General features: G+C 38.3%; 1 protein-coding gene and 2 pseudogenes across 1 annotated transcript; 2 read left to right on the top strand and 1 right to left on the bottom strand.

The window, feature by feature from the left end:
- Positions 1–3027: 3027 nt before the first annotated feature.
- Positions 3028–13943, top strand: LOC104452936 (annotated as a pseudogene).
- A 2375-nt stretch (positions 13944–16318) lies between these two features.
- LOC104457137 lies at positions 16319–22711 on the bottom strand (annotated as a pseudogene).
- A 26148-nt stretch (positions 22712–48859) lies between these two features.
- On the top strand, positions 48860–52165 carry LOC120293861 (disease resistance protein RUN1-like). The gene is made up of 3 exons (XM_039313635.1): positions 48860–49047; positions 50664–51759; positions 51848–52165. The coding sequence occupies exons 2-3, from the start codon at positions 50782–50784 to the stop codon at positions 52163–52165; spliced, it is 1296 nt and encodes a 431-aa protein (XP_039169569.1). The 5' UTR covers positions 48860–49047; positions 50664–50781.
- The last annotated feature ends 9173 nt before the right edge of the window (positions 52166–61338 follow it).

Here is a 61338-nt window from a genome sequence, read left to right as displayed (position 1 = left end):
GATTTATATCCGAATATCATGGGCATGTTAAAAGTTACTAGCTCTTATAAAAAAATTAACTGCTCACTTATCAATATTCATTTACTTGTTATTTTCATATGCCGGAAAGCTCCCCAGGGAAATATGGTTGAATTGATGAAACAAATGCTATATTTTGTTAGGGTGAATAGTACAACCTAGAAGAGGTTAAACAAGCAGTAAATTATGACGGTTGTATGTATAAAATATTAATAACAAATATCATGTGATACTGGTGCTAATAAAGACAATAATGAACTGGAGAAATAAAATACATAACAATTTAAAGTGGTTCAATTTTATATTCAAACTTGCGTTTGCTCTCTAGATAATAGCCTCAACACGGATGGGAGTCCACTATTAATTTTCAAAACAAGTTACAATCAACAAGTGCCTATTAATCGATAGATCATACGATCACTACATTCACACTTGTACACTGGACCTCGTCTTTATTACATAGCAGCTTAATCGATAGATCATACGATCACTACATTCACACTTGTACACTGGACCTCGTCTATATTACATAGCAGCTTAACCTTATGCAGGGAACATCGGATGGAGAACAAAGACATTTCTAATTATAGATGAGAAAGATGAAGTGCATTGACAGTATTCTCAATTTCTCGGTCTAACCCTTTTTGTTACTTCCTTGATCCTTTACATTGGAGATTCTAATAAGGAGAAAAGAACGGTTCAAGTTTCATTGGAGGTTTTTGTAAAAATCAGGATTGCCCATACAATAGTTTCTTCCAACATCAGTAGGTTTCCCAAAATTGAGTTTAAGCTCGTGCGATGCGCCAAATAATTTACATACTCGCTTAATGCATTTTCACAAGCAAAAGAAAGATTTTTTTATTTAAAAACTTTGAAGTCTCCAAGATATTTGGACTTAGTGTGCGCCCCACCGCCAGCAGAGCCCAGCCTCAAACGAACGATCCTTCCCCGTAAGAAATTCTAGGAGGGGAAAATTGTGAGGAATGGGGCCAAGCAAGGTTGGGGGAATATGTCTTACGGGAGGAATATCAAGATTTCAGACTTAGACGTCTATCTTGTTGGTATTTGATTTTTGAGTTTCGGTTTTGCTTTTAGGTTAGATTACCAAAACTCTGCACAATGTGAGTTCACTTTGGTGCCAAATTTGCTTGAAAGCTAATGAACATGAAGTGACATCTAAGAATCAATGCTGATTAGGTGGACGAGGATTGCACAGCCCAACTCTTATGTGGACCGGATGCTTTTTAAGCTATGCTTGTCAACAACAAAACGAAATTGATAGGAAAAATAGAGTGTCGATTCAAACTAAAACCAACTTGAATCAAATCTTTTTGTTTTTTTGTTTTCTTTTGTGCACCTCTTGCCTTGCCTCTCTATACGACCGTGTGAGATTTTGGCCGGACCATTGCCAATGTTCTAAAAATTTAAGTTTTTGGATTGAATTATCTAACATGATAGGAGGTCATGAGTTCAAATTTTCCATGCCTCTATTTGCCTCGATTAAGACCAAAGTCTAGCTTACGCATGAGGAAGAGTATTAAAATATTTAAATAATAAATTATACCTTCATTTAATAGCTTAAGTTTTTGAGTTAGATTTTCTAATAACCTAAATCGCCATCGGTTGGCCTTCGTTAATTCCTTTTTTTTTTTCTTTTCCTTCTTATTGTACTGCTGTGACCAAATTTGGAGAGTACTAGCTTTGCAGCGTTGCAGCTGGTAAAAATAGCACGACACTTGATGTATTTATCTTATTCCTGTGATCAACGGGCTTGGGGTTTGCACGTGTTGATCCACTTCCCCTGTCTCTCCCTAAATCTTGCCCAAAGTTTCTTGGAACTCCATTGATTGTCACTATGGTTCTCACTTGTTCATTGGACGAAGGAGATTGATTTTCCTTTGTCAATCAATCTGGCTTTTTTTCTTCCGTTGTAGTTGTTTTGAGGAGATCTGGGTTTATAAGTTTTCACTAGTAGTCTCGTGTTTCCCCAAATTAAAATTGTCGACAAACTACCTTTCTGCAAAAGTTTAATCTTTAATTTTCAATATGAATTGGGCTCTGTTGCAATTTGATAGGAACTAATTTGCATAATAAGAATTACCGATGATGACAAAGGTGAATGAATCTAAAGAATTTAAAGAATGAACAACAGCAAATCAATATAAGTGGAAATTGGAATTGGATATAAATTGTACAAGCGCTTGTACAAAATTTAACTGTCATTGTAAAGTTATCTTTGAATTAACAAATTATAATCCGCTTCATCTCGATCATCCTTAATTACTCGTTGTTATTGCAAGTGGTTATAATCTTCGACATATCTTCCGATTTGACTTTTCCATGGTCTTCGCTTACTATTGACCGTTTGTTATCGCACATTGACAATTATCACAGCCTACCACTCTTAATTGGATGACCATGCGTCTCATGACATTAATTTGACATCTGCTATTCATCGATTTGTGATCGCATCACCTGAGTGCTCCATTAACAACCTAACGTTGACACTTTGTCAACCCACCACCACTCGGTATATTTTTCGGAGTCAACACCTTAGAAGCTATTGACATTGGAGTCGACTGTTCTGTATCAAAGAATTTTCTTCTTCTTTTTTTATTTAAAAAAAAAAGGTCAAAAGCGTAGGGCTATTTCGAAATTTCAGCCCATTGAAGATGTTAGATGGAAAGCCCATTAATGCAATCCAATAGTTTCACCAATTCGATCCATCTCCTCTGTTTTCTTTTTGTTATTCAATATGGCTGGCCACCCACCAGATTTCCTTCTTTTTTTTTTTTTTTCCTTTTCTAAGTTTGTCAGGGTCCATATAGATTTTCTTTCGGGTTGGCCAGGTCATTATCAAGTAAACTGCAGCCTTAAAGAACTTTGGGAACCCTACATTTTGTCTATTGTTTCAATCTCCAGAGAGCTGAGCGGCAAAAAAAAGACATCTAGTTCGCTAGCATCCAACTGTGGTATGGGGCTACAAAAAGATCTCTCTCCCCGAGGAGAAAATATTCAGTGGTTAGTGCGCGCCACGTCATTCGTTGACCTGGTGCGCACTAACCAATGCAATACCGGCACGTGTCCCCGAGCGGGACCCGCTGAAAAAGGAAGGCGCTGGTTTTTGATCTCGGCTCGGCTCGGCTCCACCGATGATCAGCTTATTCCTCCCGCTCAAAAAATTTTCTCTCTCCTCACTCGAATTTGTAGGGTTTTTCTCTGTCTCCTCTCTCGCCTTTCTCACTCTTCCCTCCCCCTCTCTCTCTCCTTTTTCTCCCGACGAACAGGACGCGACCTCCGAGTCTCTCTGTGCCACCTCTCTCCGCCTCCGCCTCCGCCTCCGGACCTCCGCCTCCGCCTCCGCCTCCGGACCTCCGCCTCCGCCTCGGTTCCTTTCCTTCTCCGCGCATCCCACCTCTCTCCGCCTCCGGACCTCCGCCTCCGCCTGGGTCGCTGGTCATCTGCCTCTGGCATCTCGGTCTCGTTCCCGAGCGGCACCAGGCCCCCCGCCGCTGACCGGGCGCTGTCCTGACGCTGGCACGCTCTGTCATGAGGGAGATCTCGGCGGACTTGGGCGGGGTCGACGGCGCGGCGAAGAAGGAGAGGGCTGCTGCATTTTCTCTCTCTTTCTCGGTGATTTCAGGCTCGACGTCGAAGCAGAGAAGGAGGAAGAACAAGAACGAGATGAAGGAGCAGAAGGAGAAGATGGGTCCTTGCTTTTCTGCTTCTGGGTTTATCTCTTGAAGTTCCCTTCTACCATTTTCCGTCAGGTAGAGGAAAGCCGCCGTTTTTCCATCTTTTTTTCGTCCCTTTTTGGTTCGTTGGTTTTTGATGGGAGGGACGGTGTTCGTTTCTCAATTCTGTGAATTTTTTTTATGTTTGGAGAGGTTGGGTGTTATGAGTTTCTTGGTTGGCGGTTGTTTTAGCGATGATCACTCACCGGTTGTTGGGTTTTGTGATTTGGAGGGATGCTTTGCGTTGGTTTGGATCGATCACCGTTGCTCGGCTCTCGGGTTGTGTCTGTCCGTCTGATTACGACGAGTTTGAATCATTGTGGAATTTTCCCAAGAGTGTGTTTTCACGTTCACTGAAGTCTATTGCTGTGTTGTTCCCGTTAGATGGTATACTGAGTGTCAATGCCTGTTGGTGGAACCAAAGCTTGATTTTTGTGGATTTGTCTAGTATCACTCCTTTGTAATGCGTCAAGTCTTTTTTTTTTTCCGTCCCCTATCGCGATCTATCTTGGTTTGTGACACAATGGACTAGTCGAAAATGGTGATTAAGGGATGATGTATACCATAATCACAAATAGTGTTGCCTGTCACTTCTCTTTTCAGCTCAAAGTTCTATGGTTAATGGGGTTAAAAATATTCTTTCACACAGGTGAACTCAGATGTCAAGGATGGTTTTCCAATTCTCGTTTTGAATGGAGATAAGAGACTAACGCTTCTGCCACCGCTTCCTCCACAAAAAGAATCTCCTGTCCTGAGCCCTCTCACTCACCCCAAGCGCCCTCCCTTCTCTCTGTCTCGAGCCCTCTCACTCACCCTAAGCGCTTCCCTCCTCACCTCTGTCCTTGTCGCCGTCATCGACTTTCCAGCCGCGGCTCCAGAAATCGCCGGCTGCCGACTGGCCTCTCGACCTTCTTTGTCTTCTACTCCTTATTCAGTCCCGATTTCGGGCTCGAGTACGTAACCAAGGATTTTGAAGCAAAAGAGGTTTGCGAGGCTATATTGGTGGCGGTGCTAAGTTTTGGGGTTTCGGCGACGCCGTGACGGCCGCGAGGGATATTGTGGTGGAGGAGAGAGAGGCGTATGGGTACTGTGAGACCTCTCTTTGTCCTTTGGCTTTTTTTTCTTTTCTATTGCCTCTGTTTCAGGAAGCATGGAGGCTTGGTGATAGTGGCTGCTTTGGCTTCTAGGTCGAGGCAGAGTTGGATAGCTTATCAGGAGGCTAAGAGGGAGAGTTCTTCATCGGCCCTTTTGACTCCTGAAGCAAGTCGCGTCCCGCCATTCCCACCGGAGTATGTTCTACCGTCATCTTTTTTATCATTAATCTAAGTGGAAAGTTCTAGTGTGGAGGGTTAAGCTTCTTATACTGCTATCTCTTCAATAGTTTGTGAGTTTATTAATTCCGTCCAATAATTTTCATCTGGATGATCGTCGCCGGATGGAAGACGGTAAATACAGGTTATGTTTGATCAAAACTTGATGGCTAAGGGTTGAAATTCTCCTTTTCGTTTTGTTTTACATGGGTAGACACTCAACTCGGTTAGATTGAAAGGCACACTAGCTGTGCAATTCCTTTTGTTTTTTTTAAGCTTTTGCTTGGAAACTTGAATAAGGTCATTATTTCAGTGGTGGTACTGAAGCTATGAATATGAGAAGTCCAAGATATTTGAGTGTTGTGACAGACCATTATTATTATTATAGCTTCTTATTGCATATTCCTTCCATGTGCATAAGTTATTAACACTTTTGTAGTTTTTCAATCCTGTGACATCCTGTTTGGAAGTAAGTTGAAGATATAAATTTGAATCAAACTTGGTATCGCTTCACCCATAAGTTGGGAATTATGGTTGAATCTTCAAATTGTGTTATATCATTAGTTGTCTAGGAAGCCTGTACTAAACTGGCCATTCTTTTGATATCCTGCCCAGGTATCTCCCTCTGCATATCTTAAGTTAATTTTAGACTTGGTTCTTGCTAGAAGTGAAAACGAAAATTGTGCATCATGGTTGCTTGACATGCTGTGTTTTGACACTGCTAAAAACCAATTTTATGTATGTAAAATCAAGTAGCCGGAAGGTGTTGACCATGTTCTGATGGCATCCAAATTCTTCCTCTTCATAATCCTGCAATGTCACATAGGATACAGCTATTCAAGATCATTTGTTATAGCACGGGTTGTCCAAAACTTTTGGCTAGAGTAGTCCACATGGATGCATGCAAACAGCCATGTCCATGTGCATGAGGGTACATAGACTTTTATTACATTTACATTGGCATGGATGAGAACTACTTTTGCTGGAGCAATTAAGAGAGTTGTGATTATATAACCATGGGCAATATGGTGTTCCTTTGCACGATTTTAAGGCAACGGAATAATTGAAGTTAACTATTAGTTTGGTCACAGGACTATCCAGAATCGGAGACATAAAATGCACTTAATAAAAGCAGATGGACACATATAGCAGAAACGTTTCTTGTTTCTTCTCTCTCTCTCTCTCTCTCTCTCTCTCTCTCTCTCTCTCAATCTGAATGCCCCAAGCGCCATTCACACATTTTTCTACTAGAGCATCTGACCACCATGCTATAATGAGGATATTTTTCAGTGCTTTTGGAAATTGGTGTACGCAACAGAGAATTCTGTATTTTTCCCCTCTCATAAGTAGGTCTTTCTGTTAGAGGACAAGCTAGGTTGATTTGTCATGGAATAAACTCTCTGCAAAAGTAAGGGGTAAGGATAAGTACATCTAACCATCCCTAGAACCTACAACTTCAGAGCCTTGTGCATGGGGACATCTTAATTTTCCTCTTAAAATAAGTAGGCCTTCTGTTGTGTTGGTCCAATTTTTTTAACAGGTTAACCCTTTAATTTTTCCCGCAGGACTACAATGAAGATGGGAAGCTCTCATTCTCCGAATTTTCTGACTTGATGAATGCTTTTGGAAATCAATTGGCTGCTGACAAGGTTAGAGTCAGTTGTTGAACTGCATCAATATTGGCAACTTTTTTCTCCGTGTTTCATTTGTAGGACTCATAAACTTAAATTGTTTTCTGTGTCAGAATTATGTTTGGGACTAGAATTGATGTAAGGGTACTTATTGTGCACTAGCATACATACATATGTACTTGCATGCATATTTGTCTGGTTGCATATATAAATGCATATACATGATGTGCACATAAGAGCAAAATGTGTGATGCAGCACACAGCACACAAGCATGCATACATGAAAGAAATTGATGGACATGCAGCCAACAAAAGTTACTTGTTTTAGTCTATGCAACCATCCACGAGGATAACAAGGCTCGCTTCCATCAAGAAAAAATAATTATCCTAAGTTTAAAACAAGTAACAGGGAATATTCTACATCAATATATGTATATAATTTTCATAGATTTGAGGTGTTTAGTATTAACAGTCAAATCATGAGCTCCACTAGCAATAACCATTGTAGACACGCCTTATAGAATATCTCTCACATTCTTAATCTAAAACTCATTTAGAACTGATCAGAGGCTGCATATTAGTATCTGATAGCTTGGCCAAATGTAATCAGTGCTTGTGCAGAGATATCTATGTTGGAAATCTGCCTACTAGATGAATTCACACAGAATGATTGTTCTGTAACTATAAGTAAGGAGAAAATATGGGCCTCCATCTTTCAAGATTCTTGCTCTTAATGTTTTTTATGATCACTTCTGTTTTGTAGGTGGGAGAAATATCAACGTGAGGAGGAACCAGCTCTTGGTTTAAGAAAGCGTGTCAGAAAAGTTGTTTCGTATAGAGAAGCATATGTAGCACATCCAAGTGAAATGGCCAACGAGGTGTTTTATCTGAATTGCTTTCTCTTACGCTGTTAGGGGTGGAAACTTTAGAATAAGAGAAGCGTATGTCGATTGTTCATTTGATTAAAAGTCACTTCTATTTATTTACTTCTTCCTAATAACTTCAGCTTTAAGCACTAACTGTTGTTTTGGACAGTGCAGTTCGATATGATGCAAATTTTGGGAGAAATTTTAAAAGGTAAACTCACTTTCTGGATAATAATTTTCATAAGAACTTGTGTGCAAGACACCCAAATTTCTAGCACAAAGGATTCAATCCATAAGAATAATTACATGACCAGCTCATTTTTGTCGCAGCAACACATTGTATCTTTGGAAACTCTTCTGCTGAATTCATTATGTAATGGCAAGGTTGTTCATGGTGGTATGTTGAGCTTGTAGCTGGAGGAAGTAAAGTTCATGCTTGCTGCAAAACCAAGAGTCAGAACAAAAGTAGGAGTGACCCATATATAAGTGGGTATGACATTTTCTACTATGACTAAAATATGCACATTTTACAATCTTTTGAAGTCACTAACTTACGTTTGTACAAATTTTTCGACAGATTATTGTGAGTACTTTGCTGCTAGCTCAACTTGTTCTAAGGATAAATGGGTATGACTTATTCTTTTAGAATTAAAGTTAGTTTTCCCTTTATCTGGCTTCTTTATATGATTGGATTTTTTCTTTGAAAAATTTGTAGAGGCCGTAGAGGATAATATTATTGTGCATAATGTTGATAAAGAATTTCAATTTAGAATTGGCATGACATTTGCTAATGAGGAAGAAGCATATAAGACATACAATGCATATGCAATTTCCAAGGGATTTGGAGTGAGAAAAGGACAAAAGGCTAACAATAGTAAAGGAATATTACGAACATGCACATATCTTTGTAATTGTGAAGGACACTCTCCATCGATCCCACCTCATGAACAAAGAGATGTTTATAGGACGTGTGAAGAGAACTGGATGTGAAGCTTGTATAAAATTCAAAATTGAAAATAGAGTATGGATAGTGGACAAGTTTAAGGATGTTCATAATCACCCTTTCATCGATGATAAACAGAAACACCTCATACGATCATACCGGCACATGACGAATACTAATAAAAGTATTTTGACTTCTATGGCTAGAGCTGGTATAAGGGCTACAAAATCGTACTCATATCTTAGTGGTGAAGCAGGGGGACAGGAGAATATTGGCTTTACTTTACGTGATTGTCAAAATTTCTTACAATCGAAGAGAAGGAACTTGATTAGTGCGGGTGATTGTCAAACTCTCATTAACCATTTTAATTGCTTACAATAAAATGGAAGTAATTTTTCTTATACATTTCAACTGGATGAAGAACAGAGATTAACCAACTTTTTCTGGTCTGATGGTGTATTGAAGCTAGATTATGAAAGTTTTGGATATGTTGTGGTATTTGATACAACTTATCGTACAAATAAGTACAATATGATATGTGCTCCTTTCGTTGGATTGAATCATCATTGGAAGAATGTCTTCTTTGGTTGTGCATTTTTATCGGATGAAACAATTGCTTCTTTCGTTTGGGCATTTCAATCTTTTTTAAAGGCAATGGGTAACAAAGCACCCAAGACTATTTTCACCGATCAAGATCATGCCATGGCGAATGCCATTAAGACTGTTTTTCCAAATACTAATCACCGTTTATGTGTATGGCATATTGGGAAAAATGCTACGCATCATATTGGGCATCTTCTTGGAAAGTCGGGCTTTCGTGATAAATATTGGCATAAACTTTTATATCATTGTGAATCTGAATTGGAAATGGAGAATGTTTGGAAAGATATGTGTCAAGAATGGAGCTTAGGGGATCACAAGTGGTTGAATAGCATGTACCAATTGCGTCATAAATGGTGTCCTGCGTTTTGCCGAGATACTTTTTCTGCAGGAATCATATCCACACAAAGAAGTGAGAGCACAAATAATGTCTTCCAAGATATGGCATGCAAGACTATGACTTTGTCTGAATTTGTCGGTCATTATGAGAAACAAGCAGAAAAAATGCGCAATTCTGAAGTTGTTGATGATTTTGAGTGCGCTCGAGGGAAGCCACAGATTGCAGTCGGAACTAGTGGAATTTTGAAACATGCTGCAGATGTATACACACATGTCATTTATAGAAATTTTCAAGATGAGTTCTTGCATGTTTTATCCGTGTTTATTTGTAGATCTGAAACTGATGGACCATTGCACACTTATGTCGTGGCAAATGAAAATAGTGAAAAGAGGCATATTGTTCATTTTAGTCCGAGTGATTTAACCATTACATGTAGCTGCAAGTTATTTGAAATGCGAGGATGGTTGTGTAGGCATACTTTATGCATTTTGGCAAATGTTGTAAATCTTAAAAGTATTCCTGCACAATACATTTTGAAGAGGTGGACAAAAGCAGCAAAACAAGGGGTTTATTGTGACGTTGGACAAAGTTCTCATGCTGCAGTAAAGTCTAAAACATTGCGCTTGAAGAGGTTGATGCAATTATCTTTCAGTGTTATGAATATTAGTGCAAATCATGATGTTACGGAGGAGCTTGCGACTACAACCTTGCTGCGTCTTCACTCTCATATCACAAACAAAATGCAATGTTTGACGGGTAATGATCATATTAATTTATTGGCAAGAAACAATGAATCTGAAGATGTAGAAAACAATGAAATTCAAATATTTGATCCTCTTCGAAGAAGACCAAAAGGTATACCAAATACTCGATTGAAGGGCAGTAGTGAAAAGCGAAAGAGAAAAGTGTCTTCATGCATTGGAGGCACCTCACATAAGGTATGATACTTGTTTAGTTTTATAGAATGATTTCATTAATTAAAAGCATGAAGTTTATGATACTCTCACTTTTGTGCAGGATTGACCTTCTGTGACCTTCATCAAACAATTTTTTGGCTAACTTAGACTACACAATCTTTGTTAGTAGTTATTTATTATTTTTTGTTCCAATATTGGGATGAACAGCGAAGCTGCTAAAGCTGCTCAAAGGTTTCTTTGTATCTTGTAGCGGCATTTTGATGTTTGTCTGTCAGCTGATGTTGTTGCTCTACTTAAAAAAAACCAACATTTTGCTTTCACATACATGTTCCACTGCATTTTAGGAGGTGGAGGATTTGTTGGCTAACATGGAGCAAGGAGCATCAAAACCTCTGCTAGATTCCTTTCTTCCAGTCATGAGGGCACTAATTTCTGATTCTCTTTTGAAACATTCTGTTGAGGGTATAAGAGTTTCTGTAATATGTTACCTCACTGAGCTTTTGAGGATAAATGCACCTCAAGAAATGCTGGAGTGCTCGCTGAAGGATTAGTTGGACTTGGAATAAAGGCCTGGTGGCCATTTGATGAGATGTGAGCACTCTACACATTCACTAGCAATACTTTATTTCTGTCTTGGTTGAGCATGTTATTTGTCAATCCTCATCTCCTTCTTTCACAAGGAACTCAAATTAGGAACGAACGCGACCAGAACAGTACACAAGGAACGAACGCGACCAGGATGGCAGACGTTGTCGAAGGCGGGGCATCTTCTCACGATGTTCAGTCCCTCCTGTCTTCTCTAGACAGGGACTTCCTCGTCTGGAACAACGGCGATCAGGTGAAACTCAGTTCTCTTCTTTCACTCTTGCTCTTTCACTGGATGAGGTGAAAGAAAAAGAATTATGGGTCGGCGTCCTTGTCCAAGTTCTCGTGGCCTTCGTCTTCGTGTGGGGTTGTTTCGCTGATCGGTTCTTGAATTTCGAACTGGGGGAGTCTGTGGTGACGAAGCCGTCGGTTTGTGATGGCTAAGGTAGCGAATTTAGTTCAAGAGAAGCTAGAGTTGGTCTGATCTAGGATCATCATTTTTCGAGTGCTGTCCATTTGGTTCCTTCAGAAACTGGATGATTGGTAGTTGATGCATTACTTTTTAGAGAAAGACATGTTACTTGGAGTTGGATCGGGTGGGAGCAGTGTATATGGATCCGATATTGCTAGAAGTAATGCTCTTTAGTGTAAATGCTCACACCTTCGGTGTGGTATACTTGTTTTGGTGGAGAAGACTGCTGATTTGCTAACTATTTAATGAGCAATGCGTAAGGGAAGTGCTTCTGCAGTTGGCATTTGGATGTGTATCTTGAGCATTTTCAGGATTTTTGTGTGGTGGTCAAGTGATCTAGTGTGCCTTGCTCGCTGATTACTGTATGAAAGAACTCAAATTAGGAATCTTTTTGTTCTATATCAGGTTAAGGTCGATAGCTTGAAGGGGAAGAAGATTGGCTTGTACTTCTCCGCATCGTGGTGCGGTACGTGCCACCGGTTCACCCCGATTCTGGCGGAGGTGTATGATGAACTTTCCCTAAAAGGTGATCTGGAGATCATTTTTATCTCTGCAGATAAGGATGAAGGGTCCTTCAGTGGATACTTTTCCAAGATGCCGTGGCTTGCAATCCCCTTCTCCGACTTGGACAAGCGCAACAGCTTGGATGAATTGTTTAAGGTGAGGGGATACCCCACCTTGTCATTCTCGATGGTACAGGTACGGTCTTAACAGATAGCGGGGTTGCGATTGTCCGTGAGTATGGAGTGGAAGGTCACCCTTTCATCCAAAGAGTTGAAAGACCAGGAAGAAGCTGCTAGGATAAATCAATCAGTGACCTCTCTTTTGGTCCATGGATCTCGTAACTTCATAGTTTCGTCCAATGGGAATCAGGTAAACCTAAAAAAGATCTTCGATGCATTTGAAACTGATCGTCGCATGTGCTTATGATTCGGTTTTCCATCCTCCTTTTACTAATAGTTATGTGGCTAAACTAGGTTCCTGTTACTGAGCTTGAAGGGAAAACTGTGGGTCTGTACTTCTCGTTGTCCGTGCACAGGGCATGCGTCGATTTCACCCCTAAGTTACGGGAGGTTTATGAGAAATTGAAGGCCAGAGGAGAGAGTTTTGAGATCGTTCAGATACCTCTTGATGATGATGAAGCGTCATTCAACCAATCCTCTGGAAGCATGCCATGGCTTTCATTACCATTCAAAGACAAGAAATGCGAGAAGTTGGTGAGGTACTTTAAGCTGTCGACCCTACCCACTCTGGTCATTATCGGTCAGGATGGGAAGACTGTCCATCCCAACGTTGCCGAAACTGTCGAAGAGCATGGCATCACAGCTTACCCCTTCACTCCAGAAAAGTTTGCGGAGCTTGCAGAGATAGAGAAGAAAAGGAAGAATCTCAGACCTTGGAGTCGATCTTGGTTTCAGGGGATCTGGATTTCGTCATTGGAAAGGATGGAACCAAGGTAAATTTTTTTTTTCCCCTAGAAGCTAATGACTAGGGAAATTTTTAATGTCTACAATGAGGTCCTAAATATTGTTGTCCCTGGGTTACTTGACCTGAGGAAAGGATAGAAACCAGGTCCATAACTAGGAAAATTCTTTCCACATATGCAGTTTTCACATGCCTTCTCCATTGATTGGCGGTTCATCTAAAAGGTCGTTTCTTAACTTTGATTGCAGATTCCAGTATCGGACTTGGTAGGGAAGACTGTCCTCCTTTACTTCTCGGCACACTGGTGCCCTCCTTGCCGAGCATTCCTGCTGGTGCTTACGGAGGCATATGAAAAGATCAAGGCCACAGACGATGCCTTTGAGGTGATCTTCATCTCCAGCGACAAGGACCAAACTGCCTTCGACGATTATTTTGCTCAGATGCCATGGCTGGCGCTCCCCTTTGGTGTTGAGAGGAAGAATTTCTTGAGTCACGAATTCAAGGTCAAGGGGATCCCCATACTTGTAGCCATAGGCCCAACGGGCCGACGGTGAGTAAAAAAGCAAGGGATCTTATAATGGACCACGGGGCTGATGCTTATCCTTTTACTGCCGATCATCTCAAGGACAAGTTCAAGGAAAGTATAAAAGGCTGGCCAGAGAAGTTGAAGCATCCTTTGCATGAAAAGCACGAGCTCGTTTCTGCTCAGAGGAGAAGGTACATATGTGATGGCTGCGGTAAGGCAGGGGAGGGGTGGTCGTATTATTGCGAGGAGTGTGACTTTGATCTCCACCCAAAATGCGCTGTTAAAGAAGAGAAAACGACTAAAAACGAGTTAGATGAAGACGATGAAGCAGCTGGGGAGGAAGCAGAGGAAGGAGGAGATGCCAAAGAGGGATGAATCTGTGATGGTGAGGTCTGTTATAAGGCCTAGAAGTTACTGTCTAGTAGTTTCGTTATATGTGACTTCTTTGAAGCAGTTCTTTTTTTTTTCTGGGTGGATGTTTCCGAGCTTGATCTGCAAAGGGTTGTATGTGAGATATATGGCGTGTATTATGACTTTGACAATTTGCTGTCATAATATAATGTTCATCGTCGACTAGCCGTGTGCCAAACAGAGTGGTAGGCTTGAATAGTCCGTTTGTCATGCAAGTGTCTCCGTCTCTCCTTTTGATGATGCAGCTTCGAGATTTGCATGCACACTAGACTTAACAGAACATGTTTAATCAATACGCTTTGTATGGATCTTTCCTCAAGTCCTGGTGGTTAGTTCTTGTTCAGTTTATGGTTATGGTAATAGGTCCTCTGTTACATCAGCAAATGGTGACTCTACATCTGGATATGCTGATATAATTTGTGGCAATGAAAAGTTAATCATCCCGCATTAATTCTCCAAAGTCTTGCTTGATGATCCCATGCTCCCGGAATGCATATTGCTAGTCTTCTTAAGGAAGAGCGATCGTAAGAAACAAGACAGAAGAAGTGCTGCAAAAGTAATTCCTTGCTGATACTCAATAGTGATACTACATGCTTATAGAAGCAGTTCGGTTTGCAAGAACTGTCGGCTTTTCTAGGCCGAATTGTGCAGCTCTCGTTCACGAAATAGCATCTGTGAGCAATGTCTAGTTGTCGGGGAAAGAAGATGGATTAATTCAACTTCCCCTTATATCAAACTCAAATGTAAATGTCAGAAGCATGAGACTTGATGTTCATAAATCTTCGACTTCGTCAAAGAGTTAAAATTTGCAGATTGAACTGGTACATTTGACTTCGATTGTGCCTTCCTTCTTTAGCAGAAAATGGAACTTGGTACATTCAAAGACACCGTATGCTTTCAATTTCAACATTTCCACACTTCTTTTCCTCTTTCTCTGGTAAGAACAAAGAAATGTTGGCATTAACTGCGTTTCAAGACTAAACCTAAATCTATAGATTTTGATTGAGTCTAGAATGTCGAGAAATGTTTGGAGTCCCATGTGATTTACCGTGGCTGAATCATAATCAAGAAAATGAACCAGTGGTTGAAGTTTATCCTTTTGAAGACATGACTCCATCACAATTTTAAAAATTGGTCATGTGTAAGGTTTTACTTTTCTTTGTACGGTAAGTGCACTTGAAATCTTAAATAACATTTCAATTAAGAAATCAAATTTGGATAAAAATAACACCTTTTTAGCTTTATCATTTTTTTTTTGACTACGTTAGCTCCATGTGAGAGAAAAAAAATAGGAAAAAAGCTATTCTGTAGTCAAGGGCCAAAAAGAACATGAACACAGCATTTTGATATTTGAATAACAAAGTTTTCAAGATATCTTCTAACAATACAAAGAGTGAGAATTAAGAACCACCTTATTCTTTATAACAATAATTACAAATTCAATATTGTTTTGATTTGCAAAACTAACAAAGTTAAGTAATGTCGATTTTGATTGTATATCTACACACTCAAAAGCTGCAGAAATTCTTTAGATCCTCTTTCTTGGCATATCAGCTTGGTATTAATCTTCGAAATGTGAGGATACAGATCCTTGGAGTTCCTAATCGTCCCCTCGGTGACTCCAAAAGAGGAAGTGATATATCTGCACAAACATTCGATTATTTATATGCATGTGCTGTCTCAAATGCCATTTACATATGCACCAATACGTAATTAGTTGTTTAAATTGAATAGAATTGGGGAAACTAATACCTTGGGCAACAGTGCTTGATGGCGCATGGGTCCTCTCCGGGGACAGATCTGGCTTACCTTCCGATGGCTGAACTTCAGGTGTTACAACAGAATTCCCTCCACTCAAAGACCTCTTGCTTGGAAAATGGGAGCCACCAAGCATTCGAAGATATATCCCAACCTGAGGGCTACGTGAAACCCAATACATATCCCCATCGAAATCCCCACCAGCTATTTCATCGGCCAAGGAGCGCAGTCCACTAGTAGGAAAAAATATAGCATACTTTGAATTTCCAACTTTTGTTTCCAGAGCTTCCACATATGTAGCGGTCAAAACAAGAATATCCCCGAAGTGCAAACCAGATTGCAAGTATACTAATACCTTCCCTGAAATTTGTCCACTGTCCTTTGCATTGATGATTCAAGCAAACTATTAAATAGTAAAGACACTCGAAACAGCATTATAACATCAAAGCCCAATAGGTAATTACACCTTTTCCCCAAAGTTGTGAATATCAAACTCAAACGTGGGTTAACAAGAACAGAACCAGAGATGGGATGTCATCAAAGCAATATAACACCATTGATGTCTAAATCCAAGGACCAGATATGGAGGCATGTAACTAAATTAAACATCTAAACCTGCACAAGCATAGCTACGTTATTCTTTAGCACTTTTAAGAATTCCTGTGGGATCGGCTGTCCCCATTAGATAGTAAGAATCTGGAATAGGAATCCTTCCTCCTTTCAAACTCTTCTTTTCATCGTTCATCGGGATGGACGGACGATTCAGTAGGTATGTTTCGTCCGAGGAATCCCAGATAAGATCATTCTAGCTGCAGTCAAACCATCCTTCTTGGCATGATTCACCTAAACTGTTCATACGGTAAAAGAACAAAAGGAAAACACAAGGGAAAATGTTTACACATCAAATAGCAATTGAAGGAAATACGCACCCAGGGGAAGTAAAAGCAGCAAAGATGAATAGAGATGCATTTTTTTACTTATGCATATTTCGAATCAAGAAAAAAAAAGAAGCACATCCAAGTATAGAAAAAAAATTGAGAGAAATCTCTTTTTGGACTATTTTAAGAATAGACATTATTTCAACAAATTCAAATGTTCAGAAGAATACTACCTCTTAGAGCTGCTCGTTTACTAGAGATGACACTATTTGCATCTCCCAGAGCATTCTCCACCATGTCCAAAAGAAATTCATTAGGGACCCCGCCATAGCTTAAAAGTGCAATCAAAATCTTTGAAAGATATGCAGGCTTTGGTTTATTACTGCATCAATGACGACCAAGGTCTAATCAGTTCTTCCGAAAAGGTAAAATTTGAGGGCAGAAAAAGCTCCGAACAAAAAGCAATGGGATTTAGTAATTCACAAGAAAAACATGTCCCATGTTCAAATTAAACTGCTGAAAGAACAAGAAAGCCGCTAACTTTTCAGTCTGTTTATGTGAGGGTCTTTTAACCAGCTAACTCCAAAGGAAAATCTTAACACAATGATCAACAAATCAATAGCATAGCCAGGTAACAAACCTACGTATAACACCGTGATCACAAGTACTAGGGGTCGAGGTACCATAAGAACCTCAAGAGAATTAATTAAAACAATGATAACCTGCTGGCAAAATATGTCGGCTTGTACCTTGTTTGTACTATTTCGAGTGCATCAATGGTCCTGATATCTGAAAGCTTCGGGTCCTTTTCAACCTTGATCATCGACGGTCGAATATGAATTGTATGAGGAGGGAGCTACAGATTAAAATTCGGCCAAAACAATTAGAATGGAAGATATAAATGAACCGATAGTTTAAATGAAATATATCGCAATATGGAGAATTATTGAAGCTAAAATACTAATAACTAGACTCACACTTACAGCTCAAAGCTGAAATGATACTTAATAATGCAATGTAGATTTTCCTTTTTTATTTGTCATAATTATTTTTTGGAGATTAGTTTTTCTTGCATAGCAAGAGGAAGATACCACTAAGATGATACCCATATCCACAGGTCACAAACCTTAAAAGCAGAAGCAATCACACCTCTTCCCTTGAAAATATTTCCATGACACTTCAAAGCGGGTGTTTGGCAGAATGGAATTGCAATCTTTCACTGCGGGTTTTTGGTAGGCCCAAGAGATTCAAGAAAAAGCAACAGCAAAACATCTTAGAATCTCTTCCCTTTCTTGTTTGCTCCACCCACAGTAACCTAGATGCCTCCTCTGCTTTAGCATAGGCCAATTGGTAGGCATTCTTTCTCATCTCAGCCTCGATTTTCTCTTGTTCCTCTCTGCTAGCCTGCCTCCTCCCATCCTTACGTGATCCAAGATCTCCAACACCCAACCCTGCTGAAACTGCTTTCTTTTTGCCAGCTTTCCCCTCAGCTTCTCTTTTTTCCCTCTCTTCTTTTTCTTTTCTCATTCGTTCTTTCTCCTCTGCTTTCTCTATTTGTTCTTTGCGCTCTATATTTAGAGATGAAAAAGCAACAAAACAATTGATAGTAACACAAAAACGAACGCATGTAAAAGAATTCTTAAACTAAGCATCATAAAGTGCAAAGGCATGGAAGAAGGGTAGTCTAAGCACATGTACAACAACAGAGATAGCAAATAGTGACCATTACACTAAGGCTATTTTGAGAGCACCAAGGGCCAGAATTTGGAGAGAGTATCTAAAAATTCAAAATTTCCCTCTATTTCTCTCTCACAGAAATTTCAAACATCTCCCGACTTTCCACCTATCCCGTCCATTTTCACTATTTTTTTCCCAAATCTAGCTAATCTTCCAAACATCATAACACTAGTAGACACTCGTTTAGAGGGATGAAGTAATTTCTTTAGTAAGGTAAACCAAATTATAGAAAAGGTATCAATCATACGAAGGTTATGCTAGAAATTACTAAGGATTGCTGCGACAGAAAGATCTTGCAAACTTCCACCAAATGTCATCCAGATAGAAGTAAAGCCAAACAACTGAACCATGCATTAGGACATCACCTTTAGAGAGTATTGCTACCAAAGAAAAGAAAACTGAATCTAAGTTCAGATAGCAACATTCTACAAGTTAATACAAAAGTAAGCCTTTTAAGGTTAATTGCCTCGAGATACATGCTGATTCTACACGTAGAGGAGCAAATGTAGTCCAAAGGATGAGAGACAGATACCTCAGATGTGTCATCTATTGTCGCTCCAGCATTAAATGATCTAGAAAGTTTTTCTTCATCAATTTGGTTGTTTACTCTCATATCTTCCTGTGAAGGAGGAAGAGAATGCATTACTGAAATAAATGCTAGTTTTTTGTCTCATCAAATTTCTAAAAGGCAAGAGCTCGTACAAGTTCGTAATTTAGTAGCTTAATCCGCTCCTGCAAGTCTGAAATATGATGCTTAAGTGCCTGCAGTAAAAGAAAATTAATAACATAGAATAGGATAAGCATTGTGACAAGCTTAAGGATAAGGGATTAAGAATAGTTTTTCAATCAGTTTCACCTCACGTCTCTGAAGTTCAATAGAGCGAGCCAATGCCTGCCTTCTAGTCAGCAAATTTCTGGGTCTCACTGCATGAGGCCTTTGATAATTCTTCCCACGATAAACGATGATAGCATAGCTTTTCATAGTCTTATCTAAGGATACCAGCACTCCACCACTTTCAGCCTCTAAAGAAACTACAAGATGCTTCACTTGTGCAAAACTTTTTCCCCTCACTATTAGTTTCACCAACTCGCGATACTTCCAATGCAAGTGCATGTTCTCTACGGTACCATCAAAAATGCCACGCCTTCCTGGATTAAACCAAACAGAAGATGAAAAGCTAGTCATGAAAGCTGACTTTTTTACATTGTTCAATCAAGAGGCAAACCAGCTATTCTTACTGATAAGCAGGAAGGGCTTCATACTCAGACCAATCTTACGTAGTAAAGATCTCTCCTCATCACTTATGGTTTCCAGATCAACTGGAAGGTCTGCTGGTCTAAGATTCTCCTGCACTTTTGCTAGAGCTTTCTCAGCCGTTTTGACCTTCCCTTTAGCCTGGAAAGAAGAGGAAAAATAAATGGAAAATGTGATAAATAATTAAGGAAATGGAGCAGAATTTTATAGCATAAGTTTGTTCAATCTCGTAACTTACAAGAGCAAGTTTCTTCTCAAGATATTTCAAGAGTGCACCGTGCTTATTGAGTGATTCATCTCTACGCATATGCTCAACATCTTTGCTACTTATTTCATTCCCCCACCGAGAGGTGGCAGCCAGAGTTTCAGTAAGAGTGCCAGCAACAAGTGGGCTTTTAGAAGCTTTTAATTTTGATTCAATTGCAGCTGAGGCCCTCTGACGTGCTTGATCTTCCTCATTTGCCTGCACATCTGTTAGTTTTTCTCTCTTTCAATGCTTCTACCACCACAGGAGGCAAGAAGTCATTGCCCTGTAAAACACAATATAATCTTTGTTCCTAGAAAGTAGTGTTCCCCCAGTTAAATTCTGCATTCAAAATGACACAAATCAATAACAAGAGCACCAAATTTTCCTTACCTAAAGAAAAAGGACGGAATATGCAAACACTAAACAGAAGTTGATATTATCATAATGCCAGAACATTAAGATTGGAACAAAATGCTCGGAGAGATAAGAACTTGCATAACCAATCCTTCACAACACTACACAAGTATGTCCCAGAATGGTGACACACTAACCTTGGCTGAGTTTTACCATTATGATAACAATTATAAATTCCATGGTCAGAGATGAAATAGAAAATTCAGCATTGTACTGTGGGCTTGAAGGATAATGATTTAGTCAAACTACCACTCTATGGCAAATAGTAGGTAATTCTTTCTGTCAGGCAAATCAAATAAAGTACAGACTCTGAAAGGTTCTGTGCTCGATGAAAGCAACAGAACACCCATTTTCAACAATAATTAGCTCATACATATATGCTAAAAAGTCAACATATGTAGATTGTCCAACCTTCAGTTCCTCAGCCATTCTATCATTGCAAGTATTTAGCACGCCTTGTTTAATTGCTATTTTTGCAATAGCACTGCTCTCCCACAACTTTACCATGGCCTCAGCAAGACCTTGCAGCTTTCTGTTTCTTCCTACAAAAAAAAAGTAGGATTAGTTTAGAACAATTTTGAGACATAGTATAATCAAACCAGTTTGTCAGCCATTAACCAGCAATGGCAGAAAAGCACAAACTTTATTGCCATTGATGCACACATACCCAGGGCAAAATGTGAAGGCATCGTTCTTGCAAGTCTACGAAACCTGGTCATCTCTTTGTTTCTCAGACAATGTCTAACCCCATAAGGAAGAAGCTTAACTGGAGGTTTATATCCAGGAACCTCTGAAGGGAGCAAGTCAGCATCAACTGAAACTGGCTCACAGCCTGACCAATCCTTGAACCGTGGACCCAACTCATCTAATAAACTGTTAGGATCATTCATATCCATGCGTTTTTCCTTAGACAGATCCTTCATATATTCTGCAGAACCACATAAAATCCGGCCTCCTTTGCTATGAAAAACATTACTGGCTGTGTCCTCATTTTTCAGAGAATTCACACTGGTCTGTATTTTTTCGTTGTATGATTGGACACAAGAAAGCGTATACGCCATCCCTCGGTACAACACCACTGAACTTCCAGATCTCCATATAACAAAGCCTCCAGTCCTACTCTGACAAGGCAAGTGTATTAGAGGCTCATTATCTCAGTGCATCAATGATTCATGATTAAAATAAAGACTCTCAAGTCTCCAACGCTAACGGAGATTTATTCAAGTGATTACATCTTTTGAAGTCATGATTTTATATCCATTCCAGATGTCAAATACGGCACTTAAATGCACGCAAGCAATCAGCAAACTCATGAAAGTTCCAGGCTTATCAAGATTCAACCTTCATTTACTTACTTATCCATAAGCAAAGAAGAGACCAGCACTAACCTCCAAAGTTTCATGGGTTCTTTTCATGTTAAGTGACTGGGGACCTTCAAATTTCAACTTCACCACTTCATCCTCTCTCCACTTCTCATGTATAGAATCCACCAAAGCCTGGGTAATCCCTGCATCCCCAACTTCCATCCTCTCCACCATCCTGAGAGCAATTTTCCTAAGCCTCCTGAGCTCATGTTGCGGAATTACTCTCTCCGCCAAGTCCACATGCTTCCTCGACTTGGAAAAAGCTGCAGAAACCGCTTCCATAAGGAAGCCGGAGCTTGAACCCAAATGGGAGAGAGGACAGAAGAGCCAGACCACTGCCCCCGGAATGTTGGAGATAGAGAACTCCGCAACGCTCCATGGCTACAAGCCTACAATGCTTGCGAAATCGTGCGGTCCGTAATTTCTCGCGCAGATGGCACGCGAAAGAAGAGATATAAAGTGAGACTGCCCGTGAATTTTCTGAATCACCGACGGATGCTGCAATCCATCGGCCATGTTTGCAACAGAGGATGGGGACATGCAATTGGAGCTCCTGAGTATGCAATATTCAAACAGCACCACAAAACAAGCAGAACATCTTGCGATTGATCAAGGCAAGAAGCTCCTTCAGTGCACAGAAGCATTCCCATCATCCATTACTTTTGCGTTCTCATGTTGATCATGGCGTATATTCATCTAACTGTCATAGGTAGGGAAACATACAGGAGAACATCACGGCGAACATGAGTAACCACAGATATACGGCTTTAGCATGAAGATCTTAGAGTCTGAGATAATTGGAACGAGCATATCATCTTGAAGATCCTAGAGTCTGGAGGGCGTCGACGCTACTCTGCAGGTGGTTGCAGAAATGGGATCCCCAAATCTCGGCCGCCCAAGCAGATTAATGCGCGAAGGAAAGCGGCGCCGGAGCAGAGATGGAGCGAGCAACGGAGCAAAGAGCGAGCGCCGAAACAGAGACGGAGGAAGCGACAGGACCAGCGAGCGAGCGTCGAAGCAGAGACGGAGGAAGCGACAGGACCAGCGAGCGAGCGAGCGCCGGGCGACGGCGGGGACCGGCGGCTTGACAAACGCAATGCACGGAGTCGAAGCTGATGACGAGTTCGTCAGAGGGACGCAATCGGACGGAGGTCCAGAAGTTGCCGAGACCAACGCGAGCACAAAACTTGTGCTCGATCTCCGCGTTGGAAATGATCGGAGTGGAGGGGGTTGGGACCAGCTGCGACTGGCGGCGCTCTTGGACGAGGCGACGTGCTAGAGGCAGATGGCGGCGAGGCTTTTGGGGGAGCCGGAGCCGGAGCCGGAGCCGGAGACGGAGGCGGAAGTGGAAAGGGTGGGATGCGCGGAGAAGAAACAGAGGAGGTGTCGATTGTTATCTGTTTGTGAGGGGAGAGGAGAGAGAGAGCGAGAAAAAACCCAGCAAATTCAAGTGAGAGAGAGATTATTTGAGCGGGAGTGTTACGCATTTATTGACCCATTGAGCTGTCTGTCCTTTCTTCCGCCAGCGAGCCGAGCCAAGCCAGCCGAGAGAACCAGCCTCTCCATTTTCCGACGGGTCCCTCACAGGACGCGTGTCGATATCTGGATGGTACGCGCGCGCCACGTCAGCAGATGACGTGGAGCTCACGAACCACTGAATATTTTCTCCTCCCCGAGAGCTCCTCTCTCTCATTAGGGAAGAGTTTCCTCTCTTTCTTCAATGGCTGTTAGCGCAAATCGCTCCCTGCAACCACCATGATGCTGGAGTTGTCGCTCACCCCAGATGGCCTTGAGAGCACTTCAGATCTAGTATGTCGATTTCAGAACCCTAACCTTTTCTTTTCCCAAATTCCTGTTTTGAAAAGCCAAAACCCCATATATGAACCACCACCCTTTCCTTTCTACACCACCATGTTCTTGTTGGATATTTCAATAATATTTTGAAATATGAACAATAATAACTTCAATAATAGTTATGACCGCATTGAAGACCATTATTATTTTTAACGGTCACATAACGTTTTTTTTTAACGGTCATACAACGGCTTTTCAATCGTTTTGTAACATTTAATTTATTTCTCAAATAAATTCTTCATTATTTTACAACGGCTCTTTTAACGGCTCTATTTTGTTTGAATATAAAATCTTATAAGACAATCTTAAAAATACACACTAAATTAAACAAAGAATATTCTTTCTTTTTGAAATCTTTCCTTTCCTTTTTCTTGCTGGGTTATACACAGACGTTGTTTCTGTTCCTTATAATATTCGATGTGGAATATAGAAGAATGTATGTTGTATCTTGGGAGGATAGCTATCAGAAGCCTATCAAACCAAGTTTCGCACTCCGAGGGGCGGAATTATCCTTAAGGACAGTGCTTACATTTGCATGCCTCAGACAAATTTATTTGTTCTTATCAGCCTTTTTTCCTACAATCTTAAGGATAATTCTTATGGAGCATCAAGTCGATACTACTCTGATGCCTCAATCTCCACCAGTCTAGTTGCACTACCATCACTACCATCACTACCACATAAGTCCTATGCCAAACCATTCCCCGACATATCGAAGATCGAAGTTTTCAACGGCAACAATTTCAAAAGGTGGCAAGAAAAGGTTTTCTCTATCCTGGATGTGCATGGTGTGGCTTTCGTATTTACGGAGGCTGAACCAACTGATAACAAGCTTCAAGATCAATGGATACATGCTAATAAGGTATGTAGGCACACAATTATTAGTACTCTTTCTAATAAATTGTTTGATGTCTACTGTTCGTACAAGGAAGCGAAACAAATATGGGACTCCATGATTGCAAAGTACACTGCCGAAGATGTGAGCAAACAAAAATTTGTAATCGGAAATATTATCGATGGGAAACGTCCGATGATAAGGAGATCAAGACACAAATCAATGAATATCACAAGCTAGTGGAGGATTTGAAGGTAGAAAACATCAACTTACAAGAAATTTTTTTTGTGGGCCTGCTAATTGAAAAGTTGCCTAAGTCTTGGAATAACTACAAGTAACAACTCAAGCACAAGGACAAGCAATTGTCACTAGCCGATTTGATTGTGCATATCATCATTGAGGATACAACTCGCAAGGAGATCAAAGCTGCCAAAGCTAAGGAAATTGCTACTAGGGCAAATTTGGTGCAAGGCAAATTTCAACATCGCCAAAACAGGTATTATAACAAAAGACCTAATTACAAACCCAAGGTTGCTCACCCCACCTTCAAAAAGAAAGGCTTTTGCTTTGTTTGTGGAAAACTAGGTCATCATGCAGCGCACTGCAGAAAGAGAATACTGGGAAATGACAATCCTGCTAAACCAAAAGTCAATTTGGTTAAAGCAGATGACTCTAACAATATACTTGTTGCAGTTATTACCCAGACCAACATTGTGGCCAATGTGAAAGAGTGGGTGGTAGACTCAGGTGCTACCAGGCATATTTGTGCAAACAAAAATGCATTTTCCTCCTACACGCCAGTAGGGGAAGGAGAAGAAATTATTTATCTTCGTGATTCAAGAACAGCTCAAGTTCTTGGGAAAGGAAAAGTTCTTCTCAAACTCACATCTAGCAAGACTTTGGCCCTGAATGATGTATTACCTGTCCCTAATATAAGGGCAAACCTAGTCTCAATAACGCTTTTGGGAAAAGTTGGGATGAAGGTGTCATTCGAATCTGATAAGATTGTAATGATAAAAATAACATCTTTGTGGGAAAGGGTTATTGTAATCAAGGACTTTTTGTTCTTAACGTTTCTAATGTTATCAATGAAAATGCTACTGTTTTTGCTTACTTGACTGAATCTGTTGATTTATGGCATGATAGATTAGGTCATGTTAGTATTTCTTATATTAAGAAAATGCAAAAATAAGGTTTAATTTTTGGAATTAAAAACCCATGTTTTAATAAATGTATAATATGTGCCGAAACAAAATTAACAAAAAAAGCCTTGTATTTCTGTAAATAGAGAATCTGATTTGTTGAGTTTAATTCATACTGATCTAGGAGATTTAAAACAAACTATGACTAGAGGAGGTAAAAAAGTATTACGTGACTTTCGTTGATGATTATTCTAGATTTACTAAAATTTATTTACTTAGGCATAAAGATGAAGCTTTTGATATGTTCCTTTTGTATAAAGCTGAAGTAGAAAACCAATTGAATAAAAGGATAAAAAGAATTAGATCAGATAGAGGTGGAAAATATGTATTGCTTAATAAATTTTGTGAAAATGAAGGAATAATTCATGAAACTACGCCTCCTTATTTCCCTAAATCTAATGGCATAGCTGAAAGAAAAATAGGATTTTGAAAGAGATGATGAATTATATGCTTGATAGTTCTAATGCTCCAAATAATTTATGGGATGAAGCTATTTTATCTGCATGTCACATCCAAAATGAAATACCTCATAAGAAAACAGGTAAAACACCTTATGAATTTTAGAAAGGTTATCGTCCTAATTTAAAATATTTGAAAGTATGGGGGTGTCTTACTAAGGTTATGCTTCCTAATTCTAAGAAAAGGAAAATAGGCTCTAAATCATTTGACTACATGTTTATTGGTTATGCTGAAGATAGTGCTACATATAGATTCCTTGTATTAAAAAGTGACGTGCTTGATAATAATACTATAGTTGAGACAAGAAATGCAGAATTTTTTAAGCATATTTTTCCATTAAGTGTTGATAATATTTCTCCTGCACCTCTTCATAAAAACGTTTTTCAAAAATTCAAATGACAAATTGAGAAGGAGCAAAAGAATAAGGAAAAAAACTTCTTTTGTGAATGATTTTTGTACTTATCTTATTGATAATGATTTTTTGACTTATTCTCAAGCAATATCTTCATCAGAAAGCAATTTTTGGAAAGAAGCTATAAAAATCGAGATTGATTCTATCTTACAAAATCAAACTTGGAAATTAGTTGATTTACCACCCGGTGCGAAACCGATTGGTTGTAAATGGATTTTTAAAAGAAAATATAATCCTGATGATTCTATTGATAAATATAAAGCAAGATTAGTTGCAAAAGGTTTTACACAAAAACAAAATGTTGATTATTTTGACAATTTTGCTCTAGTTACAAGAATTTCATCAATTCATGTTTTAATTGCTTTGGCTTCTATTTACAAACTTATTATTCACCAAATGGATGTTAAAACGGCTTTTTTAAATGATGATTTGGAAGATGAAATTTACATGGTGCAACCTGAGGGCTGTATTTTTCCTAGCCAAGAAAATAAAGTTTGTAAACTTGTTAAATCTTTATATGACTTAAAGCAAGCGCTAAAGCAATGGTATGGGAAATTTAATGATGTTCTAGTTAATAATGGATTTTTCTCTATTGAACAACAAAGTTTGTGGGAGTGCAATGTGATTGATGAAAATTATAATTCACAAAAGAAATTTTTGGTTCATAGAAGTTTCAAACTTCACCAATAATTTCATGAATTATATTTCATTTTTTCTAGGGCTGGTTCATAGCCTAACAAGCACCAGTTCCGATGCATTACACTCCAATAACCCAGCATCATGTTAATTTTATTTTCAAAATATTTTGAAATATGTGGGGGATTGTTGGATATTTCAATAATATTTTGAAATATTAACAATAATAACTTCAATAATAGTTATTACCGCATTGAAGACCATTATTATTTTTAACGGTCACATAACTTTTCTTTTAACGATCATACAACGGCTTTTCAATCGTTTTGTAACATTTAATTTATTTCTCAAATAAATTCTTCATTATTTTACAACGGCTCTTTTAACAGCTCTATTTTGTCTTAATATAAAATCTTATAAGACAATCTTAAAAATACACACTAAATGAAACAGGGAATATTCTTTCTTTTGAAATCTTTCCTTTCCTTTTTCTTGCTGGGTTATACACAGACGTTATTTCTGTTCCTTCTAATATTCAGTGTGGAATATAGAAGAATGTCTGTTGTATCTTGGGAGGATAGCCGTCAGAAGCCTATCGCACCGAGTTTCGCACTCCGAGGGGCGGAATTATCCTTAAGGACAGTGCTTACATTTGCACGCCTCAGACAAATTTATTTGTTCTTATTAGCCTTTTTCCTACAATTCTTCACGTATTCTTCTTATAGTTGCTAGAATCGCCATACTCAGTGATTCCACTCCAGTTCTACAAAGCCCCCTTCCATTGATTCAATCCTTCCATACCAGTTCAACAGAGTCCCCTTCAATCTAATTCTAAACCGATATTCAGTATTACCAATAGCCCATAAGAAAATCCAGCAATTTCGACCATCCCAACCTTTGCCTCTATCGAGAAACCATGTCTGGTGTTCTGAATAAATTAAGACAAGTGGCCCTGACTCTCTGTTCTAGATGGGCAAAGAATAGTGACCCAGACTCAAACCAGTGTAGACCAAGGGCAGCAAGATAACCTGAAAAACGGTGAAATGGAAGGTGAGAATGAGAATGACTTAAGATTAGCTGCACTATGTAAAATCTTAGGTGATCTATGGTCAGCTAGTGATGTTGTTGAGGTCTCGATAGAAATTCCGCTTACCAAAAGGCAGGAATGTAATCTTACTCTATTTGGCAAGCTATTCTTTAAACCTAATGTTAACTTTCTAGCCTTCACCAACACGATGAAGAAGGCATGTAAAACAAAATCAGTTGCTTGTCTACAAAAAGAGCTAGGCTTATTCTCCTTTGTTTTTCAATCTGAGGAAGAGAAAGATAGAATCCTAAAAATAGGTCCATGGTCTTTTGCAAGTAACCTTCTAGTTCTAAAACAATGCGAACCAGAGATCCCAAAGCACTATTATGACTTTTCTTGCTGTGCTTTCTGGGTTCAAATGGGAGGAATACCTCTAGGATGGTTTAGAGAGGACGTGGTTTGTTAATTTGGCTGAGAGAATGGGATGAGTTGTAGAAATACAGATGGAGGCAAAAGGAAATGGTCCAAACAAAGCAGGAAATGTGAGAGTTGAATTGGATTTGAATTCACCCTTGAAATGGGGGGCTATATTGGACATAGGGACTAAGAAGTTATGGGTGAAATTGAAGTATGAACGACTTCCACATTATTGCTACTCATGTGGGAGGATCGGTCATTATGCCACAAATTGTGTAGAAGATAAGGTAGGAAAGTACAGACCTTGGCTAAAGGCAGAAGTACGTGATCACATCCCTTATTGGGAAGCCTTCTATGGCAAATTAGAGACAAATTTTGATGTTGAAGAAGTCATCCCTGAGACACCTACAATAGAAAATGAAATGGAAAGAGAGGTGAGAAACGACTCGGAGATACGGGCTAACACTACTTGTAACAAGAAAATGGCAGATTGTTATTCTTCTACCTATCTGATTGAAGCCCGACTATGGACCAAAGCAAAAAAAGATAAAGGGAAATAGATTATGAGCATTGACCCTCCTAAAGCACAATTTTCGACTGAGGACAGCAATAGTAAAAAAACTTTGAAGACCCAGAAAACCAAAATATAGAAAAGATCAGTAGAAAATGCCATTTTACTCATCGATGATATGGAGCTTTGGAAACACCTATTCATATAGTAAAGGAAGGAAATGATTGGGCTTTGGTGGCTAGCCCTTATAAGCCATCGAAGACGTTATGAAGATTATTAGCTGGAACTGTCAAGGGTTGTGTAACCCCCTGATGTTCCAAGAGCTGAGAGCATTAGTTGCTCTTGACAGGCCTAATCTGTTTTTCTTAATGGAAACTAAGAACAAGAAGTCGATGGTTGAAGGTGTAATAAAACACCTAAAATTCCCAAACAGAATTGTAGAGAATCTGGAAGGCATTGCAAGAGGTTTAGTACTTATGTGGAGTGAAGAGGTGGATGTTAGAGTGAATTCCAGCAACAAATCTTTCATAGATGTTGAATGTACTGATCGGACAAGTGGCTATCTTATGAGAATAACCTTTCTCTATGCTCCTACTAATTACGGGGAGAGGATACTCTTATGGCACAAACTAAGGCAAATTCATTCACAAAACCTACTTCCATGGATTTGTATGGGGGATTTTAACGAAATTTTATATGCTTAGGAGAAGGTAGGAAAAAGGGCAGCAGATTACAACCGAATGGCAGCGTTTCGTGAACTCTTGAATGATTGTTCCCTAATGGATATCGACAGCCAAGGTTGTGCCTATACTTGGGCAAACATTCCCTAATGGATATCGACAGCCAAGGTTGTGCCTATACTTGGGCAAACAATAGAGCAGGGGAGGATTTGGTTAAAAAAAAATTAGATCAAGCTATATGTACCATGGACTAGCGGGTGACTTTTTCAAATGCGGAAGTTCAAGCTCTCCTAGCTGTTGGCTCGGACCACAGCCCACTTCTACTAGCGCTACACCTAGAAAATCAGAAATGGAAAAAACAATTCAGGTTTAAAACTTATTGGCTGGAAGAAGTAGAATGTAGGGATATTATAACGCGAACATGGGATGGCAATCTCTTCAATGAAAACAGTTTTTCAGACAAAGTGCAAGAAGTCTCGAAAGAACTAGCAAAATGGAGCAAAAATAAGTTTCCAAATTCTGCCATTCGCATAAGAGAGTTAAAGAGAAGATTAATAGAGCTTACTAATAGACATCCAGAAAGTTACAACAATGAGGAATATCAACATATTGTGGATCAAATTGAAATTTTATGGAAACAAGAGGAAAAGTATTGGGGGCTCAGGGCACACATCAATTGGCTTAAATGAGGAGACAAAAGCACAAAGTATTTTCACACCACAACAATGCAAAGAAGGCAGCGAAACAGAATCACAATACTGAAGATAAATGAAGACACATGATGCAAGGAGCTGAATATGCTTAAGTAACACATCAGGGACTTTTATCAAACACTTTATGAAACCGTGGGCTCGTGGAATTTCCAGCCAGTCCTAGATCAATGTCCCAATCCAGTCAATGAGGAAATGAACACACATCTAATGGAAGCTGTAACAATTGAAGAAGTAGAAGAGGCAATCTTCCAATTGGGTGCACTCAAAGCTCCAAGGCCCGATGGGTTAAATGGGCAATTTTATCAACATTATTGGGAGGAATTAAAGTAGGAAGTTTTTCAACTAGTATAGCTCTTCTTTGAGACAGGTACTTTTGATCCCTCCCTAAATCAAACCCATATTTCCCTAATACTGAATGTCAAAAATCCAAAAAGTATACACCAGTTTAGACCTATTAGCCTATGTAATTTCAGCTATGAAATCATTGCTAAAGTGCTAGCAAACAGGCTGAAGAGATGGCTCACAGAAATTATTACTCATGAACAAAGTGTCTTTGTGCAAGGGTGGCAAATTCAAGATAATATTTTAATAGTTCAGGAAGTTATCCATCGGCTCAGAATTAAGAAAAGAAAAAAAGAAGTTTCAAGCCATTATGAAATTAGACATGCAAAAAGCGTACAACAGAGTGGAGTGGGATTTTCTGAGTGAATGCTTGCTGAAATTGGGATTTGATTCAAGGTGGGTAGGGCTGATAATGCAATGTGTCTCAACAGTCACTTTTAGTGTGAAGGTAAATGGGGAGCCTATGAACTATTTCACACCATCCAAGGGATTAAGGCAAGGTGATCCTCTCTCACCTTATTTGTTTATACTATTGTCGAATGTTTTATCATGGCTAATGCACAAGGCTATGGCAAACGGGAGCTTAAAAGGGATAATATTGAATACGCATTGCCCTACCCTCTCACATCTTCTCTTTGCCGACGATTTTATTTTCTTCTTGGATGAGACTATCTCAGAATGCCAAAATAGCAGCTATCCTTAACTAGTATTGTTATACTACAGGTCAAGCAATCAACCTCAATAAATCAGGAGTGAGTTTCAGTAGCGGCTGCCCTTTGAATTTGAAAAGGAATTTGGCACATGAACTTAGAGTCCCGATCATAGACAAAACAGGGAAATATCTTGGTATTCCGACGGATTGGGGCCATTCAAAAAAGAGATGTTTGACTGGATCCTAGCTAGAGTAAACATGAAAACCGAGGGTTGGAAAGAGAAAATTCTGTCCAAAGCATGTAAAGAAATGCTAATTAAAAGTGTTGTACAAGCCCTCTCTCAATATGCCATGTCGATCTTCAAAGTACCCATCTCCATATGTAAAGCAATTGAAAGAAGAATCACATCTTTTTGGTGGAAACAAAATGATACAAGCAGCGGGCTGCATTGGAAGAAATGGGAAGTATTGAAAATGAGGAAGGATGAAGGGGGGGTTAGGATTTAGAGATTTAATAAATTTTAACAAAGCAATGCTGGGAAAACAAGCCTGGAGATTATCTCAATGTCCCACAGCCTTATGGAGCAGAATTTTCAAAGGAGTTTATTTTCCAAATGGAGATATGTGGAAGGCAGGAAAAAGGCAGTATCCATCATGGGATTGGCAAAGCATTATGGTGGGGAAAGAAGCTATTGAAAATGAGGTACAATTGAGGGTAGGTGATGGCAAGCAAATTATAATACGAGAGGATAAATGGCTAGAATCTGGAGTGATAGGTGGCCCGGCAAATAAAGACGGCCCCATAACTGTGGTTGAACTTATAAATGATGAAAACAAGGGATGGAAAGAAACAGAGGTGATGAACCTATTTGAAGACAAAATAGCAAATGAAATTCTTTCTATCCCATTAAGTTCGAACGAGAAGGAAGATACCCTAGTGTGGAAGGGTAACCGAGTGGGAAAATACACAGTTAAAAGTGGATATAACAAAGCATGTGCACAAATAAAAGAAGTAGAACATTATAGAGCCTCAACATCATTTCAGCCTCCTCGAACATTATGGACAAAGATATGGAGTTTATCTATTCCCCTTAAGATGCGCATCTTTATATGGAGTATTTGCCATAATGCAATCCCGACAAGAGAGAATCTATACAAATGGAAGGTGTTACCTGGCCCAATTTGCTCACTCTGCAACACACATACGGAGACCACTGAACACTTGTTCCTCCTTTGCAAATGGACAAAGAACATATGGATAGATCCACGGATCAATCTTATTTGTAAACCTAACTTTATAACCCGGTTTGATAAATGGCTATTGGAGAGTTTTGCAGGTGACAGAGACCTACCTGAGAGAGAGCTGGTGGCAACGGTGTTGTGGTTCGTTTGGAAAGCCCGAAATAACTCCATCTTCAGAGCACAGCAGTTGAATTCGAACACCATCGTGGACCTGGCGCAAGCACATCTTCAAAATTTCAGCAGATGGCAGCACAAAACAGAGGATGGATAACCCATAGACCCACACTTACAGAGAAGATGGAGACTGCCGGAGGAAGGGAGGATGAAACTCAATGTCGACAACTCTTGGGTACATGGCGAACCGGTAGGCTCAATCATCGGAATCTTGCGAGATCAAGCTGGGCAACTCATCGACAGCTTCGTGCGACAGGTACAAGCCTCCTGCCCTATTCAAATCGAAACCCTAGCGATTTTGCACGAGTTGGAGTTTCTTAAGTTCAGAAAGAAACTGCACGTGGGAGAAGAAGTGTTCAATCAAGTATAGCAGGGAGAAGTGGTCTGTGAAAGGGACTGTTCAACCTCAGAACAAAGCATTGCGGGCCGGGCCAAACCTTCGTGGAACGTGAAGCCCATTGTGGAACAATGCAGAAGCCTTATTTTCAATTCCAAATCGACGAAGTTGGTCTACTGCATGCGGGAAGCTAACAATGCAGTAGATTTGATCGCGAAGATGCATAGAACTCAATCCCTACCTCAACACTGGCGATCCGTCCCTCCTCACGCTCTCTCGAAAATTTTATGTGCGGAATCTTACCCGTTGACATCTTGTAATTCTTGCACTTAATGAATGAAAGAAAATATCATTTCTAACCAAAAAAACTGTGGTATGGACAATCTATTAAGGAGAGACAGAGACTTACACTTGTTATGTGGTTCATGGAGGAGTTAATGGTTGGCCCAAAACATACAAATGGAGGTAATAATGAAGCCCAGGGGGTCACAAATGGACCTTGGGAGCTTCCTTTGAAACATGCACCCATCTCTCTCGCAAACTCTAGGAAACCTTCAACAAAAATGTTGATACCTAAATTTTGACAATCTATTTAGTGATTTGTTGCATAAAAAATTAGAGACCATCGTTAGCCCTTAAATAAAAACATTAGTTAAATTTACACATATATATTAGGAAGCATTTTAATTTAGTAGTAATAAGCCTGCATATATTTGGATTTCAATTGGACCGGTGGTGGATGGATTTAAATGAATGATTTTGAACTTGATTAGATTAATTAGACTAAGTCCATAAGAGCATGAAATTTTGGCCAAGACCATGGATGCTGGAGAGTTGAAAATTGCATAATTAAAATGTCAAATTGGAAATTTATGGAAAGAAAACTCGGGAACAGTTAATCTCAATATTATCAAAATTCAAATCATAGAGGATAATTGAGCAAATTCATTTGATATTATCACAATAAGAGAAGAGAAGAGTTTCCTACTTTTAAGATAGAGTACATCCTTTAAAATTCGAATTATTAGGAAACAAGGATATCTCTTACTGTTAAAAGAAATCCTAATTGTCAGCCTATAAAAACTCTATTATGTTCCTTGTTGGATTATTTTAGAATTCGAATTGGAGTGTGAAGCGTGATTTGCAGAAAAGCGTGAATCCAAGCGGTGAAAATTCGTTCTTTGTTGGATTATTCAAGCTTGAAAGTAGGCTCGAAAGGCCCGATCTCACCGTCAAAATTCGTGCACGCCTTCACTTCTTCAACAGAGAATCATTGAAGCCCAGGCCGCTGAGGCTTTCCCCGCACGACCTCCTCCATTTCGACGACGTCGCGGTGCTTACCGAGAAGCGTGAGCTCTGTTCGGTTCCCTTCTCTCCATATCAATGCTTTTCCCTTTTTTTTAATGATCTTGGATGGAGCGAAGTTGAATTTTGATACTTACAATTTAGTGCTCTGAAGTTTCTTTTCTTTTTTAATCAGCGATGGAGAAGGTTATATATAATACACATCAATTTCTCTATATTTGGATAGTATTCAGCTGGGAGTAATGCAGAAAAATTCGATATACATGTACACTAAGCGATTCTTTAATTGGGTTGTGATCTTCACCTTCTACATGTTGTTCACTGTTTTGCTTCATCCTTTGAGATGTATCACAAATGGTAATGGTTTTCTAGATTACTAGAGAATTTGAAGCCCACAAATTCTCAATGGAATCGTTAGCAGATTTATTCTTTGACAATGGTGTTTCAACTTTGTTTAATTAAAATGCTGAAGTCAATATACAAAAAGGCACCCTCTACGTGGCTCAAAGGGACGAAATAACACAGTGACAACAACTATCAACTTTGTGAACATGCAAATCGGGATCTTTTGCATCGCTCGAGTTGAATGCTATCCAAGTACATAGAAATTGGGGTGTATAATCCTATCCATCGCCGATTAAAAAGAGAAGAAAAAATCAAAACAGGAAAAGCTAAGCTTGAAACCCAAACTCTCGCAAACGTAATCTTCTCAAAATAAAATATATAAAAAAAAAAAAAAAAAAAAAAAAAAAAAAAAAAAAAAAACTTAGATAGAAAGACAAAGGGAACAGCTCTTACTTCTCGTGGAGTAGGCTCCTTCGAGCAAGTGCGTGGTGGGTTGTACAAAAGCTCGAAGTTGTTGAATATTTCTATAGTGTGACCTTTGGAGTCCTATTCATGGGGCCTAATCTTCAGTTACATAAGCTCTCCAAGATTTTCTAGATCTTTTTTTCTTCATGGATTCTAGGTGGGAAGACAGGCTGCGTAAGAGGAGAAGAAGGTGCAAAGAGAGATAGTAAGGGAGAATAGAGATTGACGGAGGAGATAGACAAAGGCCTAAAGTGGGCCTCACCATAAATACGTAATGATTAACGAATGGAATGATGACCTGAGTTATGTAATACTTTTCAATTTTAATTTGTGTCGAATAAAGAAAAGTTTAATTTGTTACATGTTTCAATAAATATTTCTTTTTCATTTTCCACTTGGCTTTAAATTTTGCGATGCTCTCATTTTAATTTTTTTCAATTCGTAAAGAGAGAGATGAATCAGCTTATTTTTCATCCATGAGGCTCTAAAACCACATCAGATTATAAGCGGCTTCTTAAGAGGATTTTATGATTCATGCTTCTTATGCTGAGCTCTGATGACTCTGGCTTTGCATCAGAGGCAAGCATTTGACATGCTTTGAAATGTTAGAGAGTTGATGATACATGGGAAACAACGGGAAGATATTTTGTGAGCTCACACTGCCTCTCAAAATGTATACGTGCATATTGCAACGTTCATAGTAAAATACATACACCAGTAGTCACATATCAGTATAGAGACGAAAATTGGAACGGGACAAAAACTATCATTCGAATGTTATTGGAGGGTCTGCAACTGCAAGGGGCATGGCAAGAGGGAGAGACGCATTGAGGTTGGCGGGGGGCCGTTTTCCCAGCCCTTATGGTACGACTCTGACTCCACAAGCCGATGAGTTCCAAGAAGAAAGAGACTCTTGTGAATTCCGATGTGAAGTGAGAAATCTTTTTCTGGGAAGTCTATTAGTGCGAATGATGGAGATGCATGCAAATAGAGCATAGACGTAAGCTGTCTTTTTTCAGGATGCATTTCCCGAAAATTGCCAAAATTCTCCATCAAAGGGCCTTAAACGTGAACTTTGTCTGCACTGATGTTATGATGGGTTCAATTTTTCTTTTTCTATTTCGCCGGGTAACTATGTCGACAACTGTGGTTATTATCACATTGTACAGGGCCCTCAGCCCATTGCTTAGCAGACCCAGGCCTCTAGGTAGTAAAGAAGCAGCTGCAGGAGTGAGCCGGGCGCTGCAAACGCCATACCACTAAACGCAAAATTTTCCTTTTGTATTTATATAATTTGTTTTATTTGGACATTTATCAGAGCGACCCTTCATTTCTCTTCCGTCCAATTGACCCAACATTCACGTTCACAGAAAATCCATGAGCTGAAAATTCATTGAAAAGTTTCAGGATTGTGGATTTCTAACGGTTGCTCACGATGAAAAGTCATAATATCTTCCTTGTAGAAACTCTGATCGACCCTATTCTCAAGACGTATCGCAACTAGATATACCTAAATTTATCAATTAATCAGGGAAATTATAATTTTCTGAACATCCTTAAGATCAGAAGCCATTGTTAAAAGTCGTGATATTTGCAATACGGCCATCCCGACATGAGCAAATTGAGCGTCGTTGCTCTTGCAAAACACACCCCAATTACATCAATTGCTAGTAATTTTAACTAGTTTATTTATTTTTTTTTAATCAACACTCAGGTTTTGATATATTCAAAGTCAAGAAATTTTCTATTGGAGCAGGGGCATCTGAGAATAGATTGCGTGGTCAAACATTGGTTAAAGAAAAAAAAAATGAGGTGCCTACAGTAATAATTGTAAAGAGAGAAGTACTTCTATTTGTTTAGAAAATCTAAACTCTTGTGCAAAGCAAATGCTAAAAAATGCAAAAGTAATTGAAGGCCACCATGAGTCCATGACAAATAACTTTTGGAATATACAGATCTAGCTTAGTGTTATCGCTCTTGATTTCGAGAAGACTGCTTGAAAGAAGAGATATATGCTCTCATACCATACTCGATGAAGAAGAAAAAGCGAGCAGCTTCCTATATTTGATGCGTTTCTGTAGGGGTTGTTTGGATGTTAATTAGGAAATATTAAGTAATAATCAATAATATAGGCGAATGAGAAGAGAAACGGGCAAGGAAGAGAATGAAAAAATTTCTTACCTAAAATATAGAGTAATCCTTGATGCAATTAGGAAAATTGTAGAAAATAAGAAGAGTTCTAGAAAGCCACTTCCACAATGGTAGAAGCTCTTTCATGAACTTTTAGTAATCCAAATGGCTACCATTTGAGGATAATAAATTAGATTAGTTTGTAATTATATATCGATACAGTTAGAGGAATGGAGCAAGACAATGTCAACAATAGTGATAGAAGAATCCATCCGTACCTAAATAGAATCTTTGATTGACCAATTGGTCTAGGCTGCTAGTGTCGAGGTCCTGGTCAACCACCGAGGATATGGGTTTAAGCGTCCATGAGGCTGGCATGGGGTCCTTGGACTAGGGTGTCGAGATTGTGGGCCCAACCCTAAGTTCCTAGTGTCTCAAAGTATGATATCTCTTGATGTCTTTCTCACAAAACCTTATGGACAATCTCAACCGGCAAAGAGAAACAAATACACTAACATTTAGCTAGCCCTCAAGGTCCTTGGTGACTTGGATGTCCCATGATTTTGATGGTGATGAATTGGGGTGTTACTGTTAGAGAAACAAATACACTAAAGCTGCATTTAGCAATTAGGATAAAATTTAGGATAAATTATTATATCATACGTTTGGTGCCTACTCAAAATAGGATAAAGTCGGATATAAGAGGGATATAGACTAGATAAAATTATCTCATGAGGGAGGTGGGATAATGATAGATAGGATTCTTAACATTCATATTAGAAAAGTTATTTTTTCTCGAATAATAAACTTCTTAAATTAATAAAATTAACAAAATTAAAAATATATTTCAATATAATAATACTTGAATTCTAATATAAGAAATTCAAAATAAAAATAAAAAATAGTTATTTTAATTTAATCTTATTTTTATTTATATATTCGAATTTAATTCTATTTTAGAATATAGATTCAACATGTTTATTACATATTTTTGGTATTTTAGAATTTTAGGTATATCAAGTATAGTTTACTATTTAATAAAATTTTATTAGAGAGTGAGGGAAGGGGAAGAAAGAAATAACAAATAAATTAACTAAAAAGAGAGAAAAATAAAATAAAATAAGCAAATAAAAATGAAGTAGGCAAAAGTGTCGCGAGAGACTTTTATCATCTCTATTTGTAAAATTTTTTGATTCATTTATACAAATATGCCATTTATACCAAATAATGTAAATAATATGATGTGAATATATTTGATTGTGGTCACCAAGCTTTGAATAGAATATAATAAAATCCTTAGATTTCATATCTTATCTTATCTTATCCATTTCTATCTTAGTTAGAAATTTGAACGATCAAACATAGCTAACAGTGTTAGTGAAATTTCAATAACAAGTGTTGCTTGGTAATTCAATTCGAAGTTATGGGATAACTACCCTTAATAGGTTCTCCAATATTTGTATTTCTCTCGAACGATTTCCACTGATTAACTTCACCTTCCTTTATTTCCGAGAGTCATGTATTCAAGCTTTCACGATCTCTTGACTTTTAGACAGTTATCCCATCTGAAGGTGCGTGCTCCTCACTCCACGAACTTGTTTCGAAATTCGTAACCTTTCCCTCCGAAACAACATGCCCACTTTGATTTTTAACTGCTTTGTCGATTGTGAATCCTACAATTGCACTTTAACGCTTCTCAGTCGAAGACCTGTCGGTCAATCTTATGTCTTGACTCGAGTCAATTACCATAATCCTGTGCTTTTCAATCCTCCGAAGAACTCTGATGGTGTGCTGCTCTTTTTTCATCGGTATTCATGCCAGCATTCATAACTTTGTTGTTCATCTTCGTATATTGACAATTGAACGCGTGCCATCAAAGTGAGTAGATGTCAATCACCAAATATTAACTCCTATAGTCATCAACAAGATGTCTCATGCATGATGATGTTAGCCTATTTTTCACATGACTGTTTGTGCTCACGTGCTAATTGTTTGTATTCATGAATCGAATATTTTCTGTGTAAACAATACCCAACCATCTTTGAGGCCCAATGAAAGCTATTCATAAGAAAAGGTATCATTAAGACATGTGTCTATCTTTATATTTAAGAATACATGTAAAAAAAATTGTAATTGATTTTTTCAATATTATTATTTGGGGGCACATCCATGTTTTTTCCAATGCAGCTCCTACTCATTGGCAACCTGATATCAAAACATTACTTTCAATGATATAGTCTCATCAATTTTGTTTATAACTTAGGACCAAGAAATCTATAATTAGTGTTGGAACACACGTCTCTATTCATTTTCCATTGAAATTATTTTCTAACAGCTGGAACTTCGTCATTAGAAGCTTTAACAATAGTGTTCTCATGTATTAGGGCATATCTGCCAAGGTCTTGCTTCGAAAACTAGTTAGGAAGTCACCGCATTGTCCCTTTATCATATTATTACATCATTTATTTGATAGCAAAGCATTTACTATCAAAGGGACTAAAACAATTAAGAACCAAAGTATTGACTTGGCCATAACAACCATGCTTCGGTAGGGAAATAGTCCGCGTGATTTTTTATTTTTATTTTTATTTTTTTTTCCGTTAATGCACCCTCCCAATTGACAATTACCGACGTCGATCTTTTGGTTTTAACGGAAAGGCAAATTTTCCTTTTTCCGGAAGCAAAACGCGAATAATTTTTCTTCAATGTTTTGTGGGGAAATCAAGAGGGCCCCCCGGCTTGGCTTAAAAGCCAGGCATACATGCACCATAATTGGCAAAAATCTAGGAAACTCGAGTCATATGAGATCAAATTGTAGTTTTTGTACCGTAATAAAGGATGAGATGGGGAATTTTATTTAAAAAAATACGGATGAATAGAAGGGTGAGGTGACGGAAGCAAGACCTCAAGAGAAGGTTCTAGAAGATGTTGCGTGGCTGGAGACGAGAGATTCTCTGTAACGGCACGGGGGGAGCACGTCACGTCACCGAGAGATTAACGGATTTCAGTTCGAGGAGATAACGAGAATCGGCTGATGGGGCCGAAGACGATCAAGCTACTGTTCCGTCCGCCGCCGTCCGCCGCCGTTCGTGATCTCAGCTGCGTTGGCTAATGAGCCGGACTCGCGCCGGTACCGGTTTGGCTCTGTTCTTGGCCGAGCTGATTCGAAGGTTGGGATCATTTGCGAAGCCAGGATTTCGTTCGTTGGTTGAATCGCGAAAGGTCTTGTTGCCGATTCGAGCGTTCGTCGCAATGCAAACGTCACGGGCCAGGTAATATCTATTATTATCCTTGCTATCGAGATCGATGTTCTTTCTTTTAGGATTAAAGCACGCGTTGGGCGCGATTGGGTTGTTGCCTGGTTCGGAGTGCTGCTGGTTGATCTTGCTTGGAATCAGGCCGTGAATTCGAGCCTGAGACAGCGTAATTTTACTTCACGATTTGTTGACCACCGAGTGTTTGATAATATGCCTCTTAGTCACTGATGTTCAATAGATTGCGATTTTGTTCGAACTGAAGATCAGGCCCATCATTTTCTTAGTGCATTGATTCAATTCGGGTTCTGTTTCATCATCATCAAGATTGGTTCTGAACGTGTTCTGTTCTGTTCGTCTCTTCTTTGTATTTGGCATGTTTCTTTGCTAGCGTTCGAATGATTCAAAATGATGGCCAAGCATTGACTAAGTTTTGAGGCACTGGTTTGATTTCAGCGCTTGTTGGTCCAAGTATGTCCCTGTTCCTATGCTCTGCGTTTGAGTGATTATGGCCTGCATGTGAGTAACGGTGATCTGGTAGGGAATCGAGAGGCCGATAATGAAATTGAATTGGTTCTGTGGTGAACCGAGACTGTGATGGAGATCCGGGGATGGTTGCTGGCATCGACGGCAGGCGTTGAGGGGAAGGAGGTTTCCGGGAAGGAAGTTGGCATCTCTGGATCTCAAGATTTCACTGGCAATATAGTTTTGTTGTATTTATTGATGACACTTCATTCAGCTTTTGAATTAGGGGAAGAAATCATTGACTCTGTAAAATCTGACAGCATATGAGAGGTTTCAAATATTGGACGAGTTCGATTTGATGCTCCCTTCCTCAAAGTTCTTTACAACTTGTCAAGTACCAAATTATATTTAATACATTTCTCTAAATAGCATGGTATGTTTATAAAGGATGATGTTTTTGAAATGAAACTCAAGCTATTAGAAAGAAACTTTGTTGGCTGACTACCTTATCTAAAAGGTTTGATGTTTTGCGAAAAATATGGTAAGTTTAAAAGTCAGCAGTACTTCTAAAAATTTAATTTGAATTTCTAAAAGGTTTAATTTGAATTTGGGTCAAAACCAGAACTAATGATTATTTGGATTTAATGCGAATCGCTGAATTCAACCTTTTGACGAACCTACATTTGGTATATTTTTAGTAGGCTCGGCTTGCTAACTTGCATGTTTTGCAGTATGTTAAATATTTTAGCAAGAGTCAATATTTGAAGATTCTCAAAGGGAATTCATGCATATCTTTAGTAATAGTGGTTACCAATGTAAAAAAAAAAAAAAAAAAAAAAAAAAAAGGTATTTTGAAATGTAAGTTGTGACATGCTTTTAAATCGAAAGCTTCAACATCATTAACATTTTCGGCTGCTTCTTTTACAAGTATAGTATAGTGTTGTATAGAATTGCTTTTATCAGTGGGAGTTACTTATATTATCATGCTGGTTACTATGTTTTGACGTTTCATAGTTGGTTCCATCTAGAAGGTATTGAAAATCAATTGAAATCATTTTATGGCATATTTTCTCATAGAAACAATGAGAAATCTTTGCAGGTGCATTACAATGTCAAAACATTAATGATTGGATAGCGGAAACTGAGAATTTAACTTTTGTTTGAAGATTTTGGAAATGTTAATTGATTTTGATCAAAGGATTAGAGTACATCATTGTTCTTGTGAGATTTTGCGGGACAGTTGCACCATTACTAAGGTCTAGAAAATTTAAACTTATGAATTCTTGCGTTGATACAATATGATATTTTGTAGGACTATTGTAACTATTCTAAAAGCTTAAACTATTATATAAATACATGGTTTAATATTTATTCATTTTGATCTTCTTTTTTTTAAATGTGTATAAGGTATTACTAATTCTAGTAAGAAGTCTCGAGATTGGATGGCCATCTTGGGTATGACGGTTTTGCTAAAAAGGATATCTTTCAAGGAAAATAACATGAAATATTACTGCAGGGTTAATATCATAAGAGACATATGAGGCATAAGTGTCAATTGAGTTTCTTTGACTTTTTTTGAAGTACATAGAGTTTTACACATAAATCAAAGGAGGACCGGACTTTAAAATAGCATTAATGGATCACATGAAGAAATGTTATTTTCGGCTATGTCATCACATTGACCCATCCTGATATAATAGCATATAGCATTTGTAGTCATGGTTGTCTAACATTGATTGAGAGAGGGGTTATGATGGCTATGGTTCAATGTTGTTGTTTTTGTTGTTGGTAATTGTTTAATGTTTTAGCAGCCTTCGAGTTATTTTATAAAATTTATTTTTTTCAAAAATGTCTTGCAATTAACGTTGAGTGAAGAGAGTCACTTACCAAAAAAAAAAAAAAAAAAAAAAAGTTGCCCAAGTGAAAGAATGTTAAAATACTTATAACGTGGGTTAACATTAATTGCACAATATTTTAGTTTGTGAAACAGATTGTTATAAAGTCAATAAAACGGGACAATGCTAAATCACTAAGTTCGTTCATGTAATTATATTATATTGGGCTTATCACATCTTAGTTATGGTGATCATAGTTGAATGGTCAATATAGGTCAGTATTTTAACAATGACTTGTGATAGATGGCTCTCTTAGAATATGCTATGTAAATGTGTTATAGTCCTCTCTCCTCTCCTAATTTCATACACTTACTGTTTATCCAGTGAGACCGTCCAAAGGAGAAGGACAGGAAGACTTACTCTCGAATTCGTATGATTTTATTTGTTTTTTAGTTATGTTTGGCTAAACCAGCTACGTGCTTTTTATTTAAGGATAGGTATTTCTAAATCATGTATACCAATTTTATGTTGTTGAATTTCTTACATTATCAAGCCCAAAACATGGAGTGAAACGGCAAACTGTTTTTTCAAGCCTAGCCCTCGAAAATATTGTGAGAATATCTTTCATCGATTTTCCTACCTTGATGCATGAATATTTTAAAGACTAAAAGAAAAAAAAAAGGGGCCAAATTCTTATATGAAAAAGAAAAAAAAAATACATCACATATGGGCATAGTAACGTAAAACACCACAAATTCTCTGGTAATTATTCCATTCGTTTTTTTTTTTTTTTGTCAATTAAACATATAAATAAATGTTGGGCAAGCATGCGAAACACATGTTTTTGCATTGGGCGGGCTTGGGCCTAGGGAAGGTCCCTGGAAAGTCCGAACACAAGTAGCTTCGGCCTGAGCCCGTCTAGGTCCGTACGGTGAACAGGTCTAGTTCAAACTTTAAACCCACGACACATAAAAGACAATTCCTACGTTAGTAGCTACACGTCGACTTATTTAGCAAAGTTTGGTGATAGAGAATGCTCATACGCAATTTTGACATGTTTATTGAATATTGGATTGTTTTTGTCACTCCTCCCATATATTTGGAAACCCATTGTGATTTTTCACAATCTTGATTTGGTGAATGAAAAACTTGTCTTTTGAGCATGTAGATTTGATGACATGCTAGCTGAAAATCAGAAAAACAAAAACAAAATTCTCGTGATTTGGGAGAAATGCTAATCATTGCAAACAGATTGAACATTGGTTCCAATTTTTTTGACCCCTTTAAAATTTTAATGTTATATGCTTTCACAGACGGCTTTCTAAACCTAAAAGAAATTATTTGGGATTGAGAGAGAGAGAGAGAGAGAGAGAGAGAGAGAGAGAGAGAGATCTATGCAAAGATGCAATGAAAATACAAGCTCCTGCACATTGAAGCATAAATAATCTTTCTTGCTTCGAGACTTCCTCAGCATTTCATTGATTTGTATATTTATAGACAAGGAAAAAAGAAAACCACTCCCCAGACACTATTATTGTTGTCTCATAGTCACATGATTGATTGAATTATTATGCCATGCTTTGGTGCTAATGTTGGTTCTACGACAATGGTCTCATACTGTGACATTATATACACCTCCCAAAGTTAATCCATAGATTGTCCAAGAAGGATCTTGAAGAACGCATTGAAAAATGATTGCTCCCTCACCACACTGAGGTCTGACACAAACCCGCACCTTTGCCCATGGCAAAACTCCAGAAAATTTGCTGTCATGGCGTACCCATCATTCCATCTAGAACTAGATCCTCACTAGTGGCCAACTTGCTCAGAGTGACAGGCCTTGCCTAGCCAGATGACGGGACTCTCACATTTTGTAGAAGAGGTGAGCAAAGGATCATGACTTAAGAGACCTTACCTAGTTGTGCAAAGGCAAAAGGAGATTCAACGGGAAGAATGGATGCACCTAGATCTAATGAGAAGCCTAAGTAACCTCGTGACCTGTGAAGCTTATGTTAGTGATCTAGGTTTAAAATTGATCAAGACAACTTGAATAACATTTTTCAATTAAAAAGAAAATGCATTGAAAGTGCATTTGATTTTTCTAGTGTAAGTAAGTCTCATATTTATGAATATCTAGTTCATACAAGTAAAATAAATTAATGATGATTCCTAATTGAATTGAATTGGATGTTAAGTCGATTAAATTAAAACCCTAAAGTTACAATTGGTGTAAGCTTGGGATATTTTGCGCTCAATCTTTGGCTTAGTAAGCCCATTAACTTTCCTTTTAATAGGTTCCGAGAAATGGTCGGACTCGATAGTACTCCTCCATGATAATCTAAGGTTCAATGACTTTCTATCTAGAATTTATGCGTAAGTATAAATATAAAAACAAAAGAAAAGAAAGGAGCATGTTGAGCTTGAATGGAGAGCGACTGTGACCATGCAAAAGCCCATGAAAGAGACTCAGCCCATGTTTTCACCGCGAAAATTTCCTCTAACCGTTTTCACAATTCCTGTCTAAAATGCTAGTTACACGCTCGGGTTTAGGGAAGGCCATTTTCGTCGTTCACATCCGAGATAGAGACAGAGCATAGAGATTTTTCAAACGAAACTTCGCCCTTGGGAGAAACATTTCACCGTCTTAGCTGCACTACTGGCGAAAAAAATCCCGTGAGCGAAATAATCTCCCTCTATCTTGTTGGTTTTAACTCTTCCGAACGCCACTCACCATTTCTATCTGGGGTTTGCATTCCAGTTCGCCTGTAAAGCCATGTCGAGATTCCCCTGTTTGACTCTGTTTCAAGATCTAGGAGCTTGAATTGTTGAGTTCCCGCTCACTCTACTCTTATCGGTGTGCCTCTTCATCATTGACATGACACCTCAAAGGATCTCTACTCTTATATTTGCTCACTGGCCGAGGGGGTATATTCGTTTGAACAAAGTTACAATCGTGTCTCTTGTTACGGTTCTTCTTATATGTAAAGAAATAGGTTTAGATATAAGGTTGTGATTATTCAGAAAACTGGCATCTAATGAGTCTGTTTTGATTATTTGGGTCTGATGTTTGTGAATATACTTAAATGAAACGACGGACATACTCGAGGAATTTTTTCTGGGTTATAATCATTCATATGTTCATAGCATGATTCAAATCATGATTGGTAATTTCGATTCACCCATTTCAACCCTGTTTCTTAAGATTTGCATGTGTGGCCGAGAGTTACTACGATTTTTCTTGTTTTGTTGTTCTATATTTTCATGTGGGTCCTGGTGCCGTTCAATGGCGATTGCTGGAGAAGAAATAACTCAAGATCGATGACTTGAACGTTAATCTCTTTCATTGGTTGGTCCATAGCTTTCCTTCTATCCACTTGATTCGGTCGTATTTGGATGTGACCGTAAGTGTTGGGTGACTGGTGATTGGAATGATGACTGGCGGTGGCCCCGACCAACGGCGGCAGCAGCGGCATCGGTCTAGTGACTGGAGGTTGTTGATAGAGAAGCGTGTAATTTTTGGTTCAAGAAAGAATAGACATGAATCATTGTCGAAGTTTTGGTTTTCTCGTATGCGTGGGTTCCAGGGTTGTTACGAAGAAGATGCTGGGGGCAAGAAAACGAAGTAAAAAAATTGTAATATTTTTATATCTCTTGAGTGGTCACGAGGTAAATTACTATACAGCAAGGAAAAGCTCCTTCTCGGAAGTTGGGGATGAAATTTCGAGGAAGACCACAAAAGTTGGCTTGCGCATGGATTTATTTCTGTGCTTTTTTGTTCCGGGAACAGAAACAAAAAAAAAGTGTTTCGTTCCGAGGAACAATTTTGAACAAAAGAACGCGTTTGGTAACGTTTGGTGGGAATAAAAATGAACAGAAACACGTTTGGTTAAATTTTATTATTTTTTTTGTTTCTTTTAATTTTTTAAACATTTTTATTATTTTTATTTTTTCCTTTCTTTTTATTTTTTTTTTTTCGGCCGGTCACCCGCCTCCGGTGACCGGCCGGCTGGGGGCAGCCTCGCCCGGCCACGGCGAGGCTCGCCGGCCCACGGCGAGGCCGAGCTGGCCGTGGTTGGGCGAGGCTCGGCCTCGCCTTGGCGGGCGAGCTCGAGCTCGCCCGACCATGGCGAGGCTCGGCCTCGCCGGCGCGGGCAACGCCTCGCCTCGCCTTGGCCGGGCGAGCTCGGGCTCGCCCGGATCCGGCGAGCCCGAGCCTCGCCATGGCTGGGCGAGCTCGAGCTCGCCCATGGTGGGCGAGCCCGAGCCTCGCCGGGGGCCGGCGACGCTCGGCCTCGCCGGATCTCGGGCGAGGCCGAGCCTCGACGGCGGTCGCCGGCCATGGGCTGAGGCCGGCGACCGGCCAAAGAAAAATAAGAAAAAAAGAAGAAAAGAAGAAAGAAGAAGAAGAGAGAGAAGAGTTTCTGTTCATTTGTTTCCGAGAAGTGTTTCTTTTCTGGAGAAACAACTTTTTTTTGTTTCTTTTTTCTGTTCCTATTTCGTTCCAGAAACAAAAAAACAAAAAAGGAACAAAAACGCAACCAAACGCGTTTCTGTTCCTTTTTTGTTCCCGGGCACACTTTCCGTACAAAAGTGTGCCGGAAACGTTTCTTAGAAACGTTTCCATGCACGCCCTTCATGACCGAGATCACGAGAATCCATTGCCCTAAAGTTGTTTGTCTGGTTGTGATCTTTATTAGTCCCTACTTTTGTGGGCCACAAAGAAACTCGTGTGACGCAGTTGTATGCGGTCTTCGTTCTCCAAAGTTCGAATATTTTATTTTTGTTGACCCTGCCCCAAAAAAGGTAATGCATCTTTGCCTCTAGTAAAAGAATAAATCAGCAAGAAGATCAAGGGGTGGGTGAACCTAGGTTGCACCGATACGGCATGACACGACACGACACGACACGTCGACACGTCATTTCTTAAAAATAAAAAATTTCGATACGCCGAGACATGTTATATATTAAATAAATATTTTTATTTTTAATTAATTCAAATCTAATTTATAAATAAATAATTAATTAAAAAAAACTTATTATAAATGTTGAATGATTAGTGTAAATTTATAATAAGTTTTTTTTTTTTATTTCATTATCCCAAATTTACTTTTATTTCTTTAAAATCAAACCCCGTCCCTCACAAAAAAAAAAAACCCGCGGGCCCAAACTCCCTCCCTTTTTTCCCCGTCGACAGACCCCAGGCCCCATCATTTTTTTTCCCTCCCCCATCACTAACAGCCGTCCCTTCCCCTCCCTCCTGTCATTTCCTCCTTCCTCCAACACGCAAGCCCCTTTTTTAATCTTTTATTTTCCTTCACAGTTCTCAAAACCCTAGCAGTACAGCACCTTCTTCTCCTCCTCCTCAGTCCTCGCCGCACGACGCCTATCTCCAAAAGCATCGAAGACTTGCAAGAAAAGCACTAGCATTCGCTGAAGGAGCGGAAAAGGGAGTAACCCAGAAAAAATTTCAGTGGAAGGGATCGGAAAAGAAGGCGAAACGCGCAGTCCCTATGCGTGGAGAGGCTGCACAACGCCGCGAACTCCTCCTCCCCCTTGCTGCCGCTGCCGCCCCACTCGACGACGCCGCCCTCCCCCACGAGTGCATCCCTCGTGAAGTTCCTCCTCACGGCCCTCGCCTCACTCTTTTCTCTTTCTCTGGCCATCTCTCGCCGTCGCGGGCTCGCCTTCACTCGCGACCTCCACCCTTCGGACACGTGTGTCGAAGCGTGTCCAAACGTGTCCGAGCGTGTCCGAGCGTGTGTCGACGTGTCTCGAAAGCTCTGGCAACATGTCGGTGCTACCTAGGGGTGAACTACATGAAAACAGAGTCTCAAATTTTGTTGCCGATTGGATGGCTTCTTCATTGGAACCCAAAAAGATTTATGACGTCTGCTTGAGTTTCAGAGGTGCAAATTTGTGCAACAACTTCATTGGCCATCTTTACCAAGCTTTACACCGAGATGGAGTATACACTTTCCGAGACAGTGAGGAATTGAAGAAGGGAGATCAAATATCACCGGTACTTATGAAGGCTATCGAAGAATCGTGCATCGCAATCATCGTTTTCTCTGAGGACTATGCTTCCTCAAGGTGGTGCTTGGAAGAGTTGGCGAAGATTATAGAGTCCAAGGAGTAAAAGAACCTCATTGTTCTACCAGTGTTTTATAAAGTGGACCCAAGAGAAGTGAGAGAGGGTAGAAAGAGTTATCAGAGATCTCTGGCTAGGCACGAGTTTAAGTTCGGGAAGGATTCTGAGAAAGTGAAGAGATGGAAGAAAGCTCTTTCCAATGCTGGGAATTTGTCCGGGTGGCACTTTAATGATGGGTAAGTAGAGTGGAGTCCATTTTTTCTATAAGAAAAGTAATCTTTACAATTAAGTATGAATATTAAAAAAATAAAATAAATAAATAACACACACATGCTTATAAGTATAGATGCTTCATCTTATGATTCCTGAAAATTCTTATGTCTGTTAAGTTTAAGTTACTAATTTCATAAAAGAATTGGTGAATCTAAGTGTAGTTAAGAAAGATAAATAAAATTTGGCAAAAGATAACAAAAATTGATAATTAAAAGAAAAATAAACTTGACATGTAACTCAAACGAGAATTGTTAATCTAAAATTAATTGGTAACTTAATCGAAGAAAAATTGTTAAGTCACTTAAATTAAGATTGACAAACTCAAAAATGAGTAAGTAAGAAACTCAAATGAGAGCTAGGAACCCAATAGAAAAGTTGGCAAATTAAAAGAACAAGTAAACATTGATAAGTAGCTGAAGTGAGATTTGGTAATCCAAAACTTTTAAGTCATTATCTAACATTATCAAAGATGGTAAGTCACTCAATTATGTTAGTAATTTCAAATAAAAATTAGTAAATTGAGGCTGTAAGTTACGCAAATCAAATTTTGTTAGTTTGTATGAAATGGGTAATGTGCAGTTTATAGCAAGTAGTTGGTGATTTTATGAAACTATTGGCAAGTCACTAACAAGTTATGTGAAAGAAAAAGTCACCGATTTTTCTTTTAATGGCAGTTTTTTTTACAATTACCAATATTTATTAAAATTCACCAGCATGAAAAAAAAAAAAAAAAATCTAATTTTGGGCATCAAATGATAGAATTATGCCTTTAGCTTTTGCTAAGCCCTGTTTCATTTGGGTAAGGTTATGGCTCTTTCTTTTGGATCCTTGTTGCCCTCCTCAATGTGTAATAAAGGTTCTAGAAATTTTATCAATGGGCTATTGAGTTCTTCTCGTTTCATTTTGGTAAAATTGAGTTCCGTAGATTTTCCATTTTGGTCGATTAAGTCTAAAGTCGTTACAACTGGCATTTTGAGTTCAAAAAATCACATGTGGCTTTTCATGGAACAGAAACTTGGCTTTTTCAATAATAGAAAATCGACATTGGGACTTTATTGGCTGAAATATTCACTGACTCATTTGAACAGAATAAAAAATTAAAACTTGATTGACCAATGGACAAAATGTTAAGTAGTATTATTGCGCTTTCCCATTTCTTAGGAAGGAAAAAGTTCACAACGCTTGATACAGGCTGATTACTGTTTACGAGCCACCTAAAGGCAATGACATCGTGCTTCAGGGTATCTAATAATTTTGGAATCAAAACTATAATCACCGTTTAATGATCTAAGGAGTGCTTTTTGATTAAGCGTATAAATAAATCACATATTTGTCATGTAAATTGTCATGTATAAATCAAGAGAACATGAGTCACTTGGATAACTGAAGGTTAAAACCTTGGAACTTATTTTGATTGGTGTGGAGATCTTGGAATTCTAGTTTCCCTCGGTGTGAATACATTGACTGTCATTAACTGAAAATGTGAGCATTGCTTTGTCATTGTTGGCAATGTGCTCTCGTTATTTGTTTATTCAAATCACTAAAATGATTCTACAACTTGTTTTTCTGTTTTTATCAGGGACGAGTCAGAGCTTATACAAGAAATTGTGAACAAGATCTCCACTTACCTAGACCGTCCTTTACATGTTGCTAAGCATCCGATTGGCATATATTCCCGAGTCACTGAGTTGAAATCAATGTTAAAACTTGAGTCTAATGATGGTGTGCTCATGGTGGGATTATGGGGAAAGGGAGGTATAGGAAAGACATGTTTAGCAAAAGCTCTTTACAATGCCATGTTCAGAAAATTTGAGGGTGCATGTTTTCTGGCAAATGTTCAAGAAACTTCGAAAGATAGCGGGGGTTTAGCTACTTTGCAAGAAAAAATACTAAACAATATATTATTACCGCCAAAAAGATTAGAAGTGTCCAATGTCGATGAAGGTGTTTATCTAATACAACACAGACTTGGTCACAAAAAAGTTCTCCTCATCCTTGATGATGTGGATTCCTTGCAACAATTGGATGCTTTAGGAGGAGAAGGCGACTGTTTTGGTAATGGAAGTAGGATCATCATTACTACAAGAGATAAACAATTGCTAACTTGTTGCCGGATAGATGAAGATCATGTGTATGAAGTTAAAGCACTGGATAATAGTCAAGCTCATAAGCTGCTTAGTAAACACGCTTTTCAGACACACCAAATCAGAACAGATCTAGTGAATGGTGCTCTGAAATATGCTAAAGGCCTTCCTTTAGCACTTGAAGTGTTGGGTTCCTTATTATGTGGCACAACAAAAGATGTTTGGGAGAGTACAATAAAAAAACTTTCTAAGAATCCTGACCAAACCATAAATACTGTGCTCAAAGTGAGTTTTGATGGACTAGATGAAAATGAGAAAGAGATCTTTCTCCACATTGCTTGCTTTTTTAGGGGGTGGGCAAGAGAGTATACGAAGAAAGTTCTCGACAATTGCGATCTTCAGACAATCGTAGGATTTGATACTCTCATTAAGAGGTCCTTGATAAGTATTGAGTTCGGAAGATTAGAAATGCATGACTTGATTCAAGCGATGGGTATAGATATTGTGAACCAAGAATGTCGAGATGATCCCGGAAGACGCAGCAGACTATGGTTGTATGATGATGTTGTTGATGTTCTGTCACGTGACATGGTAAGACTTGTGAATAAGATCAAAATTTTGCTACATTTTTTACTCTTTTACTGAAAATGCATAGTCTAAATTAGTTGTGTATTTACAGGGAGATTGTGCTGTAAAAGCCATAGTGTTGGCACTACCTGAGTCAACAGAGATGCGTATCAATCCCGATGATTTTACAAAATTGAGAAGGCTTAGATTGCTCATCTTGCACAACGTGCATAGTTCCTTTCCAGGTCCTATATACCTGCCTAATGAGCTTAGATGGTTTGAATGGCCTGGATGTGCTCACCGGATTCCAGAATTTTCCTCGGGTCCAAAGAAATTAGCGGGACTTGACATGAGTAAAGCCAATGTCACAGGAGTTCTAAAACAGTTTAAGGTGAGCCTTACCGACATAGACCTTAATTTGTATATGTAGATGGGTATTATATGTACTAGTACAAGGAAGGAAGTGGTGTTTCTCTGTTTTAGGCACCACTTTGCTATTTTCTTTCAAAATGACCCTAATTACTTATGTTAGATAAATTTTTACGTGCAGCAAAATTGACATTTGAAAAATTAAGCGAAAAACTTCATTAGAAATACTCAATGGAAACATTTTTGTTAATAAAATACAAAATAGAAAGAAGTTTTATACATATATGTGGAAAGAGAAAGATATTGCAAGATTTAAAATTTTTCTACGAAGGCCATTGCATCATTAAAAAATTCGACTTTTCATATTGAAATATGTGAGATAAAAAAAATAATCAATTTCATTTATATGTCCATGGTATAATATCTGTAGAATAAATCAAGGATACTTGATGGAAGGAATATTAAAAAAAAAAAGATTGGAATCTTTTAAAGTAGGAGATCATCTTTGCCTTATGTATGGTATCGATAAAGTTTGGGTATTTTTTAAACCTAATATCTCTAACTATCGACTTAGATGTATTTCAAAATCGATCAAATCTACCTAGCGATGAATTAATGCAATTTGTTGTCAGTTGTTTACATATAAACTTTTTTATTTTACAAAAACAAAATTGTATATTAATCGAAAAAAAGGAAAATAAAACTATGACGTGTCTACCCGTTGACATGTATATAGAAGTAAATTACCCAAGGAGTTGCTGGTTCAGTGGTAGGCCACGTACCCAATGCACGTTCAGCATCAATAAAACTGGCTGAGTCGAAGGTTTGAAAGCAAGCAAGGCATTGTTAATTGCTTAAATAATTTCTTAAGGAGCAGCACTTCCAAGTGGACATAATAGTGTTTATTAGGAACTTTGCCAGTAATGTGTGTCCACAACTAAATCAATGTCAGTGATCCAGTAGGGGCATTCACTAGTTTCTTAATAGAAAGTTAGAACTAGATTTTGAATCGAGTACATGAAATTTTTATTTTCTTCCAAATGTTTTTCAAAGTTGGCTTCATCGTACTTGCATGACTTCAAAAAAAAAAAATGATTAATCTTTACGCATGTACGTTGTGAAAGTGTTTATATCCCCCATTTGTCTACCATATATAGTTAAAGCCAAATCTAGTGGAGTCTTCATTCCTATGCTCGCCACATGGTACTTCACTTTATTTTTGTGATTGCCATATGACATCACACGTGGAATAGTTTTGTCACATAGTCCACATCCACACTCGCCATGTGGCACTTTACTATGCTTCTATGGTTGTCACATAGCATGACGTGTGGCATAGTTCTGTCATGTGGCTTGCATTTGCATGCTCGCCACATGACACTTCACTTGAATTTTGTGATGCCACATGCATGACACATGACATAGTTTTATTCAAGCTAATTTTCATCTGCTAGATTTGCATGAGGAGTACTAGTTTGGGATTTTTTTGTTAGACAAAAATTAGTTTGGGATAAATGTTTATTAAGGGTTTTTGTGAGATGAAAATTAATTTGGGGTAAATTTGAATAATGATTTGGGATTTTTAATGGTATTTATTCTAACTTTTTTAAATAATTGTTAACCCAATTTTATTTGTGATCTTTTTGTATTGTGTATTTATATATTTTCATTTTTTTCAAATAATCTCTAAAATGTAAAATGATGAGAGTTAGCTCTAATTTGCTAATCTGTATATGCGCGCGCGTGTGTAAGTACTGGTAAAGTTTTTAAGTTTTTAGTAATTTCTACTCAGAAACCGGAATAGAAGGTTTCGAGTTGTCTGATCTACCAAAGGTCCTTGCTTCCTTCCACCTTAAGAGTGTGGTGGCCAGAGCTTATGTAATTATGAGATATACGCCAGGTCAATATATAGATTATTTAATAGTCAAGGATATGTAATTATCCATGAGAAACCCAATCTTCTCCTGTTTTGTGTAGCCAATTTTATAATCCTCAACCAAGCCAAGCCCCTCCAATTAAATTATTATATTGTTAATGATCAATGTATAAAACCATGGACAACATGAATGATGTTCGAAATTACATTACCATCATTTCACAAGTTTGACTCCCCCGTCTATGTACAACAACTTACATAGGCCAATGTGCAGACTCAATAGCAAATCACTTCTTTAAAAAAACAAATTGCTCCAAATATTGACAACCTAAAATATAATAATTTTAGAGTGTTCATCAAAGTTGGTTTCTCTATTTTTGCAGGCCTTCCAAAATTTGAAGTACATTAATTTCAGTCACTGCGAGTTGATGGTTCGCACGCCAGACCTCTCGTGTACTCCAAATCTCGAGGAATTAGATTTTAGTAATTGCAAAAACTTGGTAGAAGCCCATGAGCCCATCGCATATCTTGACAAGTTGCAGGTGTTGAATTTAAGCATGTGCAGTGAACTTAGTGTTTTTCCCAATGTGCTCATGTCGAAAAATCTACAAGTTCTCAATTTTTATCATTGCATGAAATTTGAAAGGTTCCCTAATATTTCACATAAACTCGAAGGTTTTGAAGTGCTTTTCTTAGAAGGGGTTGCTATTAAAGAACTTCCTACATCAATAGAAAATCTTGTCGCTTTGAAGATAATGTATATACATGATTGCAAGAACCTGGAACATCTTCCATCTAACATTTATAAGTTACAAAACCTTGAAAACTTGAGAGTTCAGCATTGCACGAATTTAATCGAGTTTCCACAATACGAGAATTCAGTTGATTCATGCATGAAGGCCGGACTTTCAAATTTACGCAAATTAGAACTTTTGAAATGTAATCTGCCCGAAGTAGAGTTTCTTGAGAATCTTTCTTGTTTTCCACTCTTGGAAGACTTAATTTTGTCGGCAAATAATATTACTACCCTTCCTTCAATCAATAAGCGTGATCATTTGGTTAGATTGAGAGTTCGAGATTGCCATCAATTACAAGAGATTCTCAAGCTTCCCTCATCTTTGAGATATTTTCTAGCGAAAAATTGTGAGTCTCTACAAAACATTGAAGACTTAACCACAGTTCATAGTTTTGTCCATGGAGATTTGGCTGATATGGTTATTGACTCACATGGCAAGGTTAGACTCTCTCTCTCTCTCTCACATAGCAAAAAATGCAAGATTGAAGGCTTAAGAAAAGTAAACAAATATGAAGTGGTTCTGCAGGTATATGCATGTAACATTGGTGGCTTCTGTACTTTTATGGGAATGATTTCTATAGCATGAGACTTGTGTATTAATGCAAGCAAGGATCAATGGATCTTCTCATTTGGGTACTAATATTAACTTGGATACTTTTATCGGTCTATCTTTGTAATAGGATTGGCCTATATTTACACTTATCCCGGAGGAGCGATGCCACAGTGGGTCCTTCCCATTGAAGAGGGCTTCCTATCTTTCATGGCTTCAAAGGACTTGTATGACAAGATTCTTGGATTGGTAATTTGTTATGTTCTCAATAATGATCGACTAGGGCGACCCTTCTTTCAAATTGAATCGAGTGTTAATGGAAAAATGCAACTTTCGAATATAGAAAATTATCATAGTCGATTGGATTCGGTTCATCTTGGGATTGAGTACGCCTTTCCATCTAAATTGTGGGGCGACGTCGATTTTGTTCAAATCGATAGGCGTTATTTACAATTTGGTCTTACATTATCGGGTGAAAGCCTTAACAAGTGGGGAGTTCGAATAATATGCAAGCAACTAGGGGAAGATTTGAAGGTTGAGCTTCGAGATAATCAGCTTATAAATCCAGCTTTACTCTACGAGGTCGGTAATGAATTAACAGACTCACCAGCAGAGAGTTCACTTGTGCACGAGCATAATTCGAGCATAGCAGATCGACCGGAAGACTTGCAAGATAGTCAAATGGGTACCGAGGAACATAGTCATACAGGATCAAAGAGAAATCATGAATTTATTCTCACCCAAGGCATACGAACTAAGATTATATCGACTTCCAATTCGACCGGCAGAGATGAAAATGGTGGTGTTGGCTTGCAGCTTTTGTTGTTAGAATGAGGGAACTTGCTAACGAAGCAATTGGCAGGTAGCAAAGTGAACTCAGTTGATCTTCATTACAATGCCACCTTCGTTTCCCTACTCGTTTTCTTTTTCTCAATAACAAGCTGTTAGTCACCCATATATTTCCATTGCGGTATTTTGTGCGACACACTTAAAACTAGTGTTGACTTTGCCAGCTACGATGATGGAAATGACCAGCCTCGGAGATAGCTCGACAAGGAGAGAGAAGCTCGACCTGCTTCTCGACTTATAATATCGAGAAAATGAGTTCGAAGGTTGTGGCTGGAGAGTTAAATGAGTGGGCTTGGGACGTGCATTTTGCTGCTAGTGAAGTGGAGGAACATTTCGGAAGAGAAAGATACAACACACTCTGTGGGCATTCTCTATCTTTGTTTCCAATTTTACTCTCTTTCCATGCACTTTTCAATCTTGCGCTTTCATTTCCATGAATTTTCGAAACTCATTCCCTTTCTAGGTAATTTCAATTTTCAGTGTATCCGCTTTTATTCACACTTATTCACCATTTTTGTACTCGGATACGGAACCATCTACACCCGATATTAACTCTCAACATTCCAATTCAACATTCCCACTCAAAATCAAACTCCACATTCCAACTTAATACCAGACTCAAATGGCCTAGAGTGCGCCCAACCCTAGCACAAGGCCCAAATGACCTTGGTCTGGGCTTTTCTAGCCTTAGTTGGGAGACGCTGTGATCGGGCGAGCCACCAGCTAGCACTAGTTTTCTCTTTCTTTGAAGAATCACTTATTACATACATAATACATACATACATACATACATACATACATACATACATATATATACGCACGCTCTAACCCCTCGTTTCTCTTTCATTTAATTAACTCAATATTCATGTTCGCAAAAAGCTCATGACTTGAATTTTCCAAAAAAATTTCCCTTTTTCTAGAGAAGTCTTGTTGTCATGAGTGCAAAGCATCACTTCATTTTGGTCTTATTTGAAGAACTAGGTTTTGTTTCAAAGTGTTGTGACCCTCCCAAGGTGAACGCAAGGGAGATTAACAGATTGCTAAGCAAGCACAAATAAGCCTCTTGCAAGATGGCACTTATGCTTCATGTAGTTTCTCCCAAGCCCTACCCATGGGAAATTGGTTTCTTATTAATTAGTTAATTGATTTTAACTAGAGCTGCCACTAAAGTTAGGAGCTGAGTAAGACGCGAGAGACAGTTTACTTTTGCAAACTAAAGATTCATAAGCTCAGAGACTTGATTACGCTAAATAAATCTAACTCCTATTATGGATACCTTTTTCTTTTTTATAAAAGGCTTTGCATGCCATCTTCCCCTTTCTTTCTTTTTTTCTTTCTTTTTTTTTAAGAAATCAAAATAATCACGTATGGATACTCAAACAAATAAAATTCCGATCAAATTATAACAAAGCGTGTAGAAGATGAGGAAAGAAATAGCCCAAGCTATATGAGGCAATATTATACAATGCCTTACTATTAAGTTTTGGGACAGGAACCTCGTGATGCAATAATCATCTAATATGCCATCTACATCTTTTTATTATATATTTATGATTTCTTTTCATTACTATTATGAGTTAATCTACCTAAGTGCTTGTGAATAAAATAAGAGCTAATCGAATGCTTAGGAACTAAGTAGAGCTATATGCATGACTAAAACAGTATAAAGATTCAATCTTTTTGGGTGGGGGTGTATAAAACACTATGTATAATCGACGAACTTGCAAATAATAAACTATACACATATCGAATTTAATGTAAAAGCAAATCTAACGCAATGGGAACATGATGGATGAAGCAAAATCATGCAAGCAAACAACGAGGTCACTCCAGGATACTTCAAGGGGCAGAACGCGGACGAAACATACTCAGTCCAATCTAATCATGCAAAGGGAACAACTAGGTGACATGATTCATCCATAGCCAAGTTAATGTGAAGGGGATTAAGACATAACGAGTTTCATATCAAAATTTAATGAGAGATGAATCATGGAATCTAGAAATAAGTGTGGAAATTCCTAACTCGTGTTAATTCACAGGAACACCTTATGATTCATCATACATGCATGGCTTTGGGACTTTGCAAACAAATCATAAGAGTGGCAAACACGGAATCGGATTCTGATCATACCAAAAGATAAAGCGGAAAAGGGAAGGAATCAGAAAGCTTTAACATGATGAACGGATGGTCGAGTGTGTGAATCGTGGCCCGCTTGCGTGCATCGTATTCTTATCATACCAAAACTTGAAAGGATGGCTTCTTGTTCCTCAACAATCTTTTTGACTGTCTAAGCTTTTTCTTCTACTCACGATTTCCACTGAGAATGTCTTTTTCGTTCTCCACCCACTTACTTTCTGATCTGATTGCTTCCTATTGTCTGATTTTGATTTGCCATTACTTTCCATCTCTCACTCAAATCTCCCTTTTTAGATTCCCGGCCAACGAAAGCCATCCCCAACGAAAGGGTTTTCCTTAATCGATAACCAAATAGATTCTACATCAAATAATCGAGCGAAGGAACTTGCGTCAATATAACAATCCGAATATATGCAGTCTTCAGTGAAAATAACTCCATGTATTCACACCTATTAATTATCTTGGTCCCTAAGTAAACACCATCATTTCCCGAAATTCTGACATTATTCTTTGTTGACCCCACCCCACTGAAAAAAAATCATGCGTCTCTGTCCTCTAGTATAAGAATAAATCATCGCTGATTTTCTTTTCCCAAAGATTGTGAGAATCAATCATCATATCTAGCCCACAAGATCATCTTTTACAATCAAGGGATTAGGAACACAGCTAAACATCTACTCCGCTTGCACTGTTATGATCATCCCCCTTATTTCAAAAATTTATTTAATGAATTTTGTTTATCAAGGATGATTGGATCACAAATTTATCAAGGATTTGGTATACTGGATCCAGATTACGCAAGTGGTATTAATTTCATCGAGACAGCTCGTACACATTAAAAAGCAGTGGCACATTTATCTATCCGGAAAAATTATTGAGCAGAACTTAGGGTATAAACCAAATTGAATTTGAACCATTAAAAACCGTAGACTCTAAACGAATCTCTTCAATTTTTACGGTTTAGATTTAGTTTACCATATATATTTTCCATTTGATAATTTTTTACTTATTAGACGCAGATAACGGCCCCCAAGTGGGACTTACGGTCGTGGAAAGCACCTAGGACTCAAGAGTGAAGAAGATCAAAGACAAAATAATTGCAGTTGGGAAATGCATGCGATAACAGACAAATAAATCAGACGAACATAAAATTACTTTTGGAATTGGGACCCACCACTTTTTTCTTTAATTTTTTTATCCACGTTCATAATAATAATATTACCTTTGGAATTAGTCATTACACTTAAAATTGTACTAGTAATTGATGCCGGGACAATTGCACATATAATAAACTACGGAACTTTAAAAGAACGGAATGCAAGTGTATTCTAAGTTATTGCTCAAAAATTTTCATGGCTATCGTTAACTAATGAAGCTGGAAACTTTTTCCTCCCACTTTGGTAAAGTTTCATAGGCTTAACTCAAAAGTCATCACTTTTCTTTTCTTTGGGTGTTAAAGAGAAAAGAAGCTAAATTGAATTTAGTGCATAAGCTAAATTTGGACTTGAAGCGTTGAATATGGGAGACTCTAGCTTTCGGTGCTAAAACCACTTCTCAAGAACTGCTCAAGCTTAGCAACCATCGTGCTGATGATCCGACACATTTTGTTAATGGCATATATTACCAAAATATAAGTCAAGCGGCACTATTAATGAGACGTTATAAATAATTCATTCATAATATTTTTCTTTAGAGGAAAGTCAAAAGTTCATAGCGCTTGATGTTGAATAATTAGTTTCGTGGTTGATGACATGATGCTTTGAAAGCATCTTAACATTTTCTCACAAAAAACAAACTAAACAATTGTGGATGAGCTGTTGCTGGCTCATTTATTTGAAAAACTGGTCAACATAGCATATTCATTTATAAAGTTTCAATACATGTCACTTTATGTTAGTCTGACTTTTTTATCTTCTTACCCAACTCATTTCTATGATTGAGAATGGAGAATTTAAATATAAACGGGAGGAAAAACTATAGATTGCCAACAATGTTGATCAACATAATTCAGCATAAGGCATTATGTATGATTAACCATTTAATATTACCATTTTCCATATAAGTCCAAAGTACTTTTCTTATTTAGAATTTCAATCTTCAAAAGATATTAGTTATGTGATAAAGCAAATGTAAATCTTTTATGCACCACATATAGAGACAACTTTAATGAGATTTTTAATTTAAACCAACACAAATTTTTTTTATCATGTAGTACGTTTTTAATATGCACCAAGCCTTTAATTTTACAAGGCTTGAACACAACTTGTTTGCTTGATCACATGCAATATGGGAATACATATTGCTTCCTTTTTTAAGACTGCAAATCTCTCACAAACACTAATATTTTAAAGACAAATCCTTCAACAAAGAGTACAAATACTATAACACATAAGGAAGATGTTGAAATGATTTTTGAAGAATTCAATATGATGGTAAATTTTCTATATCATAAGAAAAACTTAGTGTGATTTTAACTTTCGATACGTAATTTCTATGTTTTGATTTTTCAGTTTATATCTAGATAATTGTGAATGATGCAAAAGAATGTTTATTATTAAATGGTTTAACAGATAGTGAATTTCAGGTCAAAATAGAGTGAGAAAAGAATTGTGGAATCTAGAAACAAGCATGGAAATTCTGAAATTGTGCTATTTCACACGAACACCTTAGTATTCACACATGCATGGCTTTGGGACTCTGCAAATAAATCGCGAGAGTGGCAAACATGGAATTTGGTTCTGATCAAATAAAAACATGAACAAGGGAAGGAATCAGCAGGCTTTACCATGATGAGCGGATAGCAGAGAGCGTGAATTGTAGTTCCCTTGCGTGCATCGCTGGCTTCTTGTTCCTCCTCAAGATCACCGAATCCTAAACCTTTTGACTTTCCAGCTTTTTCTTCCGTTCACCGCTTTCGAGTCTTGTCTGATTCCGATTTTCCATCACTTTCCAACTCACGCTCAAATCTCTCTTTCTGCATCACCGAAAGCCATCCCGCGCTTGAAGCTCACGATCGGTTTAACTTT

This window comes from Eucalyptus grandis, chromosome 5 (assembly GCF_016545825.1).
Source record: "Eucalyptus grandis isolate ANBG69807.140 chromosome 5, ASM1654582v1, whole genome shotgun sequence".
Lineage (NCBI taxonomy): Eukaryota > Viridiplantae > Streptophyta > Magnoliopsida > Myrtales > Myrtaceae > Eucalyptus > Eucalyptus grandis.
Note: the sequence above shows the minus strand (reverse complement) of the source record. Positions and strands in the feature narration are given on the sequence as shown.

What these genes read in the sequence shown, in the direction of transcription:
- LOC120293861 (XM_039313635.1), top strand. Translation starts at nt 50,782, where the DNA reads ATGTTAAAACTTGAGTCTAATGATGGTGTGCTCATGGTGGGATTATGG. An exon ending in ATGTTCTGTCACGTGACATG is followed by an intron (nt 51,760 to 51,847) that starts GTAAGACTTGTG and finishes GTGTATTTACAG; the next exon opens with GGAGATTGTGCTGTAAAAGC.